Here is a 50,880-nt window from a genome sequence, read left to right as displayed (position 1 = left end):
CAAGTATATATATATGTTGTATGCATTCCCGTCCATATGATAGAATTATTGAGAACCATGCTTTGTATGAAATCCCTACTTATGATATTGTGAATTATGGACTCTACTCTTATGACCAAGTCAGTCATGTGTGTCAGTTTCTTTCCATCGAGTCCTGGGGGTACTTGTACCAAAAACTATAGTTGTGTGCCTAGAGCAGTGTCATGTTTCATGATATCCTCAGTCAAGCTATGTTCCATAGATTTTAGTTAGTCATGTGAATCAGGAAAACTTAGAAATCTCAGCAGTTCAATAGTCTCAGTAATTTTAGTACTCTCAGTTAGACCTCAGATATCAAGTAGCTTTTCCGTCAGTTAACGGAACTCAGTAAATTCAGTTTAGCTCAGCTAAGAAAATACTATCTGCTCAGTTAATCAGTTAAGTTAGCCAGTTCAGTTTAGAAAAATTATGTTTAGTGTCATTCAGATGGGAGTAGGATTCATCACCGAGCAAACCTAGGGATGGGGGCTCAACCGTTAGATAGGACTGAGATCCCTAGAAGCAATCCCTAAGTTCCAGAACTACTTAGCCAGCGTAGGTACAAGATGTTGCCCGTTAGATAGGACTGACATACTTAGGGATCACCCGTTAGCGCATTTATATGTATAGGACTGGTCCCAGGAGTCACCCATTAAATTAGGACTGACTCCACAGTAGATGTCTTTACTGGTGGCACGGTACGACACCCTTCCAGTCAGGGCAGAGATTGGACCCCAGTTAGATTAGTATGGGCATGTCGGTTACATGAATACATCCCACAGTTTCGATTACAAAAATTAGGACTATCAGATACAGTCAACTCAGCTTGGTAGTACAGACTCAGGACTGTTAGACCCAGTCAATTCTCATCATCATAAATAGACTCCAAGATCACCCATTAGACAGGACTGATCTCAACTACCATTTCAGTATCAGTATTAGAAGACTTAGAGATCACCCACTAGATAGTACTAATCTCATTTATAGTCAATCAGTATTAGCATTATCATATTTAGAGATCACCCATTAGGTAGGACTGATCTCAAACTAAGTTAGGTCATTCTTATTTATCAGAAGATTCAGAGATCACCCGTTAGCTAGGACTGATCTTAGATTCAGATATTCAGACACAGTATGGAACTCAGATAGTTCCACCAGAACTAGGACCATTAGATACAGTCATCCATGTTATCAGTTTCTCAGTAGTCAGTATCTCCACGAGTTCAATAGCAGTTACGTACGTATATATATATATTCTCACGTTTATATCAGTCAGCATGTTCATGCATGTAAACCCTATGTATTTATCTTACCCCCGCGTATACTCAGTACTTTAGTTGTATTGACGCATTCGCGCTATGGTGCTTTCTTTTTATGTTACACCATTGGTTCTGAGGCTTAGGTTCCAGATCAGCAGTAGCAGTTCAGTTAGCAGTAAGTCCTCATCTTTCAAGGACATAATCATTACATTTATCATTCCAGTATTTCAGTTTATTATTTAGTTAGGGAGTTAGCTGGAGACATGTTCCTTCAACTCCTTATTCAGACAGTTTGGAGGCTAGTCAAACGATTACAGAGTTTTCAGATTTAGACTTTAGTATTTTCAGTTTTGTTTTGGTACTATGATACCACCTTATTCAGACGTTATTGTTCAGTATTGAACTTTACGGCTTTTTAGTTCATGTTTTCGTATTTTTATACATATATTATGCAATTACAGGTACAGATATCAGTCATTGGTTAGCTTGTGGTCCTTCGGGGTCATGAGCACTGTGTAGCATTCTGGTTTAGAAAATCAGGGCGTTACAGTGGCCAATCTCCACATGAGCTACTAAGTAATCAAACTAACTCTTACATTCTAGTGAATAAAGCTAATAACCAACTAAGTGTGAATGATAGTTTGTCTTTAGGTGAGCCGAATGTGCCTTCATTTTCTGATGATAATGTACAACTTGAGATTATGGATACACTAGTTGATCCACCTAGTGTTGAATCCATTGTGGAAAGTGATAGTACATTGTCTTATGGAAGTCATGAAGACCAACTTGTGTGCGAAAATGGTGTTGTGGAACATATTGGCCGATTGACTAAGGATGACCCTCTAGTTGTTTTTGTTGTAGATCATGCGAGTATAGAGGGAACATTTGATCATAATTTTAGTAGTATTAGGGTAGATAAGTGTGTTTCCAACCCGTTTCCTTGGACACTCCACCTATTTGACCCCGGTGATCATTCGAAATACGATGATGATGTCTTTTGGAATGACTTGAATGTGCATGGAATGTATGATTTTCCTATCTCGTCTTTCAAGCCTATTTTTTGTTCCAAGAAGAGTCTAAGTTTTCCACTTGATAAGCAACTCTTGTTCCTTGTTTCTTTTCATATTTATGTGGGTTGCCTAATTTATTCTTTCTTGGGAGGGTATTCGGGTTGGAGGGATGTTTGGTTGTATGTGAAGTTTGAGCCACCTTCACAAGATACTATGATTTATTACACTAATCCTAACCCTTATACCTTGAGGAACTTGTTTTCTTTTTCTTCCTATTATTTTGCAAGGTTTAGATTCGAGGATGAATCCTTTCTAAGGAAAGGAGGATGATATGGGTCAAAGAGGCATCTTAGCACTCGAGGACATGAAGACATGAGTGAAGACCCGAGGTTGTGGGGCTGCCCAACCAAGGAACAAGATTTGAAGTGTTGATAACAAGTACCAACACTCCAAAACCATCCAAGGAGTACACTACAAGGCCACGCCTTTGTTTAGGCTCATTAAGGGCCTTTTGGTCATTTTTGTAATAAGTGTTTCCCTAGTCTATAAATAGAACAGTTAGGTCATTTTGCCATTTAGAACTTGGATGATATATCTTGTAAACTCATTGAGAGTGTTTGGCAAGGTGGAATCCTTGTGGCAAAGTGGAATCCTTGTGTTGTTAACTTGCTTAGAAATGGTGGCTGCTTGGGAGTTTCGATTCCCTTGAGGTATCCGTAAGAGTGTAGGTGTCTTGTATTCATGTTTTTTGTGTTTTGATGGTTAATATACATCTTAGTGCCTATAACATATAGTACATTATGTCTCACTATCTATCCTCTTAGTTATAGTCATCTTATTTTCTATTTTGTGTTGCTTGTTCATCTCATGATAGTGGACATTTTTGTGCCATTTCGTGGGTTGTTTTAGCACTTCATAGGTAATTCTTATATCAGTTAAGGGTCCAAGAGTCTCACAATTCTTGGGTTCTAAAGATTGTCCCTTCATTTTGTCTAAGTATCTATCTAGTATTGTTGTTGTAAGTTTTGGATTTCTTGTTGTTGTTAGCGGAACCCTGTCATGGCCCGAGCTGACTCCCTAGCAGTAACGAGCATCCTGAACCATAAAGGCCCGAGCGTTCTTCTAAATCTGGTAATCATGCATAATATTCATATAATATGAGAAAATTTGTGGAAAATAATACAAGATGAAACCATGGTCATAAACTTGAATAATTTAAAAAGGGAAATTCTGAATATTCTGAACATGTGAAAAAAAAGAAAGAAACAATTAAATCTGAAAATCTAGCCTTCTGGATTAGAGAAGGCTCACCAACTTTAACTTTTGACAAGTCAATCTACTACTTAACGGGACCCCAAGACTGTGTCTCAGAATCCTGAAATATAAGGGGTCAATACATATGTACTGGTACGCAGAGCAATCCAAAATAATGCTTTTATATAAATAAAATAGTTGAGAGCAGGTCGTAAAACATCATGCATGATATGGTTCAAAACACATTGGCACTTCTCTGATAATCATAAAACATTCTTATCAATGCAATTTCTAATCTTTGTATTACTTCTGAGTTAGGTGGCACTCCCCTACAAGTCTGATATTCCACGGGCGATATGGAATCCGCCATTGACTCATTGGGGCATCCCCCAACCTAAGTTTGTCGCATGTTATACGCCACAGGTCTCTAGGCTAGCGTAAAATCCCTCTAGGGGATTAAATAACCTGTATCGGCAAAACACGATTTTGGGCAATGAGTAGTCTGAACTCGTGTCTTACTCAGGAAACCACCTAACATCTCTTTATGCCCATTTTTAACCATTTCTAAACATACATCATTCTAAGTTTCAAAATCTGAAAATCTGATTGCAAATATGTATTCTGTTTTGTTCTGAATTACCATGGCATTATCTGAGTTGGTGTGGTCACACCAAGACTTGCAAGTCATATTTCTGGGCAGTAATGTATCATGCATGATTCTTTCATTAAAACACCATTCAGACCACCCAAACAGGCAAATAGTATAAGAGATTTCATGTTCCAAAACACAAATCAAAACTATGCCAAGATTCTCATTCTTTCATCAAACATGTGATGGTCATTTTTTTTATGGACAAACCATGAAACTCTTTCATTATATATATATTCAATATTTATCAACATGAACATCCCTCTCTTTTGAATTCAAAATCATATTCAAGTCATAGCATTAATCAAGACATTCGTATCATGCTTTTCAAGATGCATTCGAAAAAATCCATATCATATGAAAAATGGAAAAAATCATAACAAGAGAGGGATTTTATATGATTCATTCTCTCAATTAAATATTCAAACCCAATTTTTATACATACATATATATACGAGTATAATTCAATTTGGGGAAAAGGCCTCAAGGCCAAAACAATAGTGCCATTCATAAAGCAACATTGTAATATAAATTCTAAAACCCCTTCGAAATTCATGATTTCACCATATTTAAATGTTGTTGAACAATTTTTTTATGCCCAAGTAGTTTTAGAAAAATCCCACGTACCTTAGATTACTTAGGTTGAAGGATGGAACCTAGATCTTGATCCGTTTCTTGGAAATATTGAACTTAAAGGCTTGACTTCTTGATCTTTGGGGAATGAGTTCTTGAATCTTTGGGGGAGGATTTAGGGTTTTTTATGTAGAGAGGAAAAGTGAAAATAAGCAATTTTGGCTTCTTGGGGCAGAAATTCTATGTTATAGACGGATTTTGGGTGAGGAAAAATGACCACGGTGCCCCTAGACCCATTAGAAACTGAAATAATGCATAAAACAGCCTTAGATTCGTGTCTAGTTTCGTGTCGATGCGATCTCGACGCGACGCGTCATGATCCCAATGGCTTATTGCCCACACGAAAAATGCCATAACTTTTCGCTTGGTTATCAAATTTTGGAAAAATTGATATCGTTGGAAAGCTACTTAAATTATCTACAATTTGGTGGGTCTTGATCTACAAAATTTTATGTGTATCAAAATTTACACATATTCCAAGTAGACCCTTGTAGAATCTAATATCCAATTTGGATGAATGAGAGATTCTTAGCTTAACTTTGCTTTAGGCCATTTCTATGAACGTTTTTTCACCTCATAATCACTTTATATACTAGGCAAGAGATCATGACACATGAATCTAAACATAAACCATGGAATTAGAGCTTACACGTAGAATGATGATTCAATTTCTAGCTTAAAAATACAGGGTGTTACAAACTCGTGAGTTTCTTGTTGATGTAATATTGTTGTTCTCATATTATGTTGATAATATAGTTTGTGGATCGCTGGAAATTAGGTGTTAAACATCACAATACTTTGTGTTCTTGTTGTTGTTCTTGAATTCGAGAGGGGTCACTCAAAGGGTCCTCGGTTCTCTTAAACTTGTGGACTGTTTTCTGTGTTTGTTTTGTGTGTTCTCGGTTGTTCTTGTATCAAGGGTTCAAGATCAAAACCATTGATAATCTACTATGTTTATCTTACTATTTACATCACTTTATCTTATGACACGTGGCCAATTTCTATTGATTAGAGCTATCACATAATGTTCCCGGCCATGCGCCTTAGGTCTATGTTCACTTATGGTGCCACGTACGCATAAAAGGTGAAAAAAATAGAGTAAAATTGAGTTGGGTTAACAGAACTCTCATAAAGTTAAAGTGTGTCGTAGCAACTTTGACCATAATTTAGGGCTAATAAATGCTAATCTCATTTACTTTGAATATATTTTAGGTATAAAACTTGTAAAATGTATCTCAATTTATAATCACTACTTATATATCTTGTATAATTCATAAAAACATTATGCAGTGTTAGTAAGAGAGGGAAGGGTTAAGATTTGTTCATGTTCAAGGAACCCTAGATGTTGGTCGGAGTAAATCATCGTCAATATACTATATCAACTAAGTTTGCGAGTCGGAGATAAGCAAACTCGAACTGCTGATATCCACGACAGGGTAAACCTACCGCATCTCAGGTCCTCCCTACTGATTTTACCATAATCTAAAATTCTCTACGTCCCAATTTATGTGGGACAATAATATTCTCTACGTCCCAATTTATATGGTATAGTTGAAATTTTGAAAATCGATCAAGTCTTCCTTTGATCACAAATTCTTTATGTATCTTTTAAATATTTTAAGTTGTTAATAATAATACTTGTAATACTTTTTACGTAGTTCTCAAATACTTATATAAGTTTTATTTATACAAACTAAATGTTTCTATTATGTCCATATTTATGATTAGAAATTAGAAGTTTGATTCTCAAAATTGCAGGTGTGTCAGGATAGAGGAGTAGTTTTTTAAATTATCCCAATTCTTAGAGTTTTATAACTAGAGTGTGAGTTTCTTATTGAATTACCACTCAATATTTAGTGAAACACACCTCGACTATTTTGTAATGATATACATACTACGCTTTTCTCTTTTGTTCAAAATTATTGCCACATGGTACTTCAACTGAAAAACAATTTCGGCGAGACAAAGCTGGATAAATTAATGTTAGGTCAAAGGTTTAAATTATCACCATATAAATTAATTTATTCTCCACCATAACATCGGACATCTTATTCTCCACCTGCTTATAACAGTATTCTCGTCTCAGTCATGACATTTATATTTTTAGCCATTATATATATGCCAGATAGACGAAGATTTTATGGACAAGGACGCTTTGAAGAGTTTGTAAACAACATTTGTTTAATACACATCTAAGTATGTTTCTCTAAGCATTGTGTGATAATTTAGATAGGAAACTCGTACTTTCAATAGTTCAATTATGAAATTTAAAAATTATACTCTCTCTTCATCCCAATTTATGTGACATATTTTTCTTTTCCTTCCATCTTAAAAAGAATGTCATATTTTCTTGTTCGGCAACTATTTAATGGCATCATTCTCATTTTATCTTTACTGAGTCCACCTACTAAGAAAAGACAACTAAAAAATAAACATTAAAGTGACTTTAAGAGGGTCAATTTTATAAACTTTACAAAGTCATTATTTATTTCTTAAACTCCATCTCTAGTCAAAAGGCGATACATAAAAATGGGACTAAGGGACTATATTTCTAATATATTCTTATTGGGTTAGTAGTTTATTCCATAACTCAATAATAAAAAATCAAAATCGAATCAATAATCCAATAAAAAAGATTTATGTCACGAACCGAACCGGGGCCCTAGCCGTGACGAGTATCCCAAACCATGAAGGCCCGGAACACCCTTTCTCTATCTGGTAATCATGCACAACATTTATAAAAACATAAGATAATGTGGAATTGAAATCTAATACGGAAATATGGTCAAATCTAAAAATTTATCTGAATAGTAATATCTGACATCAGTCTGCGAAATCTTTACTAAGAACTCAACATCTATCTGAAAAAAAACCGGGACAAGGCCCCCAGTAAACCAAAATATAACTACTAATAATACTCTGAAAAAATCTGCAGGTCTTCTGGGGTAAAGAAGGCTCACCACTACAAAATCTGATCTGTAAGTCTGAATATCTACTGCTTATCTGGACCCCTAGACTGAGCCTCAGAACCTGAGAGGTTGGAAAGGGAAGGGGGTCAGCACAAAAGTACTAGCACGCAGAGCTAATCCAAAAATAATCATTTATACTAACATATATGAGAGCAGTTAAAATAGTTCATAAACAATCGTATAGTAGGAAATCTCATGGGCATCTTTAAGAAACTCTGTGAAAAACATCTAAAATCTGTGACACTCTTTAGACTTTTCTGCGCTAGGTGGTATACCCTACAATTCTTGAAAATTCCATGGGCAATATGGAAACAGCCATTGACTCGGCAGCTAAGCCCCCAACCCAAGTGTACCACAAGGGTCAAAGTCTCTAACTCTACTACGCCACACGGCTGTCGCCAGCGTACAATAATAATCTACCCGTATCGGCAAATACGGTTTCAGGCTAAGAGTTACTTGAACTCCCACCTTATTCAGGTAACCACCTAACACTCTTTAAGCCCCTTTTTAAAACTCTATGAAAACATGCATTCTCTGAAAACATACTCTGAAAGCATATTCTAAACACATACTCTAAAAACATACTCTGTATTGGTATAATTACGCATGGTATCGCCATACCATTAACTTGCAAGTCAAATCTCTGAGCCATTTTTAAACTATCAAGAATCTCTGTATTAATACATGCAATTCTTTCTTACAAACACAAGTACATATTCATATTAGAACACCCTCTCAATACTTTCAAAACATGATTAAATGCCAGGTTGTTATACAAACATCTTTCAACTCACTAAAGTCATGACCTTTAAATTAGCTCAAGAGAGAGAATTCATGATTTGTGCTCTCAAAAAATTTATAAATCTCAAATTCATACATATACGCATACATGTAATTCAAATTAGGGGGGAAATCACAATAGTAAGGCAATAATAGCATTTAAACCTTCGAAACACAAAATCTGTAATATAGTTTTAAAAACCCCCATAAAATATGTACATAAAAACTTAAATCATGCCTTTAACAAATTTTAAGCCCATGTAGTTTTTAGGATAAACCCCACGTACCTCTATTTTCGAAGATAATGGGTGCTTCTTGAAGCTTGCAGATTAGGGATTCCGAATCTCTAATTTTCTTCTAAAACTCACAATTGAATCTTGAGTTATTGGGGATTATATTTTAAAACCCTAGAGAATGTTCTTGAGAAAATTTGACGAATGAGACTCCATTTTGGTGTTTAAGGGATTAAATCCCGTGTTCAAGTTGATAGGGGAAAGGTAAATTACAAAAATGCCATTAAAAATTTGGAGGACTCACTAAAAAAGGCCTGGGCCGATCCACCAGGCGCCGCCTGGTATAGAACACCGTAATTAAGCAAGCGTCGCCCGCTCAATTGCGGGCTAAGGTCCAGCACACGCAATCCAGTAGGCGCCGTTGGCCAATCGCTCGCAGCTATTGGAATGGAATTCCAAACGTGTCCTTAAGCACGTCTAAAAATTCTGAAACTCTTCCGAGGCATACTACAACCTTGCCCCATCACAACGCAACAAAAAAATCCAAAAATGGATGTCGAGAAGGTTGAAAAGTTGTATCCCAAAGATTGCCAGCTAAAATGACTCTAAGTCCTCATTACACTTAGAAAAATTTTCAAGTCTTAAGTCTAAGAGCACATTGTCAAGGCTAATCTGTGCATGACTTTTACGGGGCGTTACATTATCCCCCCCCCTTGGGATCATTCATCCCCGAATGAAGACACGGAACATAGTCACGCACGATTTCAGGTATACATAGATATAGAAAAGAAGAGATAAGTCAAGAATTGTACCTTCCATCACATCGCTCACCGGATCAAACAATTGTGGGTATCTATTTCTGATCTCATCTTCTGATTCTCATGTTGCTTCTTCAACTTTCTGATTCCTCCACAATACTTTTACCGAGGCTATCTCTTTGCTCCTCAATTTTCTAACTTGGCGATCTAAGATTGCTACAGGCTCTTCTTCATAAGACAAGGAGTGTGTTACTTTGATTACCTCAACAGGCAACACTAAAGAATGTTCTCCAATGCACTTCTTCAACATGGATATACGGAATACTGGGTGAACAGAACCCAAATTTGTAGGAAAATCTAACTCATATGCAACTCCACCTATCCTTTTTACGATCTGAAATGGCCCTATATAGCGAGGACTCAACTTACCTTTCTTCCCGAATCGCATAACTCCCTTCATGGGAGAAACTCTAAGAAATACCCAATCTCCAACTTCAAACTCTAACTCTCTTCTCCTAACATCGGCGTAGGATTTCTAACGACTCTGAGTTGTCTTAAGTCATTCTCTAATGAGCTTCACATCCTCAATCGCCTGATGAACAAGATCAGGCCCAAATATCTGCATCTCACCTGCTTCATACCACCCTATTGGAGACCTACATCTCCTACCATACAGTGCCTCGAACGATGCCATCTTAATACTAGAATGGAAGTTGTTATTATAAGCAAACTCTATCAGTGGCAAGTGATCTACCCAACTACATTTAAAGTCAATCACACAGGCCCTCAACATATCCTCAAGGGTCTGGATGGTGCGTTCAGCTTGCCCATCATTCTGAGGGTGGAACGTTGTACTTAGGTTCACTTGGGTACCTAAACCTTTTTGAAATGATCTCTAAAACTGAGAAGAAAATTGCGTACCTAAGTCAGAAATAATGGTCACAGGTGCCCCATGCAAACGGACAATTTCAGTGATGAACAACTTAGCATAATCCTCTCCCGAATAGTTAGTCCTGACAGGCAGAAAGTGCGCTGACTTGGTCAGCCTATCTACAATTACCCAGATAGAGTCATACTGGTTTTGAGACTTTGGAAGTCCTGTAATGAAGTCCATATTGATCATCTCCCACTTCAACAACGGTAAAGTTATCTCTTGCGAAGTACCTCGTGGCCTCATATGTTCCAGCTTGACTTCCTGACAATTCAAACACCTGGCAACATATTTAGCCACATCACGCTTCATATTATTCCACCAATAAATAGTTTTCAAGTCATGATACATCTTAGTAGAGCCCGGGTGAACAACATACCTCGAAGTATGAGCCTCATCAAGGATTTTTTCCCGCAACCCGTCTACATCTGGAACACATAATCTACCCTGATATCTCAGAATACCATCACCACCAATCTCAAACGACATTACTTTCTATTGACCCACATCTCTCTTAATCTGCATCAAGATGGGATCTTCGTCTTGCTTTTCTTTGACTTCGGCACAAAGGGATGATTTAGCTATCTCATGAACAATCACCTCTCCATCTTCGGAATCTAAGAGTCGCACTCCCATATTTGCAAAGCGGTGAATATCCTTCACCATCTCTTTCTTCCTCTCTTCTACATGAGCAAGGATGCCCATAGACAACTTGCTGAGGGCGTCGGATACAATATTTGCCTTGTTCGGATGGTAATGCAGGCTCATATCATAGTCTTTCAAAAGCTCCATCCAAAGCCTCTGCCTGAGGTTCAATTTTTTTTGCGAAAAAACATACTGCAAACTTTTGTGGTCAGTATAAATATCAATATGCACTCCATAGAGATAATGCCTCCAGATTCTAAGTGCAAACACCACGACTGCTAACTCCAAGTCATGAGTGGGGTAGTTCCACTCATGCAACTTCAACTGCCTAGATGCATAAGCTACTACCTTCCCATACTGCATAAGTACACAACCAAGTCCCACACAGGACACATCACAGTATATTACAAAGCCATCTACCCCTCAGGAAGGATCAAAACAGGAGCAGTGGTCAGCTTGTCTTTCAACTTCTCAAAACTATTTTCACACAGATCAGACCACACAAACTTCACTTTTTTCTGAGTCAATTTGGTGAGCGGAGCAGCTATGGAAGAAAAACTCTCTACGAACCTTCTGTAATAACTCGCCAGGACCAAGAAGCTCTGAATATCGATTGGAGTCGTGGGTCTGGGCCATTTTCTCACTGCCTCAACCTTTTGGGGATCCACTCTAATCCCGTCACTAGATACAATATGCCTCAAGAAAGCAATAGCATTCAACCAGAATTCGCACTTAGAGAATTTTGCATACAAGCTATGATCTTTAAGAGTTTGAAGGATAATTCGGAGGTGAGTGGCATGATCCTCCACATTTTTGGAATAAATCAAGATGTTGTCAATGAATACTATGACAAACAGATCCAGGAACTGACAAAAGACCCTATTCATAAGGTCCATGAAAGCTGCAGGGGCATTAGTCAACCCGAAGGACATGACTAAGAATTCATAATGACCATATCTGGTTCGGAAAGCTATTTTGGGGAATATCTGACTCTCTAACCTTCAACTGATGGTATCCTGAATGAAGGTCTATATTTGAAAAACATCTAACACCTTGGAGCTGGTCAAAAAGATCATCAATCCTAGGAAGACGGTACTTATTTTTAATGGTGACCTTATTCAGTTGACGGTAGTCTATGCACATACGAAGGGAACCGTCTTTCTTTTGCACGAAAAGTACAGGTGCACCCCAAGAAGACACACTGGGGCTTATAAAGCCTTTATTTAGGAGGTTTGCTAGCTGTTCTTTCAACTCTTTTAACTCTGCAGGAGCCATTCTATATGGTGAAATAGAAATGGGATGGGTATCTGGCAACACATTAATACCAAACTCTATCTCCCTATCAGGTGGTATTCCTGGGAATCATCTGGAAAGACTTTTAGAAATTTATTTACTATAGGGACAGACTGAAGAGGAAGACTCTCGGTACTAGAGTCCTTAACCTGGATAAGGTGATACAAACAACCCTTAAAAATGAGTCTGCAGGCTCTGAGATAGGATATAAAGTACCCTCTAGGTGCTAAAGAATGCCCTTTGCATTCTATCACTGGCTCATTCGGGAAAGAGAAAGTGACTCTTCGAGTCCTACAATCTAATGTGGGATAGCACGAATGGATCCAATCCATCCCTAAGATAGCATCGAAAGTAACCATATCTAGCTCTATGAGATCTTCCACCATATCCCGGCTACCAACAGTCACAACACAATCTCTATGCACCCTTCAAGCAACAACAGAATCTCCCACCAGGGTGGAAATAGAAAAGGGTTCAGAAATCACATCGAGCTCAAACCCGAAACCAACAGTCACATAAGGGGTCACATAGGATAGGGTAGACCCGGGGTCAAGCAATACATAAACATCACGAGAAAAGATTTGCAACATACCGGTAACTACATCCGACGAGACCTCTGCCTCTTAGAGGTTGGCCAAAGCGTACAATCGATTGCAGCCATCCCGGCAGATGAAGTGGCACTCTTCGGAGGTGGTGGTGCAAAAGAATTTACCTGTGTCTTGGCTTCCCCAGCGCTACTTTTTGCTGCTGGACACTCTCTCTGAATATGGCCTGGTTGACCGCAAGAATAACATACCATGTTACCAAATTGACATTTTTCGGGATGATTTCTTCCACACTTCTCACAACGAGGATATGGCCGAAAAGTTTGAGCTACACTTCTCTGAGACTGCGTACCCTGCACTCGGGGCCCTTGGCCAGACTGAAAACTTTGGGGTCGCTGAGCTGTTGGAGGTCTGGGTGCCAGAGCACTGGCTGCTGCCTGTACATTACTCCAATTCTTTCTCTTCTGCCATTTAGTATGCCAGTTACCGCCCTGCTGCTGACTATGACCCTGGTCTGCAGATTTGGCTCTCTTTGCCTACTCTCTTTCTCTTTAGCTTCAGAAATCTTCTTTTTCTTCTCCTTTACCTGCTGCATATGAACTGTCAGCCTAGCAAAATCCAACTCCTTGTTCAGCATAGCTCCCTGACACTTAAGCACTAAATGATCCGAAAGGCCGAAAGCAAACTTCTTCATTCGGGCTCTCATACTACTTGTCATCTCAGGAGCATAACGGGCCAGTTGATTAAACTTTAAAGTGTACTCTTTCACACTCATCTTACCCTGCTTGAGGTTCATGAATTCTTCTACCTTAGATTCCCTTAGCTCCAGAGGGAAGAACCTATCAAGAAAAGCATCAACAAACTCATTCCATATCGAGGGCTCAGCATTGTCGCCCTTCCCATCTTCCCAATCGTTATACCACTGATTCACCACCTCTTTTAGCTGGTAGGCTGCTAATTCTACCCCTTCTACCTCATCAACATGCATCACTTTAAAAATCTTCTCCATTTCATCTACAAATTCCTGCGGGTCCTCTTCTACCTTAGTACCTGTGAATTTGGAAGGATTCATCCTCATGAATTGGCTCACTCGAGTAGCCTCAGAAGTAAAAGATACAGACACAATATTCTCTGACCGCTGAGTCTGTGCAGTCACCAACTGTGTCAACATATAAATAGACTGCCTGAACTCTGCGTTTTTAATATCTCTCTGATTAGTCAGGGGACGGTTAACGTTTGTCTGTGGATCCCAAGGTGGACTGGTTGGGACTGAAGGAACTCCCGATGTAAGTACAGGCTCTGGAGTGGGAACTCTGTTACGGGCCCAAGGTGGACTGGTTGGGACAGAAGGAACTCCCGGTGTAAGGACAGGCTCTGGAGTGGGAACTCTGTTACGGGTCCGCATTCCATGGGTGGGACGGACCTCATCTGTCTGAGCATTCTAATCAATGTTGCGACGGTGAGGCACAACTGTGTTTCTAAAATACAAGAGATCATTGATTAGGAAACAGTTTAGACTCTGAAGCACGAACTAAATCACAAAGAAGGGAAAAATTTCCTAAACGCCTAGTAGCCTCTTGCTTATAAGTGTAGCGCACTACACACCCATAAACAAGATTCTACCCGATGTGATTTCGCAGACACCCTGGGACCATGAACCGTGCTCTGATACCAAGTTTGTCACTACCGAACCGGGGCCCTAGCCGTGATGAGTATCCCGAACCATGAAGGCCCGGAACACCCTTTCTCTATTTGGTAATCATGCACAACATTCATAAAAACATAAGATAATGCGAAATTAAAATCTAATACGGAAACATGGTCAAATCTGAAAATGTATCTGAATAGTAATATCTGAAATCAGTCTGTGAAATCTTTACTAAGAACTCAACATCTGTCTGAAAAGAAACTGGGACAAGGCCTCCAGTAGACCAAAATATAACTACTAATAATACTCTGAAAAAATCTGCAGGCCTTCTGGAGTAAAGAAGGCTCACCACTACAAAATCTGAATATCTACTGCTTATCTGGACCCCTAGACTGAGCCTCAGAACCTGAGAGGCTGAAGGGGGGAGGGGGTCAGCACAAAAGTACTGGTACGCAGAGCTAATCCAAAAATAATCATCTATAATTAACATATATGAGAGAAGTTAAAACAATTCATAAATAATCGTATAGTAGGAAATCTCATGGGCATCTTTAAGAAACTCTGTGAAAAACATCTAAAATCTGTGACACTCTTTAGACTTTTTTGCGCTAGGTGGTATACCCTACAATTCTTGAAAATTTTGTGGGCCATATGGAAACTGCCATTGACTCGGCAGCTAAGCCCCCAACCCAAGTGTGCCGCAAGGGTCAGAGTTTCTAACTCTACTACGCTACATGGCGTCGCTAGCGTACAATAATAATCTACCCGTATCGGCACATACGGTTTCAGGCTAAGAGTTACTTGAACTCACGCCTTCTTCGAGTAACCACCTAACACTCTTTAAGCCCCTTTTTAAAACTCTATAAAAATATGCATTCTCTGAAAACATACTCTGAAAGCATATTCTAAACACATACTCTGAAAACATACTCTGTATTGGCATAATTACGCTTGGTATTGTCATACCATTGACTTGCAAGTCAAATCTCTGAGCCATTTTTAAACTGTCATGAATCTCTGTATAAACACATGCAATTCTTTCTTACAAACACAAGTACATATTGATATTAGAACACCCTCTTAATACTTTCAAAACATGATCAAATGTCAGGTTGTTATAAAACATCTTTCAACTCACTAAAGTCATGACCTTTAAATCAGCTCAAGAGAGGGAATTCATGATTTGTGCTCTCAAACATTTATAAATCTCAAATTCATACATATACGTATACATGTAATTCAAATTAGGGGGAAAATCACAATAGTAAGGCAATAATAGCATTTAAACCTTCAAAACACAAAATCTGTAATATAGTTTTCAAAACCCCCATAAAATATGTGCATAAAAACTTAAATCATGCCTTTAACAAATTTCAAGCCCATGTAGTTTTTAGGAAAAACCCCACGTACCTCTATTTCCGAAGATAATGGGTGCTTCTTGAAGCTTGCGGATTGGGGATTTCGAATCTCTAATTTTCTTCTAAAACTCACGGTTGAATCTTGAGTTATTGGGGATTCTATTTTAAAACCCTAGAGAATGTTCTTGAGAAAATTTGACGAATGAGACTCTATTTTGGTGTTTAAGGGATTAAATCTCGTGTTCAAGTTGATAGGGGAAAGGTAAATTACAAAAATGCCATTAAAAATTCGGTGGACTCACTGAAAAAGGCTTGGGGCAATCCACCAGGCGCCGCCTGGTCTAGAGCACCGCGATTAAGCGGGCGTCGCCCGCTCAATCGCGGGCTAAGGTCCAGCACACGCGATCCAGCAAGCGCCGCGGGCCAATCGCACGCAGCTACTGGAATGGAATTCCAAATGTGTCCTTAAGCCCGTCTAAAAATTCTGAAACTCTTTCGAGGCGTACTACAACCTTGCCCCATCACAACGCAACAAGAAAATCCAAAAATGGATGTCGGGAAGATTGAAAAGTTGTATCCCGAAGATTGCCAGCTAAAATGACTCTAAGTCCTCATTACACTTAGAAAAATTTTCAAGTCTTAAGTCTAAGAGCACATTGTTCAAGGCTGATCTGTGCACGACTTTTACGGGGTGTTACAATTTATAAAACTATTAACAAAACCGCTAATCTAATAATCCAGTAACAATAAATCAATAATATTTTATCGATTTGATTTATTAATCAATTCGGTTTTTACATAGTTGTTGCACATTTATTTTTAATAGGAAAAAGGCTCAAATATATATCATCGAACTATCAGAAATGACTCATTTATGTCATTCGTTAAAAGTTTGACTCGTTTATATTATCGTCGTTACAAAATAGGTTCATCCATGCCATTAATTGTTAACAGTGGTTTTTCAAAAACAAACTTGCCACGTGTCGTCTTACTAGAGGTCCACATCATTAATTAAAACAAATAGAAAAGACTCAAATATGCCATCAAACTATCAGAAATTGCTCATTTATGTCATCGGTTAAAAATTTGGCTCGTTTATACCATCGCCGTTACAATACAGGTTCATACATGTCAGTACTTGTTAATGGTGGTTTTTCAAAAACACATTTGTCATGTGTCTTACTAGAGGTCCACATCATTAATTAAAATAAATCAATAAAAATTGATTTATTTTCTCTTACATTTTGTTCATACTAGTCATTCCCTTGAATTTTTGAGGAAGATCACATGTCATAGCATTGAATAAAAAATCTCTGAAGCATAAACATTAATCGACCAAAATGTATGCAACGAAGAATGATTAACTAGTCATTTTATGGTTTGTAAGGCTTGGAAAAAGACTATTTTAGACCTCACTTGTTTTTACAGTTATTGGAGCTTGGCCTAAGAATATCTCAAAATATATTTAGTTGTTTAGTTAAATTAATTAGGATAATCACATAATTTTAATTAATGTCGTGGACCTCTAGTAAGACGACGCGTGGTAAAACTATTTTTGAAAAATCATCGTTAACAAGTAATGGAATAGATGAACTTGTTTTATAAGAATAATAAAATAAACGAGATAAACTTTTAAAGGATGACATAAATGAATCATTTTTGATAGTTTGATTGCATATCTGAGCCTTTTTTCCATTATTTTAATTATTGATATGGACCTCTAGTAATATGACACGTGGCAAAATTATTTTTGAAAAATCACCATTAATAATTAATAGCATATATAAACCTATTTTGTAATATAAATAAATTATTTCATTGAATATGTAGGGACTAGCGAGTAAAAAAAGGAAAAGAATAAAGACAGCGGTAGACTATTAAGATCCTAGCAAAGACTAAACAAAGATCTACTTCTCCTCTATTTCCCCCAACCCCCACGCCCTCTTTCTTCCATTTTTGTAAAGTTGTTTCAATGGCAAGTGGTTATGGGGATTCGAGCCAGAAAGTAGATTATGTATTCAAAATAGTGTTGATTGGTGATTCAGCAGTAGGGAAATCACAAATACTAGCTAGATTTTCACGTAATGAATTTAGTCTAGATTCAAAAGCAACTATTGGTGTTGAATTCCAGACAAGAACACTTGTTATACAACATAAGTCTGTTAAAGCTCAGATCTGGGATACTGCTGGTCAAGAACGGTATTATTTTATTTTTACCTTTTTACTCTTCGATTTGTGTTACTATCTGTTGTTCGTGTAGTTCGAGTATAGTATTTGTTTTGTTGTAGTAGTCCGTCGTTCTTACTAAAAAGAGATATTCCATAATACTTGAATATCAAGACACAAGTTGTTGTTTTCTATCTTTGGCTACAAACTTCGGGACTGGAGAGGGTAAAGTGTACACAGTCTGTACCACCGAAGTAGAGAGTTTGTTTTTGATAGACCACCTGAGAGAGTTAAGTGTACACAGTCTGTACCACTGAAGTAGAGAGGTTGTTTTTGATAGACCACCTGCTACGGACAAATAACAGTATAACAAATAAAAAACATAAAAATAAATATCAAAATGGGATAACACACTTTTAGATAATAAAAGAAACAAGACATCCACACAGTAATATTATAAACTATCTATTCGATATCACAAACATCATCAGAACACTACGAACAAAAAACTACAAGAAACTACAGGCTCAGATACAAACAAAGCACTCCTCCCTACTACTACGGACACATTCCTATCCGCTAACACTCTATCCTAATTCGCGTCTCCATACCTTCCTATCAAGGGTTATGCCCTTTGTAAGTTGTAACCTCTTTATGTCATGCCTGATCACCTCCCTCTCATATAGAGGGATAATAATATAGTGAAAAAAAAAATAAGCATTAAATAAAGAAGAGTAATACATAATGATAATTTAGTCAAATTACCTTCTAGTTAATGTTTTTCTTAAAGGGTGTGCGACTTAAAAATGTGATAAGTAAATAGGAATGGAGGGAGTACTATTTTGCTATTATATGTTGTTTTTGTTAGTACTTTCTATTGTTTCTTGTACTTTTATCATGTCTTTTTTAGAGTATTTTTGTCTTGAGCGGCAGGTATATCAGAGGTAAGGTCTTTGTAAACTATACCTCTCCGGACTCCACTTGTGGGACTACGCTGGGTATGTTGTTGTTCTTTGATTCTTGGTGTGGTACTTCAAACTCAGTTATTCCTTGTTTGCATAATGTTTTAAGTTTGCTTAAATCAATTAACTACTTGAATGTTACTTAATTTTGATTAACTGTATTTAAATAGTATTGATTGATAAACTAGAATAAATGTTATGTAAACTGCTGTAATCTGCATGTAAGTGTTTGACCTAGTGGTAAATGAAGTGGTTGAGAACCACGAGGTATCAAGTCCAAGTCCTAGTGGAGAAAAAAACACTAGGTCATTTCTTACGGTATGTCATGTCCTAGCCTTGATGGACAGAGTTACCTGGCTATTGGTGGGAGGTGGCAGGTATCTCGTGTAATTAGTTGTGTTGCTGGTGTGAGGTGGTTGATATCCCGTGGAATCAATCGCGTTACGCAAGGGGAACAAGATACCGCTGTTAATAAAAAAAGTCATTACATTGTCGGCGTATATAACTTGAATCATTTGTATTACTACTCTCCCTTCCACCAAAAAAATTGGAGGGATTAGTAGTAGAAGATCAAACTTTTAGAAATAATCTTTTTTGAGAAAGAACATTTGGGAATAATTTTGAACATGAAAGAGTGGCAGAGCAAGAAATTTTGACAAGGGGATTAAAAAATGTGTAAATTATATTAATAATATGTATAACGATGATATTTAAAGATTTTAATTGTAATAGAATAAAAAAAAGGTGTTCTTATGTTATGAAAGGTATTAGAATCGCAAATAAATAAATTGGATGAAAGGTGGGACAAATTGGATGTCAACACGTCTCTTCTCAAAACTCACTCAAATTGATGAGAAGAAGTGAGCTAAAGCAAGTAGTTAGTCCAACTCCAAATTTAAGACACTCATTTATCTATTATAGAAGACACTCATTAGAATCACAACTTTCTTTTGACTACTAAAGGGCATAAATATATAACTTTCTAAGAGGGTTGTTTGGTTTGAAGGATGTGATAGACAGAGTTATCTCATGAGATTCGTTATCGCACCATATATATGGAGTTGTAGTACAAATGGTGGATTAAATAATCACGGGACTAACTAATACCCCTAACCATGCAGTTATCTTGAGACTACTATCCCCTATCTCTCATACCAAACGACCCCTAAAAGTATTATATTTGGTTTTCAGTTGTCATTACTTAGTTATCTCTTACATAAATGTAACTGTAACAATAATTTTATCTTTTAGAATTGGTTAAAAATTGAACAGCCACGTGTTATGAGTAGAATCATATGGTAAAATATCGTTTTGAATCAACAACAATATTTAACCAAGTTGAGTAGACTTAGGCAAGTTTTTGACGAATCAGTTGAACTGTCTGAGTTGGGTAGGCTCAGTCCTAGTTTTCCTTTGTGTACAGTAAGTGTATGAGGTAGTGGTATGGACTGCGCACACTTTACCCTCCCCAGATCCCACAAGATACGCAGGATATGTTGTTGTTGTTGTTGTATGGTAAGTGTTGTACATTCTCAAGATTATGAACCATAAACAGAATTGTCAAATGCGTTCCTTGGTCTATTAATAGTTTGATCTACTTTTGAATGCGAAAAGTATCTGTGTGGATGTTGTCGATCAGGTTGATAGATTGCCTTGTACTGTTTTTTGTTTTCTTGGAACTATTAGGTTGTTTTTCTCTTCACTATAATGTGAAATATCTCTGCCGTTTTGTAACTCAAATCTTTTGTAAAATTACCTATCAAGAAATGTATATTAGTGAATTTGTAAATAGCTGTGAAATATAATTGTTCAAGTATCATATCGCTGGACAAGAAAGCTTTTCTGGTTGCTATTTGCTTCCTACTTATTATTGTGCAACGTATTTTGTATGCCTGCTATCGATACCATATTTATTCAAAAGAAAACATCATCTACGTTTCTATCAAATTACTGTTGTAAAAGTGCTGCAGCTGCTAAACGATCTGTTGGAGTTAGTAGCACCGCCAAGTGGTCTATTAGAGTTGAGTATTTAAGTATGACCTTATGGATTCTCACCAGCTCTTATAAACTATGTTGCTCGGACTCTTCAAAAATGTCAGCGGGTGCGTGTCGGATTCACCAAAAGTAGTGTATTTTTGGAGAAACCGACACGGTTGCGGCATCAAAAGTAAAGAGTCAGCGCAGCTTAGCTTATAAATACTTGTTACCAAGCATTGGTGTTTCCCTGCACTGATATCACAATCGGTATTTGAATAGCTTGATTCTCCACATTGAACGCTTTTCCTCGTCTAAGACCGCTTTTAGACTCGATCAGCGGAGTAGAAACTGAACAATTTCACGACTGATCTAATTGATTTCTTGTTATTTTCAGATATAGAGCTGTCACAAGTGCATACTATAGGGGAGCCGTTGGAGCTATGTTGGTTTATGACATAACAAAACGCCAAACATTTGATCACATACCCCGTTGGCTTGAAGAGTTGCGTGCACATGCTGATAGGAATATCGTTATCATGCTGATCGGAAACAAAACAGATCTCGAAGACCAACGAGCTGTCCCAACCGAGGATGCTAAGGAATTTGCTCAGAAGGAAGGACTGTTCTTCTTAGAGACTTCTGCATTGGAAGCGACAAACGTAGAGGATGCATTCTCGACTGTGTTGACAGAGATCTTCAACATCGTAAACAAGAAGACTCTTGCTACCGATGAGAATCCGTCTAATGGGAATCCTGCATCTTTATCTGGGAAGAAGATTCTTGTTCCTGGTCCTGCACAAGTCATCCCAGAAAAGAAAGCATGTTGTACATCTTAAGATATCCAAATTCGGCGCTTCATTCACTCTTTTTTAGGTGACAATTGTTACGAGAGTATTAAGGTCTCAAATTTTCTAGTGCACTGTAGCTCCTGATATGCGCGTAATTCTTGAAAATCTCGTATATTTTGTTGTAAATTCATTTTGTTTTTGTGATTTTTTATATGAAAGGAAATGCTTAGATCGTTCTCTGTGTGGAGTGAGGACTCTGGACAATAGCAAAAGAGTATATGTGCTTTTACATGTTTTATAATATGTATGTAGTTAAATTCATATTCAATTTTATTGGGTTGTAAATGATCTAAATGTATGATTGGAATTCTTCAGGCCAAAAAAATAAGATGAGCAAAATGTGACTTTGAAAACTTTCGAGAAATAAGTTTATTTTGAAAAGTTTTTTTTGTCAAAATGGAAATGGGACAAATATGCTCGAATTATGATAAATAGTATGTATATATTTTTCGTCATATTTTGTATGCATGTATGTCTCTATTGTTAATGAAATGAAAAATATATGACATGATGTGTACCTAAATTATGACGGTGGATATATATATATTATTTATTATAGTTTGATGATGTATTTATCTTTTCTTCATTGTAAAAAATGCTCTTTGGGAAAGTACTTTTCGAGAGTAACCATTTGTGGAAGTACTTTTCGAGAGTAACCATTTGTGCGTGATTAATCAAAATATTTAAATTTTTATAAATCTTATTAAAAAAATTTCCACTTTTAAATATACCAAAATAACCTTAACAGCACATTAAAGATATGGATATTTTTGTCTTTTCACTCAAAAATATCCAAATTTCTTTCTCAAAATTCCTCCTTATTACTCTCAGATAAAACTCCGGCAACACTCAACCTAAATTTCCTCTTCACCTCGCCGGAACTCCGACGATCTCCTCCCAACTCCGATCATTGGAACCCTAAAGAAACCTCGAAATTCGTGCCAAAATTTGCACAACATGGGGAATAAGATCGCGAAAACAACGCAAGCATCAGCGATGGAGTATTACCTACACGACTTACCGTCATCGTATAATTTAGTACTGAAAGAAGTACTAGGTCGAGGTCGATTTTTGAAATCGATTTTGTGTAAACATGATGAAGGACTTGTACTTGTTAAGGTGTATTTCAAGAGAGGAGATTTCATTGATTTACGTGAATATGAACATCGTTTATCGAAAATAAGAGATATATTTGCCTCACTTGATCATCCGCATGTTTGGCCTTTCCAGGTTAAGTAAAAATTTGCAGTGGTTTTATTAGTTTTTTGCTCCATTTTCGTGTTTTATAGCTGAATTATCAGGTGTTTTTGTTGATTTTTTAGCTTGATTTACTTCGAATTTGATTTTTTTGCGAGTTAAATGGTAAAAATATGCTTAAAGTATCCGGGTTTTCTGAGTTTTATAGCTGAATCATCAGGTGTTTTTGTTGATTTTTTTCACTTGATTTACTTCGAATTTGATTTTTTTTGTGAGTTAAATGGTAAAAATATGAAAGTATCTGAGTTTTTTGAGTTTTATAGCTGAATTATCATTGTTTTTGTTGATTTTTTGCTTGATTTACTTCAAATTTGATTTTTTGCGAGTTAAATGGTTAAAAATATGCATAAAATATCCAGGTTTTTTATTGAGTTTCGTAGGTGAATTATTAGGTGTGTGAGTTATTATTGCGTATAATTTAGTGCTGACAGATGTATTAGGCCGAGGTCGACTTTTGAAATCGATTTTGTGTAAACTGATGAAGGACTTGTACTTGTTAAGGTGTATTTCAAGAGAGGAGATTTCACGTATAATTTAGTGCTGAAAGAAGTAAAAATTTGCAGTGTTTTGTTGATTTTCTTGGCTGATTGAGCTCGAGTTTGATGTTTTTTTGTGAATTTATGGTCAAATATACGCGTAAAGTTTCCGGTTTTCAAGTTTCGTAGGTTAATTATTAGGTGTGTAAGTTACGATTTTTCGAGTTTCATAGCTGAATTGTTAGGTGTGCGAGTTAGTATAACCAATTATTTATTAAACGTGCTTCAATTATCAATTGTTCACTTTTGCTTGCTGAATTATGGTAATATTTCGTGATGTATTTACTGTCTTGATCATTCACATGTTTGGCCTTTCCAGGTTATGTAAAAATTTGCAATGTTTTCATTATATTTTTTCCTAATTGAGTTCAAATTTGATTTTTTTTTTCGCTGGTTAACGGTAAAAACGTAGCTAAAGATTCGGTTTTTCTAGTTTCATAATGTGAATTATTAGGTGTGTGAATTATTATCACCAATTATTTATTAAAATACACTTAAATTATCAATTGTTCAATTAGGCTAGTTGAATGTTGGTGTGCAAGTTACTATCATAACTATTTCATCAAATTACGCTTCTATTATCAATTGTTCACTTTTCTAGTTGAATGATAATGTGCAAGTTACTATCACCAACTATTTATCAGAACAGACTTTAATTAACACACTTTAATTATCAGTTGTTCACTTCTAACTTTTACTAGTTGAATGATGGTGTGCGAGTTACTATTACCAACTATTTGTTAAAACAAACTTTAGTTATCAATTATTCACTTTTTCTACCTGTATGACAGTTGATATTTCAGGTAGAAAAGTGAATAATTGATAGTTGAGGTGTGTTTTGATAGATAGTGGGTGATAGTTCAGGCATGAAACTCACGCACCTGATATGGAACTTGAAAAATCGGGATACTTTTAGTTATGTTTTTGACCTTCACTCATTCTGTTTTGTTTTCCCAGCTAGTAGGTGGATGGAAGATCTTATATTAGACATTAGTGACATACTGCCTCCTTTTTAATTTGTTTGGCTTACTTTCGTTTTTAGTATGTTCAAAAAGAATGTCTCTTTCCTTTTTTGGCAGCTCATTAATTTCAACTTTCTTTGCAAGATTAAACGACATTTTGTTATACTCTATATATCTTTAGTTTAAGATCGCTAGATTTTGAAAGTCTTCTTTACTTTATTATACTCCGTGTCAAGTCAATATCAGGCAAACAAATTGAGATGGAGGGAGTATTAGTTTAACAGGAATCTAAATATTGTGTCTTTGCTTGATGTCAAATGTTGCAGTTCTGGCTTGAAACAGATAAAGCTGCTTATTTGTTGAGACAATACTTCTTTAACAATCTTCATGATCGTCTTAGTACCCGACCTTTCCTATGTCTTGTTGAGAAGAAATGGCTTGCTTTCCAGGTAAATATTTCTTGTTCTGTAATCTCCATTGGTATAATTCTAGTTTATTGAGTTGCAAATAGTCATATCATGTACTGCTACTTTTGCAGTTGCTTTATGCAGTGAAGCAGAGTCATGAACATGGAGTGTGTCATGGTAAGATGACTCATGATATGAAATGAATGAATCATTACCTGGAAAATCTTACACTGGCTCAGGCATTTATTTTTTCTCTTTTTAAAGACTGGCATGAACTTGGTTGCAGGTGATATCAAGTGTGAGAATGTGTTGGTAACGTCTTGGAACTGGCTTTATCTTGCAGACTTTGCGTCATTCAAACCCACCTATATTCCACATGATGATCCTTCTGATTTTTCCTTCTTCTTTGATACTGGTGGACGAAGGCGATGTTATCTTGCACCCGAGGTTTGATTAATTTTTTCCCTTTGTTGTTTACTATGAGTAAAACCAACTAATTTTTAGTTATTTGTTGGCTTAATACAAAGAGGAAGCTTGATCTGAAATTTCATGCGAACAAGTTGCATATCTAACCACGATGTTTCGAATCCTAAGTGTCTCTCCAGTATTTATGATTGCTGTGAGTAGTGAACACTACGCGTAACAGAATTTCTAATGTTTAGTTGAAGTACTATTATCAAATATATTGATATGTGTGAGTTCCAATAGTATCTAAGTTTGAACAATGGCAAACAGTTATCTTGTGCATGTAGATGACCAGTGCGGACAGTCAGAGTTTCTCTTCACTTGCTCCACTGCCCAATTGCAGTTCGTACACAGCCACTTATTAACTATTTCCCACTTTGAAGGGGAGAAACTGTGCCGTATTTCAAAGACTGACCTGTTTGTGATTATAATATTCTTAACCTGCATATTCAGTGGATAGCTGTAAAGAGATTTAGAGTAGTAGTTTTGTTAGTAGAAACTAAGCAAGAAAAAGGGTTTATTGGTGATAAGTGTGTTCAAGAGCTGTTGAGTGTAGGCATTAGAGTGAACTTTGGGAGACACCAATAAGCTTGAATAACCAATAGTATGCTAAAATTGCATGTGTCCTTACAGGAAGGGAAAACAAAAAATAAGAAAAAAGAAAATTAAAAAACTGCACGTTTCTTCTAAAGGCATCCTTGTCCCACACCATATCCCCCTTTAATAGACACGTTATTCTTATGCATAATGCGCCATGTTGTCAAAGTAATGTTTGCATCAATGTCACTAATTTTCAGAGATTTTATGAGCATGGAGGTGAGATACACGTTGCACAAGATGCTCCTTTGAAGCCATCTATGGACATCTTTGCTGTTGGGTGAGATTTTCTCTTGAGTCATTATTTTGGAGTGGCCTCTTAAAAGTTTACTCTTTCTTTACTTTTTTCTCCTTTTAAATTTATTATTAAGACATCTGAAGTAAAATTTCTTCTAGAATGTTATCATATTGTTTATATATCAACTCAAAGTTACCAGTTTTTTTTAAAAAACTTTATATATCAACTCGTCATGTGATGACTTCCCCCAGCTTTATCTGTGTTGTGGCATTTACCATGTTTGCACTGGTATCAGCATGATGGCCACTTATAATTTGCTAATTCGAGATTATGTATAGCAATCGGAAAATTTAGGAAAGTTATGAATTGCTCATTAGTTTGCCTTTTTTATTTTTTGTAATGATTTCACGTCAAACAGAAAAATCTACAGAAAAGACTCGTGGAGAAATCCTTTTTCTTTTGTAAGACTTTTGAGTCATATCAAACTTTCTAGTGACCAAACTCCAAAGCACCATACTTCTACTAGCAACTTCCTTATATATCCTACGTGTTATTAAAACCACTCTTGAGCCGGGGGTCTATCGGAAACAACCTCTCTACTTTTTCGGAGGTAGCAGTATGGACTGCGTACGTTTTACCCTCCCCAGACCCCACTTGGTGGGAATTCACTGGGTTTGTTGTTGTTGTTGTTATTAAAACCAGATAATTTTCCATTTAGTTATCAGCAAGAAATCTTACTTAAACCAGTGCACGACTATTTTTTGTAAAGGAAAATAATTCAAGATGAACTTGACGAGGATGTCTCTAAGCGTATTGGAGCAGGTTGGATGAAGTGGAGGCTCGCCTCGGGAGGTGTTGTGTGATAAGAAGGTGTCCTTTAAGCTTAAAGGCAAATTCTACAGAGTGGCAGTCCGTCCGGCCATGCTGTACGGAGCGGAGTGTTGGTCAGTCAAGAACTCCCACATTCAAAGATTGAAGGTGGCGGAGATGAGAATGTCGCGTTGGATGTGTGGACTTATTAGAGGGGATAGAGTTCGGAATGAGATTATCCGGGAGAAAGGTGAGAGTGGCTTCGGTGGAGGAAAAGATGCGAGATGGAAGGTTGAGATGGTTTGGGCATGTGATGAGGAGGGGCACGGATGCCCCAGTTCGGAGGTGCGAGAGGCTTGCTTCGGATGGCTTCAAGAGGAGTAGAGGTAGGCCGAAGAAATACTGGAGAGAGGTGATTAGACATGACATAGAGCAGCTTCGGACATGACCTTAGATAGGAAGGTGTGGAGGTTGCGGATTAGGGTAGAAGGCTAGTGTGAGTGTGTGGGTTATTGCAAGGTGGTAGGAGAGCGCTTGTGTAGCCGAGTTAGTAACCCTAGGTCTGTGTCCTTGAGTAGGAGCCTCTAGTCAGGAGTGTTTGGGTGTGGTAGGTGTCTTTGGTCTGGGAGTGTAGGTTACTACTAGGTGGGTATCCTCTTTCTTATGTCTTATTGCGAATTGTTAGTATTTCGCTTATTTTCATATTTCTCTAATATTTATTTTGTATTTTATGTTTATTATTTCTTATTTCGTATTTCGTTTGTCATCCATCCGGTTTCATGTTTCATTATGACCTTGGTGTACTATTCTCTATCTTGAGCTGGGGGTCTATCGGAAACAGCCTCTCTACTTCTGCGGAGGTAGTGGTATGGACTGCGTACATCTTACCCTCCTCAGACCTCGGGAATACACTGGGACTGTTGTTGTTGAAAATAATTCAAGACTATAAAATTAAAGATGTTTCCTGTAACAATTAGAACACTATTTGTTTTTTGAGATGAAGCTATTAGAACACTAATTGCTTTTAGCTTTACAATAAGAGCAATGATTGTTGCAAAGAAATCCTTTTTCTCTTAAGACTTTTGAGTCATATCAAACATTTAGGGACCAAAGCTCCGCTCCCTATTTTTACTGGCAGTTACTGTGTACGCCTTCCATACTATTAACAGTTCCACACTTGCTAGTTCTCCAGATAATTGTCAACTATTTTCCTGTTGTCTCTGCAAGACATCCTACTAAACTAGTTTTGCTAAAAAAATTAAGGATGTTTTCCATAACAACAAGAACAATAATCAGTCATCCTTAATTTAAAGGGTTGCTCCTTTCAATAGATTAACTCATTCAATTTACCTTGTTTTAGTTATCTAGTTTAAATAGTGTGATGTCATGCATTCTCTTAAATTAAAATGATAAAATCAGGTATGACTATTTTAGTGGCTTTTGTTTTTTGCCCTAGCTTGAATTATATTATCCTTTTCTTGTGTAGCTGAGTTATATTATTAATAAGAGCATTAATCTGTATCATTCCAATATCATTTAAGATAATTATTTTGTTTTTTTCACCAGTATTTAAATAAAATATTGGCACATTGAAATACATCTTTTGCAAATTTTGTTATAATAGGACTTTGAAGTCCTTGACGAGAAGAAATAGGACTTACTGATGCAAAGCATTATGTTGTATCCCTTAACCGCTGCGCTAAATAACTTGGCCGAGGATTTATGCCCGAAATTTGGTTTATTTGCTAGTTATCATGAAAAGGGGGTTACTGAACTTAAACAAAAACAGAAAATATATCTGAAAAAGGATTAGATGGAGGCACTTGTAGGTAAGATAATGCATAACACGATGGTAAGTTAAACTGATTAAAATATATAATTGGATTTGCCAAAGTAAGAAATACACATGTATGTAATAAGGGTTTGAGTATTTGAACATTATCTACATTGCACCAGGTGTGTTATTGCTGAGCTTTTCCTCGAGGGCCAGCCATTATTTGAATTATCTCAACTGCTTGCTTATCGCAGAGGACAACACGATCCCAGTCAACTTCTGGAAAAGGTATCATTTTCTTTTCCTTTTTCTTAGTGTCTTAACTTAGCATTTTTCTGCTTTATACCTTCTTATGGTATTTTAGCACCTTAAGCTGTTGAATTATATTCTTTGATTGGATGTTTTGGAGCATGACTTATAATTATTTTAATTTAAGGTTACACATCAAAAAGCTTTCTTAAGAGTTATTTGTGTTCTATTCATCAATTCTTGCAATTTTTTTCTGATAAATGCTTGTTCATATATCTTAAATGCAGATTCCAGATTCAGGAATCCGGAAGATGATTCTTCATATGATTCAATTGGACCCAGAGTCACGGTGTTCTGCTGAAAGCTACCTGCAGAACTATGCAGGAGTTGTGTTCCCAAACTACTTCTCGCCATTCCTTCATAATTTCTATTCCTTGTTGAATCCCCTTAATTCCGATGCAAGGGTAGGACTATAAGTTTACCGCTATTGTTTCTGTTGGTCACCCGCTTCAACATTTTTAATCAGTAGCCACATCTCTTTTGTAGGTGCTGATATGCCAAACCTCTTTTCATGAGATCCTTAGACAAATGATGAATGATAAGCCTGGTAACAGGAACTTCCCTGCTGTGAGTCCACATTCAGTTTCTCTCTGTCAAACACATCAAGAGAATGATATGAATAGAAATCTGAATTCAGTGAAGGGCTCACCGAACAACAGAAAAGAGATGGAGAAGGGCTCAACTCATGATCGTTTTGATCTGCTTGGCAACGTGAACACTTTGCTCAGGGATGTGAAACAAAATAATCAATGTTCTGTTGTGAAGCCAGTGCTAGAAGGTATAGCCAATACAGCAGATTCTCAGAAGCAAAGACAATGTCACATCCAATCACCAGGTGAAGAAATCCCAGTCAGCTCCATTTCTTTCAAGAGAAGTCACCATCCATTAAAAAAGATCACCATGGAAGATTTGACTTTGTTGATGTCTGACTATGATAATCAGTCAGACACTTTTGGAATGCCTTTCTTACCACTTCCTGAAGATGTAATGAGCTGTGAAGGAATGGTGCTGATAGCCTCACTGTTGTGTTCCTGCATACGTAATGTCAAATTGCCTTTTATGAGGAGAGGTGCTGTATTACTGTTGAACTCTTGTTCCTTGTACATTGATGACGAAGATCGGTTGCAACGAGTACTTCCACATGTGATAGCGATGCTTTCGGATCCAGCTGCAATTGTTCGTTGTGCTGCTGTAGAGACTTTATGTGATATTCTTCCTTTGGTTAGAGATTTTCCTCCAAGCGATGCCAAAATTTTTCCCGAGTACATTCTCCCTATGCTTTCCATGCTTCCTGATGACCCAGAGGAGAGTGTTAGGATTTGTTATGCCAGCAATATATCAAAGCTTGCACTAACTGCTTATGGTTTTCTGATTCACTCAATAAGCTTGAGTGAGGCAGGTGTTCTAAATGAAACAAATTCATCCCAGAATTCATCTATGTCGACCTCAGGCCAACCAGTACGGCCACAGAGTCTAAATAGTGATACACAACTTGGTCAATTAAGGAAGTCAGTTGCTGAGGTTATTCAAGAACTCGTGATGGGCCCAAAGCAAACTCCAAACATCAGGAGAGCACTTTTGCAAGATATTGGTAACCTTTGCTGGTTTTTTGGGCAAAGGCAAAGTAATGACTTCCTGTTGCCCATTCTCCCTGCTTTTCTGAATGATAGAGATGAGCAGCTCAGGGCAGTATTTTATGGGCAAATCATATATGTCTGTTTTTTTGTTGGACAAAGAAGTGTTGAAGAATATCTTTTGCCGTACATTGAGCAGGCATTGACTGATACAACTGAGGCTGTAATTGTCAATGCACTAGATTGCATGGCCATTCTCTGCAAAAGTGGCTTTCTGCGCAAGAGGGTCCTACTTGAAATGATAGACCATTCTTTCCATTTGTTGTGCTACCCTAGCCAATGGGTAAGGAGGTCAGCTGTCACCTTTATTGCTTCAAGCAGTGAGAGCTTAGGAGCAGTTGATTCTTATGTTTTTCTTGTCCCAGTAATAAAGCCCTTCCTTCGCAGGCAGCCAGCATCTCTAGCTTCAGAGAAAGCTCTACTTTCGTCCCTGAAGCCATCAGTTTCAAAAGAACTCTACTATCAGCTTGTTGAAAATGCAAAGAGTTCAGATATGCTGGACAGACAAAGAAAGATATGGTACAATTCACCACCTTTGTCAAAACAATGGGAAGCTGTAGATTTACTTGAGAGAAGTTGCAGTGAGTTGGATCGAATGAAACACTGGTCTGGGAGAAAACATGATTTTCCAGGTTATAAATCTGCTAGTGATTTAACAAAACCAATTGATTTTACTGATTGTGATGATAATCAAACCAAGGTGAAAGCTGTGGGTAGCTTAATACAAGATCCTTCAAGCATAATGGATAGCGGTGATCGCCTCCCTTCAGAAAAATTGCAGCTATCTGGCTTTGTGTCTCCACAAGTCAGTGGTATGAGCAGCTTTATTGATAAATCACCTGAAGGCATTCCTTTGTACTATTTTAAGGAGGATAACAAGAGACCAGCAGGCACTGGTACAGCAGCCTCTGAATCCCCATTTCCATATACTCCATTTGGATTTGGTTCTTCATCCTTGCCTTGGATGGATCCTGTGAACAAGTCATTTAACTTGGCAAATTCAGTTCCAGCACCTAAGCTTGTCTCAGGTTCAATAAGCATTGGCAATAGCTCCACACTGTTGCGGAGAGTTGTACATGAAGTGGAAGACAGGGAAGCTGATCAAACGGCATATGTGAATAACAAGTTTCAGGACATTGGGTCTGGCGCATCTAAAATGGCTTCCCTAACAATGGAAGACAACACAGCCGCAACAGATAGAACTGATTTGTCATCTTTTGCCAGAACATCTATGATTACTGATTCAGGATGGAGGCCTCGTGGGGTTTTGGTTGCTCACCTCCAAGAGCACCGTTCTGCTGTCAATGATATATCCATTTCAGCAGACCACAGTTTTTTTGTTAGCGCATCTGACGATTCTACTGTTAAGGTTTGGGATTCGAAAAAGCTGGAGAAGGATATCTCATTCAGGTCAAGGTTAACTTATTCTTTAGATGGAAGCCGAGCTTTATGTGTTACAGTGCTCCAAGGTTCTGCTCAAGTTGTTGTCGGAGCATGTGATGGAACAATACATATGTTCTCTGTTGATTATATCTCCCGAGGACTCGGTAATGTTGTCGAGAAGTATTCTGGTATTGTTGATGTGAAAAAGAATGAAGTGGGAGAGGGTGCTGTTGCAAGCCTCTTGAACTATTGTTCAGATGTTGGTGCCTCAAAAATGATTTTGTACAGCACTCAGAATTGTGGGCTCCATCTGGTGGACACCAGAACAAGTTCACATGCCTGGAACACCAAAGTTTATCCCAAAGAGGGTTATATATCATCTCTAGTTGCAGGGCCTTGTGGAAACTGGTTTGTATCAGGTTCCTCAAGAGGTGTACTTACACTTTGGGATTTGAGGTTCTGCATGCCAGTTAACACGTGGCAATATTCTCTTGCCTGCCCAATCGAGAGAATGTCTCTTTTTCTTCCTCCTCCTAGTACCTCATTGTCTGTAGCGGCAAGACCCCTTGTTTATGTTGCAGCAGGTTGTAATGAAGTCTCTCTCTGGAATGCAGAGAATGGGAGCTGCCATCAGGTAATGTGGAATTTTCCTTGAGAAAAGAAGTCTCGACTTACATACTTTTAGTTCCTAATGATAACTGTCTTTATGCGGTCAGTTTTTTCAGTCCATATAACTTGCCATTTTCCTTTATTTGATTTATGTGATGTATCCTGTGTAGATATACTTGAAAGTGGCTACCGTGTCTGGGGATTTGAGATCCTTAAAGGAAAGAGTACAGTATCTGAATCTCTATCTGCGCCTTCCAGCTTTCTTTCCTTTTCTACTGGAAGTGTTTGGATAATGAGGTCCTTTGTCAGCCCATTGTAATTGGTGGTAGCTGATGTTTTAATATTGAAAAATTCATGCTAGCATTGTTTGTCTTGGATGTAACTACTGAATTTGAGATTTCATTTACATTGATGATGGTCCTATATAAAAAATACGGAGGCTTGACTTTTTTGATTTATCATTTAAGATGAAGCAGTGTTCTTGGGAAACGCTATGAGTTACAATATATGTTTCTACTCTCGTGACTTTTCCAACTTTTTGCAATTTTGATATTTTTTCTGCAGGTCTTGAGGGTAGCAAACAATGAGAATGAGGCTGAGAACTCCGACTTACCTTGGGCTTTAACGAAGCCGTCAAATAAGGCTAATCCTAAACAAGATCTAAGAAGAAATACTGGTTCGAAGTACCGAGTTGACGAATTGAGTGAACCGCCACCTCGCCTTTCTGGCATTCGTGCATTGCTTCCATTACCTGGTGGTGATTTGTTAACAGGGGGTACTGACTTAAAAATACGTCGTTGGGACCATTGCAGGTTCGAGACTGTTTCTCTAGCTCTATGTTAAATTAGCCCAATTTTTCCATATATAACTCAACAATCCTATTGCATATTTCAGTCCGGAACGAAGTTATTGTGTTTGCGGACCATCTATAAAAGGAGTAGCTAATGATGATTTTTATGAGACAAAATCTAGCTTTGGCGTACAAATAGTGCAGGTATGTGAATTATCGTATAAATTAAGCCCGAGCCACTTCTTCCCTTCACAGTTGTGACATACAATTTCTGTCTTATGATTATTGGATGTCTAATATCTTGCGCTTGCTCATCGTAAAAGGAGGCAAAGAGGAGACCTTTGGCCACCAGATTAACGGCAAAGGCAATCCTTGGAGCTGCTGCTGTTGATGCGGCGGGATGTCACCGTGATTGTATTCTCTCTTTGGCTTCCGTAAAACTAAATCAGAGACTTCTGATATCAGGCAGCAGAGATGGAGCTGTTAAGGTTTGGAAGTAAAACCACCAAACAATGTAGTGCAGATGAGGCTGCTCGTCTCTCAACCATAGTCTCGGGTTCGAATCTTGGATAGGAAGTGCTTCCCTGAATGGGCCCTATGCAGCGAATACGGAAACCGGAAAAAAAAAAAATTAGGATGCAGAGGAACCTTGACATGTTGTATATATATTATTGTGTACATATATGTAGTCTCTTTACTCTTCAAAAATGATTTATTAGAATGTACAGAAGATTAGGGCGGGCATATTTTGGTTTAAGCCGAACTTTTAATTTCGGATCGGTTTCGGTTTTTAATTTTTGAAATTCGATTAAACGGTTTGGGTTTTGGTTTTTCAAAAAAATGATTCGGATAAATCGATTAATTGAAATTCTATAAATAATTAATAATATATATATTTTATTATATATATATATATATTTTATTATATATATATATATATATATAATATTTAATATATAATATATAATAGCAACCCTAATAAGTAATAGCACGCCACATAGAATTAACAACATATATCAGTCCAATAGTTGAACAATCGATCGAATCATAGACCACCAGCGAAATCGATCGAACCATAGACAGCCGGCGAGATCGTCGTTTGTACAACAACACTTGAGCCGGGGTTGCAGCGTGCAGTGTCGACTGTGGTCTTTTCGGCAGGGACCACTTTTCCGAGTTCCGACTGTTTATGCAAACTTATGCATAATATTATGTTAAACTTATGGATATATCATTTACTTTCATCCATGTTGAGTTATTTATATCTGGGAATGAAAAATAGATTTGAATTTTTTTTTTTTAAATCATTAATTTTAAATGTCCAGTCATAACAAAGAGAGGTTTACTACTTTAATCTTTAAAACCAAAATAAAAATCTGAAATAACCAAATCAAATTTGTAGAAATCGAACCGAACTGAATTTATTTCGGTTTGGTTACGGTTGTCATTTTTGTCAATCGAAAAATCGAACTAACATTAAACTATCAAACCAAACAAACCGAATGCCCAGCCCTATAGAAGATGACTTCTTTTCTACGAGATAGATTTCTGAGTCATTACAACAAATGTATTAATTTCTAGTAGATACCTAAGTTGCTCGAACTCTTCAAAAATATCGTCGCACCCGTGCCAGATCTCTCCACAAATGCATTGCTTTTGAAGGATTCGACACGCACCTGGCAACATTTTTGAAGAGTCTGAGCTGCATACTAGACGCCATCTAGATTACTATTAGATCATTTTTTGGTTATAATTTATATCGTTGTTGTAATTTGTAAATGTATGTTTATGGCCATTGTTCATACTTCAGCATTTGTTCAAACTGATCTACCTGGCGCTATGAGAATTTTTTGCTACAAGGTAAAAAAAAAAAAATACCCCTAATATGTTTTTCTAAAAGAAAATTGGAAGGCAGGTTACGCCTTACAGGCATAAGTTCAGTTGTAGAATATTATGCCTTAAGTTCATACACTGCTGAACGTATGCCTTGAGAAATAAATTGTGTTTCAAGGCATAAGTTTAGTTTTGAGATACGCATTTAGTACCCCTCGAACTATGACCAAAGTTGCTACGACACACTTCAACTTCACGGGATCCTATTATTCCTGAATTCAATTTTAGCGTATTTTTGTCGTCCTTTTGTGGTGAAGTGGCACCTTTATTATATAAAATGGGGCTCACGTCAAAGGTGTCACATCAGTCAAAAAGGTAGACAAAAGGTACTCGTCAGCTAAAAAGGATGATAAAAATATGATTCTCAAAAAAAGAAATTTGTATACTTGTGTCCCATGGCACAAATTATGCGTTAACAGGTTCATAATACTGAACTTACGCCTCGATGTACAAGTGCCTACTTAACGTATGCTCCAAAACTCAAGTTATGCCTGCTGAACTTATGATTAGACAGTTTTTTAAAAATTTTGCCTTGCGAATTAGATTCTGCTGAACTTATGTCATAGAGCGAGCATCTCTAAAATGTCTGTCTTGCGTAATAAGATCGTAGTTAAGGTTACTTTGCCCACACATTTTTCTTACATGAGCGTGAGAGCAAAAATTAAAGATCATCCCGATATAGGAACAATTCATGCAAAAACATTTCAAGTTACTTTTGATGTGCATAGAGAAGACATTGAACTAGGGGCGGAGCCACCTTATGATTAGGGGTTCACCGAATCCCTTTCGACCGGAAATTATGCTATTTATATATGTTTTCAATTATTATTATATATATATATATATATATATATATATATATATATATAATTGATGTTGAACCCCCGTCCACTAATTTCTGTACCTATTTTTTTCGTTGTTGAATCCTTTGGTGAAAATTCTAGCTCATTGAATCCCCTCACTTCTTGGTGTATTTGTTTTCTTATATTTAGAATCTTCCTGCGGAAGGCGACTCTATTTTTTAGAATCTTTCAAAAATAGATCAGTAAACCAATGGCGTGCAAATTTTTAATAATCTCTTGTGCCATTTGCTCTTTCTTCAATGGATAAGATCAATGACCAATGGCGTGCATACAACATCAACAAACTATTGATTTTTTTTTTTTAATAAAAAAATGTTTCACTTCATACAAAAATAATGATTTCTTTTTTCAAATAATACATTTCTCTATCAACTTCCATCATATAATTCATTCAAAAGTCCACGTCATGACACGATGTCTCAGGTTCAAATTTTAATGAGATAATAATAGTAGGTGTAGTAGCGGAGTCAGAATTTTCACTAAAAAAATTCAAAATCGAAAGAAGTAAACCCAGGAACTAGTCGAAGGGGGTTCAACATCAATTATATATATATAAAAAATAATTTTAACAATATATAAATATAATTTTTCAACCCAAATCCCCTAACCGTAGTGCGGCTCCGCCCCTAACTAGGTGATTTTCTCCATTTGTCCTAGTCTTGATAGACAAAATTACTTGATATTTGTTGATGGTAGGAGATAGCAAATATCCTGTGAATTTAGTCGAATCGCGCGAAAGATGACCTCGATATCACGATTATTTTTAGTCGAATCGCGCGAAAGCTGACCTCGATATCGCGATTATTTTTTAAAAAAGAATGGCCACATCATTTAAGGCGGTAAAGGTCAACAAGACAATCATAATTTTCTTTATCTTCTCCAACATTATTTCTTTATCAATCTCAATTCATTACCTAAATAGGAATAGAGAAACAAATAGTGTAAAACAATTATTATGTTAAAATTTATAAAAGTTTGGGCACAAAAAGACATCAATATATAATGGCCATAAATTATTGAGATCCTATCAAAATCAAATAGCATCGAAAAAATCAGTAGCGTATGCAGAAATTTTTTATGTCGACATATTATCATCATTTGGCTTTTATCTGAATTAAGATATGCGATGTGGGTATTCTTAAAGCTTTGTTATAAATATTTACTTTGTAATATTTTCAAGCATTGCTGACTTTTCTTATATACATACTCAAATTTTAAAAAATAATGTTTATAGACACGGTTAGTTAATTTTTTTACAAACAATGTCAGATGATACCTCTCCGATTAAGGTCTGGAGAAAAAATAAGCAGATATTTGTCTGGCTATAAATCATTTCAATAAGAGTAAAATAAAATTTTAAAACTAATTTATTTCTAATATTTAAAACAAATTAAACAGGAAAATATATCACATGCATTGTGTTGTGACAAGAAAATAGTTATTATCCTAAATGACAAGACACTAACAAAAAATAGTCAAAAGTCCATGTCAATTTAGACAATTGATGGTGACTTCAACAAATTAATTAATACCAACATTAAGGCAAAATAATAATAATAATAATAAAATATAAAATCAAATCAAATGTCAATGACCAATGGTTAGCAATTAATATACTTCTTTATGTTCCTTGTACTGATCAAGATCCAATACTTGGAAATCTTTATGGATTAGTTAATCTAAATATTTAGCATTATCATCAACTTGACAAAGATCTTATATTAAATTTACATTCAAACTAGTTGCACAATTTTTATATACAATTGTAAACAAACAAACAAAACTATGTGGAATCCTTAGGTGTTATACATGATATACTACTATATTTGAATATAGTATCTTTAAAGAGGACCTTCAAACTTCCTATCAAATTGAAGATTTATGAAACTCAATATAAAAATAGTACAACACTATGGGCCAAGTAGAGACTAAAATATAAATTATTTTTTCATTTGGCCAAAAACAGTACCACTCATAATAAAGGACAATCTAGTGCACAAAACATTCCGCATTAGCAAGGTCCGAGATGAGCCGGCCGTACTTCAAAAGGTATGATGTAAACACCCTCCCTAGTGCAAGCATTAGTATTTGCTTCCACGGCTTGATCAAACTTATGACTATAGGTCACACGACACGACGACAACTTTACCGTTGCTCCAGGACTCCAATCTCATTCAAAAGTAGCACTCAAAGCACACACAAAATCACCACTTGAAATAGGTATGATGTAGACATCTAACCTAGTGCAGGCATTAGTAGTTGCTTCCACGGCTCAAACTCGTGACTATAGGTCACACGACACGACGACAACTTTATCGTTGCTCCAAGACTCCAGTCCCATTCAAAAGTAGCACTCATAATGCACACACAAAATCACCACTTGTGTCAATTTCATCATCTAAATCAGCATCAGTATCAAAATCATCAAGATCCATACTAATGCTACTATTAACAAAATAATCACTTGCTTTAGATCCCTCTTCTGGTTTTCTTGCTTCTTGAATTATAGCCAATGCTTCTTCAATACTTTGTAATGGCTTTTCTCCACCATTCACTTGTACTAAACTAGCTTCCTCTCCTTCCATAAATTCTTTAGGCAAGTGCTTTAAGAACCATGGATGCTTCTTTATTTCTTCGATCGTTATCCTCTACAAGCATAGTATACGACGATTAGCATATTCTATGATCAATGTGCAAAATCGAAACGGTTAAGAACTAGTAACCACCTTCTCAGGATCAGCAACAAATATCCGTGATAAGAGGTGATTGCACTCCTTGGAAACTCGAACATAGTAAGGGATCGAGTACTGAACGCTTAATATCCTCTGTCACACAAAAGAACGATTAACCTAAACAGTTGTCCATCCAATCGCTTAAACTAAAAACAGCCTTTATAACTGTGTATAATCTATGTATATCGGCTAGGAAAAGTAACCGGTGAATCAGGCAGGCTAGTTATGTTAAGATCCCCTCACAAAAATGCATATCTTTGAGACAGATCAACAAGGCAAATCAAGAAGTCAACTATGGTTTTTAAAAGAAATGAATTAAGCAGAAGTTTACGGTTATTGTTTTCTTGAAGTTTCTTGGATCATCAGGATCTTCAAACGGATACGCGCCAACCAGCATCACGTATAATGTGACCCCACAAGACCAAACATCTGCTATCTTCACATCAGAATAATGACATAAAAATCTTGAAGATCAGGTCTAACAGATTGTTGGTTAATGAATTATTTGAATCTGCATGTCAATTGTCAATTGTCAATTGTCAAAGGTCAATTGTCATACCTTTCCATCATATTCTTTTCTTGATAAGACTTCTGGTGCGATATAGGCCGGAGTTCCAACTGTCGATTTTGGTTGTGAATGCAATGCTGCTGACTAAAACAATGAAATAACACAAATCAGAAATTGAATTAACAAAGAAATTAATCAAAAAGATCGAACACGGTTGTGTTTCATTGCCTTAGAATAGCCAAAATCGCATATTTTCAGACGTTGTGTAGAGCTCCCATCTAACAACGTGTTTTCGAGCTTAAGATCTCTGTGGCATATTTGCTGCAATTCAAGAAAATGATCACATCACAAGCTCATAAACCGAAAGAGTAAATGAATGTTTTCGGTAAAAAAACAATTCGAAAAGATCTAGCACAGGCCTAACGCATACCATTGAATGACAGTAACTGACTCCTGATATAAGTTGTTGAAAGAAAAACCTTGCCTGTTGAAAAACAGCAACAATTTGGACAAATAACATCGTATGATCGAACATTTAACGCTAGATTTTCATCAAGAAGAGGGACTAGTATGGTGGCTTATTGCTCCACGATAATCTTTGCTGCAATGACGATTACAAAAATGAAAAAGAGAATTCTGAAATGTTGCGCTACCTCATCTTCGCTGAATCTTCCAGCATTGCATATTCGTTCAAAAAGCTCTCCTCCGGAAGCATATTCCATCACTATAGCTAGATGAACCGGTGTGAGAAATACCTGCACAATCATGAAAACCTGCATTAGAGTTCTCCGAGCTATGAGGCTCTATCAAATTAGCCAGAGTCTGATCCCGCTTAGTAGCACAGAATTACAAAAAGTAATCATGTGCAAAGTCAAGAACCGGATTAACCAACTCACGTATTAAAAGATAATCTGATAAAGCATCTTAAGCTTCTAAAATTTGTTACTAAAGAGACCAACACACTAAAACTCCTTCTGCTGTACACAGCCTTGCATTGCATTTCTGCAAGAGGCTGTTTCCACTGCTTGAACCCCTGACCTCCTGGACACGTGACAGCAACTTTACCAGTTATGCCAATGCTATAAGATCAGTGATAACATCAAAATATTACAAATGAAGAACAAAAGTTTAGACAATTTGGTTAGAAGGATCTTTTCATTACATGATTCCACGTTTCCACTTAGTGGAAAAATAACTTTCACTTTGTGTGGAAGAATCAGTTGATAGAAACACACAAAAGGAATCTGATTCAAAGAGGAAACTTCACCTTCACATAATCAGAATTTCACTTCCTAACAAATCACTATGTCTTAAGATTTCATAAATATGTTATTGTTAATACAATAATTGATGAAACACTAAAACAAAGTGTATTAAGAACAATTAACTAACATATTTACTAAAATGAAACTTCATAAAGCACAATTTACAGCAATCTCAGGCATACTACTAATCGATTATTTGGCCTGATCGGAACAACCTAGGGGAAGTTATCAGCCTACATAACCAACTTCTCATACCAAGAAAGCCGGATTATATAATCGAAAGCAGTGGCGGAGACAGGAATTTTACTAAGCAATGTCACAAAACTTTAAAAGAAAAAGTAGACACACGTAAAAATAAGGGAATACACATATAGTATCGACGATTCTTTCTTGAACTATATCAGAAAACAAATCTTCCCCTCCACACCAATCGCTAGTTTTTCTCTATTTTGTTGTCAATTAATATTTACCTCCTTAAATCTAATGATATTTGGGTGCCTCAAAGATCTGTGATTCATTATTTCCCTTTGAACATGCTCATCAATCTGCCAAAAAAAAAAATGAATTAAAAGAAAAAAAAAAGTATTAACAGGGTAACAACAAGGGAATCTTTAAAATGAACATATTTAAATTTGGCAGAACTCAATAGCTATGCTCAAATATCATATTTGTATTTAAAAATCCATTTAATGTGTATAATAATTTATCAATTCTAGAATTTAGAACTCGTAAACTCTAAATCCTAGCTCCGGCTTACAAGAATTCGATTCAGAAGAACTGATCAAGAGAAACTCGATGCCTACAGGTTCGGCAGAACTCAGTAGCTAGACTCAAACACCGCATTCGTAATTAAAAATTCACTTAATATATATAAATAATTTATCAACAATCCAGTAAACTGCGTTTTTCTAGAATTCAGAACTCATAAACTTGAAATCCTAACTCCGACTTCAAAATGAATTGGATGAAATAGAGATAATGATCAAACCTTTTTTCCTACTGGTTCAGTAGAACTCAATAGCTTGGTCTAAAAATATCCACTAAATATGTATAAATTAACTTATCAAGAATCCAGTAAACTACGTTTTTCTAGAATTCAGAACTTATAAACTTAAAATTCCCACTCCGACTTCAAAAATAATTACATGAAAGGGATTGATAATGATCAAACCTTTTTTCTTATAGGTTCGGTAGAACTCAATAGCTTGATATAAAAAAAAAATCCACTAAATTTGTATAAACAACTTATCAAAATCCAGTAAACTGCGTTTTTCTAGAATTGAGAACTCATAAACTCGAAATCTTTAAAGAGATGAAATTCAAACCTTTTTGCCTCTTCCAATATACTTAACAACAAAAAAACTCACCACACCATTATAACCAAATAACTTGGTTAAAAAATCCACTTCATATATATATATATATATATATATCAAGAATACATAAAACTGCATTTTTCTAGAATTTATAGCTCATAAACTCGAAATTTTAAAAAAATTAAATAAAATGAAGATAAGGATCAAACCTTTTTCCCACTTCCAATATACTTAACAACAAAAAAATTCACCACACCATTTATAACCAAATAACTTGGTTAAAAAATCCACTTCATATGTATATAAATAGTATATGAAGAATAGAATTCAAAACTCATAAACTCAAAATATTAGAAGAATTAAATAAAATAAAGATAAGGATCAAACCTTTTTGCCTCTTTGAATATATTTGACAGCAAAAAGTTCACCACTCCATTTATCTTTGACAAGCTTAGCAACACCAAAATTTCCAGAACCAATGTCTTTCTGAATTTCATATCTTTCCATTTTATTTTTTTACTATAATATAATAATATTTCAGCTTCAATTAATACAACAAATAATAATCATGCATAACAAGATTATTATTATTAAAAATACTAATAATAATAATTTTACTTTGCTTAAGGTTGAATATGTAAATGTGAAGAAGATGTCTAAATCTTGCTAACTGGAAAGAAAGAAACTTTATGTTAGTGATTTTTTGGTTTTTGTCCAATAACATGCTTCCTATATTTGTAATGGGCGGCATAGAATAGTGGGACCCACCTCGGACGCTTTTTCTACTGCGAATTAATGAGAAATTTATATTATAAAATATGATTTTTTTTTTTTGAGCAAAGTTCAGAAATAACATATTTATCCCTTTAATTATGAGTTTCATAACAGCAGTTTCATACTTATATAATATAGTAAATTGTAGTTTGTAAAACAGATTGAAGCACCCAAAAACTTCCTAATTTTGTGCGAAAAATCCTACTATTTTTTTTTTCATTGATTTACTCAAAATATCTATAAAAATTCAATGGGAAAATAGCAATCTTTTAATGGTGCAAAATTCTAAATAAGAAATTTAAAAGATGCAAGAATGTCATACTTGAAATTTGAACGTTGGAATAAAAAAGGATAAACAACATAAATTCTGACAGTTACAAGCGTGATTATAGAAAATTTCGACATTTTGCATAATTACTGAAAATCTCAATTTTGAGTCTGTCGAGATAAATAATTAGCTCCCGATACATCCAATAAAGATACAAATTTTTTTTGTAAAGATATATAATTAGCTCCAAATATATTTTTTTTATTTTGAATCTGTCGAGATAGAAAATACATTCAATAAAGATACACTTTTTTCTTTGTAAAGATACATAATTAGCTCTCAACACATTTTTTTTCTATATTGAATCTGTCGAGATATATAGTTAGCTTTCGATACATCCAATGAAGATATATAGTTAGTTGGTATTTTTATAATTACTTTGTAAGGTTGAAGATTGGTGTAAGTATAATAAGTTAAGGTGTATATTTATGTTATTTTTTCATAAGAAGAATTATTTTTGTAGTATTTCGTTAGTCTTGTTTTATATAATGATGTTTAACTGGACGTAACTTTTTTTTTAAAAATAAAAATTATGAATTTTATTGTTTAAAATATACATAGACTTTTATATGGCTATAAAATTATGTCGTTACAGGTAAAATAAGAAATTTTAAGTTCAATTACTTTAAAACACAAAAATGTTTAAGATACGATAAAATATTAAATATAATTTTTCAACGAAAACAATTCGGTTTAATCCTATCTAATTGGGACAACACCAATATTCCAATAGCTTGAAATTAGAGGATGGCAAAAACAAGTTGCATAACTCAAACGTGCTAGTATAATTCTAGTTATCAAATACTACAATAATTAGAAAAAAGAGAAAAAAAGATAAAAGAGACTTTTTTGTCTTTAGATTATTTTTTGATATTCAGTATCTATATTAAAATTTAATTAATTAAAATATGCATTGTATAAAGTTCACTTAAGAGAAAGGGCTCAATAACATGATTTTTAATATCTCGAATTCGAGAATTTTAGTGTAAGACAAAAAAATTATGTTCATTCTACCGCAACCTTTATTGCTGATAAAAAAATATAACTTGGTGGTTCTCACTCGATGATCAATATCCATATAAGAACTAATACTTCATAACATTAATTAGAAAAAAAAAGATAAAGAGATTATAACATTTTGATTTTGAGAAAATGGTCTGTTACCCCCCCCACCCGATCTTTAGTCGAAATCTTAACTACACACTCAACCTTTTAATATCACCTATTACCTCCTCAACTTATTTTTACAGAATTTATTATCCCCCAGTTGCTGACGTGTCACTGGACGTGACTACACGCGCCCATAGGCGCGTCAGTTGACTTTTTTTCACTTTAAAATCATTATTTTTTGATTGTCATGTCATTATTTTTAATAATTATTATCTTTTCTTAATAAATATTGTCTTCTTCTTCTATGGCTTCTTCTTCTCCTTTCTTTTCTTTTTCTTCTTCTTCTATTCTTCTTCTTCAATTCCTTCAATGGTGCAGCTTCAATGGTGAAATGCCGATGAATAGTGATGGCGCCGGAAAATTCAAAATTCCGTCGACTTTTTTTTTTATGAATTTCACGTAATTCGATTCAACATTTTGATTCAACACGTTGATTCAACATTCGATTCAGCTTCATGTAATCAATGACATTCGACTTTTTTGATTCAACATTCTCACATAATTCGAGTTCTTGGATACCATTGAAGAAGAGGAAGAAGAAATGTCATTAATGAGTTCTCACTTGAACTAAGAACTTCGATTCAAAAAATTTGAAAAAAATTAAGAACTTGAATTCTTGAATGAGGAGATGGAGAAGATGATAAATTAATCTTGAATGTCATTGATTAGTTCTTGGATGCTATTGAAGAAAAAATGTCATTGAACCTGAATTAACTTGAAAAAATTTAAGAACTTGAATTCTTGAATGAGGAGATGATGAAGATGATAAATTAATCTTAAATGCCATTGATGAGTTCTTGGATGCTATTGAAGAAGAAGAAGATGATGATGATAAATTAATTTTAAATGTCATTGATGAGTTCTTGGATGCAATTGATGAAGAAATGTCATTGATGGGGTCTTGGATGCCATTGAAGAAGAAGAAGAAGAAGAAGAAGAAGAAGAAGAAGAAGAAGAAGAAGAAGAAGACGAAGAAGAAGAAGAAGAGAGGAGGAGGAGGAAGAAAAAGAAGAAGAGGAGGAGGAGGAGAAGAAGAGGAGGAAAAAGAAGAAGAGGAAGAGGAAGAGGAGGAAAAATAAGTTCAGGGGGTAATAGGGACCACCTTTAAAGGTTGAGTGTGTAGTTGGGATTTGAGGTAAAAGTTGGAGGGGGTAACAGACCATTTTCTCTAACATTTTTCTTTAGATTGTTGTTGAGTATTCAGTATCTATATTGAAATTCAATTAATTAAAAATCGTACTGTATAAGGTTCATTAAAGAAAAATCGCTCAATAACATTATTTTTAATATCTCGAATTCGAAAATTTTAGTTTAAGGCGGAAAAATATTGATCATATCCGCAACCCTTATTGCTGACAAAAGAATACAACTTGGTGGTACTCACTCGACTTTCAATATTCATATAGGAATCTAACGAATTTAGATTAGCATCGTTTGTATATGTGTAAGGGTCGTTTAAGGGAAAACACTTCATTACATGATTTTTGATACCTCGAACTCGAGAATTTTAGTTTAAGGCAGAAAAATCTTGTTCATTCTACCGCAACCCTTATTATTGAACAAAAGAATACAACTTGGGAGTTCTCACTCAACGTTCAATATTCATGTAGGAACCTGACAAATTTAGATTAGCATCGTGTAAGGCTTATTTAAGGGAAAACACTCCATAACATGATTTTTGATATACCTCGAACTCGAGAATTTTAGTTTAAGGCGGAAAAATCTTGTTCATTCTACCGCAACCCTTATTGTTGAACAAAAGAATACAACTTGGGAGTTCTCACTCGACGTTAAATATTCGTATAGGAACCTAACAAATTTAGATTAGCGTCGTGTAAGGCTCATTTAAGGGAAAACACTTCATTACATGATTTTTGATACCTCGAACTCGAGAATTTTAATTTAAGACGGAAAAATTCCTGTTCATTATACCTCAACCCTTATTGTTGAACAAAAGAGTACAACTTGGGGGTTCTCACTCGACGTTCAATATTCACATAGGAACTTGACGAATTTAGGTTAACGTGGTGTATATATAAGGCTCGTTTAAGGGAAAACACTCAATAATATAATTTTTGATACCTCGAACTCGAAAATTTTAAGTTAAAAACGGAGAAATAATCTTATTCATCCCTCTATAATCCTCGTTGATGATAAATACTACAACTTGGTACCTTAGTAGGCTCTACATGCAATTTGCTTTCGTTACATATTTGTTAAGCGTGACCTAACCGATAGCAACTAGACATAATAACAAAATCAAAAAATACAACTAGTTTTGTGTATTTATTGAATTATTAAATTAAAATCGTCGAATTTGAACAGAAATTTAATTTACAAATTAATTTTATTGACTAAGGAAAGTCATCAAAAGCTTATTATAAAGGAATAAAAATATTAGTTGAGAGGACCACTGACTTTTGACAATATAAGAAGATAGGTAATATTATTCCGAAGAATTCTAATAACTATATTTAAACGGGTTCAACTTTTAAATTCTTAATTATCATGAATTTATTACACTTTTGAAATATATAATATAATAATATTTAAATAAACAAAGAAAGTATCAATATATATGAACACATAAGGTGTGGATAAATTTATACTATCAATCAACTGTAGTTTAATTATATGAATTTGACTAACATTTTAAAATATATTTTCTTATCAAATTAATATGAGAAAAGTTACAACTTATACTAATATTTATCATGTATTTCTTACACATCTAAATTTTAAATAAAATATATTAAACTGATCTAATCTAATTTAACCTTCGAAAAATAAAATAAATAAACTTTTTAAAAAGAAATACCACTAATTTGGAATAGAAAAGGACACAACGTATTCGATTTCTCCTATGAACAATATATCGTCAATTAATGTTCATTGAATCCAACACACCCTGTCGTATTTGAGAAAAATATTTTAAAAAAATTTTCATGTTTGATTAGTTAATATTTTTGGACAATATATATACTTTTCTTTTTACTTTAAAAATGAAACAAGTTATTTTTTTAAGTATAAATAGAGCAAATATATTTCACATCTTGATATAATATTATTTATTGACACCCATACTACAAAAAATTAAATTGCGGTTTTAATTAAATCGTAAGTTATTTACCTATTTAATACATTTTTTAATATTGCACCTGCATTTTAGAATTTCTAGATTCGTCTCTGCTCCACACCATTATTATTCATGATATTAATTTAAATTATATATAAATATGTTAAGATTAATATATTTTTTTTATTTATGTATCAAATATAAGAAAATAAACAAGAAAGTCACTAGGAAAAAATTGTAATTTCTGATATTCCTTTTTTTTTTTTTTCATCTTATGGAAAATTTGCAAAGTATTGGACCACCACATACATTGAAACGACAAGGCCATCAAGTAGAAAACGACGTTGCTATCACTTAAGATAACCTCTAAATTCTCAATATTTGTTTTGAGAATGCGAAGTTAACGATTGGAGAAACAACACCATGTTCAGTTTTCTATTTTAAAATATACAATAATATATGTCTAATTTATAAAATTAATAATTTATTTATTTATTTTTATTTATTTTATTTTTGATATTAAATATAATATATCAATTAATATATTTTTTAAAATAAAAAATTATTTACTTTTCTATTTATTATTTTTTTAAAAGAAAATACATAAAGTACTCCCTGAAGTTCTTAAACTATACTTCCGATCTATTAGCTCACAAAACTTACCTAAACCATTGTAAATACACCATTTTGACTATGCGTGTAGACATGCAAAACAGACGCGTGAGTGCTTAAAAATGGATTGAAATAACCAATTAAAAGATGTTACGTGTAATAAAAAGGTTCCATTTTTTTCATTTTGTATTTTAGTATTTTTTTTCTTCATTTTCTATCTTTTTTTTTTTGGGTTCTTCCTTCTTCCCTATTAATGGTGTCTTTGTTTTTCCTCTTCTCTTCTTCTCCATGGATATATAGAGTTGCGGATTTCAGGAAATTACTCAGTACTAATGAGTAATGAGATTTCACTCTTTTATGTACTGTTAATTAGAATATTAGTATGTTAGCCACCGTTGATTTCGTATGAAATTGGAGGATTTTGATTTGATTTGGTGATGACTTGGTGATAAATATGATGAATGTGGTATCTTCAAATCTTCTTCTTGTTAGGATTTTCAATTTTTAATTCGATAGCGATTTTGTTTTTTCGATTTTAATTTGATTTGGTGATGACATCTATGAGCGGTATCAGTTTTGCCATCGCGGACTGGTTTTCAGCCTGTGATTGAGCAAGTCGCGAACAGGTTTTTCTGTTGAATGTTTTCTTGAGAAACCTTAATGATTGTATGCATCTCCATTATCATTCCATTGACAAAAAAAACATGAATGCATCTTATGTTAAACACCATTGTGGGCTTAGCAAACTGTGGACGTGCGCATCCAATATTAAGTGCTTCTTTCTACGAAATCTTTAAAAGAAATGTGAATCTAAGTGTTTGGTATCAGTTCAAATCTTCTTCTTGAGGTATGAGTAAAATGAGGATGGAAGAAGAGGAAAGAGAAAAAAATAAAAAAGAATTAGAGTCAGAGAAAAAAAAAAGAATTAGACTTAATAAAATAAGGAAGAAATAAATGAAAATAAAAAATAAATATTTAACATGTAGTAAACTGTAATCGGTGTGTAATTGTACTTTCTTATCTTGCAACTGGTATTGACTGAAAAGGGAGTTATTCTTAATGATCTTAACTAGTTTCGTGAGGTAATAGGTAGGAAATATAATTTAAATATATTTTTAAAAAAATCGAATAACTTAGGAGAATATTTTATGTATTTTCTCTTTTTTAAAATATGTGTCAAGTTAAAAAAAAAGTATTATAGACGGAAGAAGTACTATTAAGAATAATGAAATTCATAGGAAAATGCTAGCTTTGTCCTTTTGTTCCTTTCTAAAAGTTTGAACAAATCATCGTCATTGAACCATTTTCTCTTCTCACTTGAGTCATTCAGCCAATAGAAAATTTTGGCATAATTGATAAACGTGCTCATTAATTTGACCTCATTTGTATTTGTGTCCTCCAATATAATATTAAAATATATACAAATAGATACTTAAATTTATATAAAATTAAAAAAAGTAATTACACACGACCTTCGTGTATTGTGCATGACGTTTCACGCAAATTGCCATGTAGGATGCCACGCAACGCTGGTATATCTGTTTGTTCAACTTTATATAAATTTGTGTATCTACTTGTGCACACACCAAAGCTTGAGGATATAATTAAATGCAAGATGAAGTTGAGTTAAAAGAACAAGTTTATGTATTATGCCGCATGTGTTTATAATGTTTAAGTTAATAAATTGTGGAGTAACTAATAAAGTTGCTACCATGTGATTAGGAGATCACGAGTTTAAGCCGTGGAAACAACCTTTTGTTGAAATTGAGTAAGACTATACATATAATAGACCTTTGGTTCTATTCTACCCCGAATCTCGCATATAACAGAAGTTTTAATGCAACGAATCATCCTTTATAGGACAATAAATCGTCTACATATTTGGAATTTGTATTCAGATAACTTGAGGGTGCATTTGACATTCATTCACTTCTTCTTTTCTGTATAATTAATTCACGCATAAGTTATACATAAATTTGTTGTGTTATCAATGTGAGATAGAATAGTTGAAACTTTAGTGTATCGGATTATCCTTAATTCGAGGCAAGATAGAATATCAGAACCTTTAATGTTCAGGTTGTCCTTAATTCAAGGTGGAATATATAGTAAACATACAAATATTTAATAATATATGAATAATTAAGAAAAAAAAATGACAAGATTACACTCCAATAGTAAAAACTATAAACGCCTATATCACATTTCACATAACATACCATTTTAATACAACAAACTCTTGCATAGTTTGTTTGTAAACTATATATAAACTCTATGAATCACCAAGTATGAGGAAAAATTTCATACTACTATACTTTAGTAGTATGAAATAAGTAATGTTAGTATTGTCTAATTTCTTAAATCCAAAAAAGTACTTCTTAATATACTGAAATAAGTACTTCTTAAATCCCCTCGTATAAATTTTTGATCGACTTTATCATACTGAAATAAATAATGCTAGTATTATCTAATTTCTAAAACTTTGTTGTGGTATGCAACAACAATAATATATTTAATGTAATCGTTTAGTGTAGATAGATCTTACTTCTATAATAGTAACTTTTCACGAACCTATGAGACCCCGTTATTGTAGTCTTTTTCCTTAGGAAAAAAGGTCAGAAATATACCTAAACTTTGAC

General features: G+C 35.1%; 2 protein-coding genes and 1 pseudogene across 2 annotated transcripts; 2 read left to right on the top strand and 1 right to left on the bottom strand.

The window, feature by feature from the left end:
• The first annotated feature begins 17,792 nt into the window (after positions 1-17,792).
• Positions 17,793-22,204, top strand: LOC107870162 (ras-related protein Rab11D). Its single transcript, XM_016716593.2, has 2 exons — positions 17,793-18,182; positions 21,483-22,204. Exons 1-2 carry the CDS (start codon positions 17,956-17,958, stop codon positions 21,922-21,924), a joined length of 669 nt encoding a protein of 222 aa, XP_016572079.1. The 5' UTR covers positions 17,793-17,955; the 3' UTR covers positions 21,925-22,204.
• A 514-nt stretch (positions 22,205-22,718) lies between these two features.
• LOC107870164 (serine/threonine-protein kinase VPS15) lies at positions 22,719-34,520 on the top strand. Its single transcript, XM_016716594.2, has 11 exons — positions 22,719-23,166; positions 25,018-25,140; positions 25,230-25,275; positions 25,385-25,545; positions 26,361-26,440; positions 29,165-29,270; positions 29,519-29,695; positions 29,778-32,942; positions 33,482-33,729; positions 33,812-33,911; positions 34,031-34,520. The coding sequence occupies exons 1-11, from the start codon at positions 22,894-22,896 to the stop codon at positions 34,205-34,207; spliced, it is 4,656 nt and encodes a 1,551-aa protein (XP_016572080.2). The 5' UTR covers positions 22,719-22,893; the 3' UTR covers positions 34,208-34,520.
• Positions 34,521-38,167: 3,647 nt separating this feature from the next.
• On the bottom strand, positions 38,168-42,995 carry LOC107870165 (annotated as a pseudogene).
• Positions 42,996-50,880: the final 7,885 nt, after the last annotated feature.

This window comes from Capsicum annuum, chromosome 5 (assembly GCF_002878395.1).
Source record: "Capsicum annuum cultivar UCD-10X-F1 chromosome 5, UCD10Xv1.1, whole genome shotgun sequence".
Lineage (NCBI taxonomy): Eukaryota > Viridiplantae > Streptophyta > Magnoliopsida > Solanales > Solanaceae > Capsicum > Capsicum annuum.
The sequence above is the reverse complement of the archived record's forward strand: the minus strand, read 5'-3'. Positions and strand labels throughout refer to the sequence as shown.

What these genes read in the sequence shown, in the direction of transcription:
- LOC107870162 (XM_016716593.2), top strand. Translation starts at nt 17,956, where the DNA reads ATGGCAAGTGGTTATGGGGATTCGAGCCAGAAAGTAGATTATGTATTC. An exon ending in GATACTGCTGGTCAAGAACG is followed by an intron (nt 18,183 to 21,482) that starts GTATTATTTTAT and finishes TGTTATTTTCAG; the next exon opens with ATATAGAGCTGTCACAAGTG.
- LOC107870164 (XM_016716594.2), top strand. Translation starts at nt 22,894, where the DNA reads ATGGGGAATAAGATCGCGAAAACAACGCAAGCATCAGCGATGGAGTAT. An exon ending in CGCATGTTTGGCCTTTCCAG is followed by an intron (nt 23,167 to 25,017) that starts GTTAAGTAAAAA and finishes CAAATGTTGCAG; the next exon opens with TTCTGGCTTGAAACAGATAA. An exon ending in CCAGTCAACTTCTGGAAAAG is followed by an intron (nt 29,271 to 29,518) that starts GTATCATTTTCT and finishes TCTTAAATGCAG; the next exon opens with ATTCCAGATTCAGGAATCCG.